Source organism: Euphorbia lathyris, chromosome 2 (assembly GCF_963576675.1).
Source record: "Euphorbia lathyris chromosome 2, ddEupLath1.1, whole genome shotgun sequence".
Lineage (NCBI taxonomy): Eukaryota > Viridiplantae > Streptophyta > Magnoliopsida > Malpighiales > Euphorbiaceae > Euphorbia > Euphorbia lathyris.
The window spans coordinates 32,069,708-32,141,796 of record NC_088911.1 but is presented as its reverse complement, the minus strand read 5'-3'; the positions used below and the strand labels follow the sequence as shown (position 1 = coordinate 32,141,796).

At 36.1% G+C, this 72,089-nt stretch overlaps 4 protein-coding genes across 6 annotated transcripts in view; all 4 read right to left on the bottom strand.

The window, feature by feature from the left end:
• Window positions 1-609, bottom strand: part of LOC136220462 (uncharacterized) — a 908-nt gene extending 299 nt beyond the window's left edge. Inside the window, exon 1 of the mRNA XM_066008276.1 lies at window positions 1-609. This exon is cut by the window's left edge and continues 299 nt beyond it. Within this exon, the coding sequence (XP_065864348.1) occupies window positions 1-463 (463 nt within the window). The 5' untranslated portion in view covers window positions 464-609.
• Window positions 610-35,653: 35,044 nt separating this feature from the next.
• LOC136217666 (protein DETOXIFICATION 16-like) lies at window positions 35,654-39,012 on the bottom strand. 3 transcript variants are annotated; one of them, XM_066004281.1, is made up of 9 exons: window positions 38,858-39,012; window positions 38,467-38,747; window positions 37,853-38,397; window positions 37,555-37,641; window positions 37,406-37,462; window positions 37,092-37,330; window positions 36,880-36,998; window positions 36,715-36,801; window positions 35,664-36,633 (listed from the first exon to the last, which is right to left on the bottom strand). In XM_066004281.1, the coding sequence occupies exons 2-9, from the start codon at window positions 38,725-38,727 to the stop codon at window positions 36,517-36,519; spliced, it is 1,512 nt and encodes a 503-aa protein (XP_065860353.1). In that variant the 5' UTR covers window positions 38,728-38,747; window positions 38,858-39,012; the 3' UTR covers window positions 35,664-36,516. The 3 variants fall into 3 exon arrangements, with proteins under 3 accessions (XP_065860355.1, XP_065860354.1, XP_065860353.1); XM_066004283.1 differs by lacking the exon at window positions 38,858-39,012 and having other exon boundaries at window positions 35,654-36,633; window positions 37,853-38,393; window positions 38,467-38,600; XM_066004282.1 differs by lacking the exon at window positions 37,555-37,641 and having other exon boundaries at window positions 35,662-36,633.
• A 312-nt stretch (window positions 39,013-39,324) lies between these two features.
• On the bottom strand, window positions 39,325-42,341 carry LOC136217665 (small COPII coat GTPase SAR1A-like). The gene is made up of 3 exons (XM_066004280.1): window positions 42,067-42,341; window positions 41,504-41,635; window positions 39,325-40,070 (listed from the first exon to the last, which is right to left on the bottom strand). The coding sequence occupies exons 1-3, from the start codon at window positions 42,193-42,195 to the stop codon at window positions 39,750-39,752; spliced, it is 582 nt and encodes a 193-aa protein (XP_065860352.1). The 5' UTR covers window positions 42,196-42,341; the 3' UTR covers window positions 39,325-39,749.
• A 9,993-nt stretch (window positions 42,342-52,334) lies between these two features.
• Window positions 52,335-56,840, bottom strand: LOC136216812 (factor of DNA methylation 4-like). The gene is made up of 6 exons (XM_066003366.1): window positions 55,793-56,840; window positions 55,405-55,586; window positions 54,339-54,407; window positions 53,926-54,228; window positions 53,365-53,571; window positions 52,335-52,725 (listed from the first exon to the last, which is right to left on the bottom strand). The coding sequence occupies exons 1-6, from the start codon at window positions 56,838-56,840 to the stop codon at window positions 52,495-52,497; spliced, it is 2,040 nt and encodes a 679-aa protein (XP_065859438.1). The 3' UTR covers window positions 52,335-52,494.
• Between the last annotated feature and the right edge of the window lie 15,249 nt (window positions 56,841-72,089).

Genomic DNA, 72,089 nt, shown 5'->3' with positions numbered 1-72,089 from the left:
CCATATTTTCCGGTAATAACTCCGAATCACAAATCACCGGCGGCGGCGGCTTTTTCTCCACAATTTCCTTCTTTTCTATGACAACTTGTTCGAAACTTGCAGGGCAAATCCTAGCAAAAAGAGGCAAAAACCTCTTTGATGATATAAGAGATCGTGATCTTAAAACCGAGTTCGCACTCGACAGAACATTTCTTGCTTCTTCTGAAGTTAAGGATGCTGGTTTTCCTCTTTTCACCGGTAACATTAGGTATACCTTCTTCATGTCTAGCTTCTTGTCGGCCGGCAATGGAGTTGGCCGTTTTCCAGACAAATCTGGTCGGAATTCGACAACGACCTCTTGTGGATGCTCTAACATGAGTTCAGCCACCGTCAATGTTTTGTCGAATCCTTGTACGCTGCCGTCCGACAGAATAACTTTTCCGGTGACATTGGATGATCGGCCGATTGTGATTAAATTTCCCATTGAAAAAGGAGCATGCAATATAATTTAGAAAAAAGATTAGGGAAAAAAAAAAGAGAATTTGGCTAAGGTAGAATGAGAAATGGGATTTATATATATATAAAAATATGTAATGTAAGAGAATTTGGTGTTTTACTTTGTAGGAAGTGTTCGTTAAACCGCTCCATCATGTGACTGATATAATGTAGTGGACTTGGTAACTAATTAAAATTGGCTTAATACATGAGGGTCCCTCAATTTAGTTAAGAAAACCGATTGAACCCCTAAATTTTAATGGTGTCTTGGTAACTCGGTGAACTTTGTTTAAAATAACTCATTAACTCTCGAGTTCTTATATTAAGCATCGGGTCTTCCATGTCACTCGGAGGACCCCCAATTCACATTTGGACAAGTATATTCTGACCCCACGTAATAATTAAAATAGTGGAGTCTTTTATAATATATGTGGGTCCATATTACACATGTCAAAATATGTATGGAAGGTTCTCCATTTGACATGGAGAACCGGGTGCTTCTAATAATTTGCCTTAACTCACTATGTTCACGTGGCAGAACAAGTTAAAACGTTTATAACTTTAAGCAATGTCATGTTGGCAAATTAAATTAACTTGTAACTATTAGAGTTACTTAAGTTACTTTCTTACATTAGTATTTAAGAGTTATTAAATTTTAATTATTAAGTTACTTTAGTTATGAGAATTTATGTTCTTAATTAATCATTAAAGTTATTAAATTTTATTAGGTTTGTACTAGTTTTACAATTTTCATGTAGTATAAAAAAGTTAAAAATTAGGAAGTATGAATTAAAAAATAAATAAAATAAAGAAAAAGTTCCATTTAAATAAAGGGTAAATAATGAAACTTCTGTGGAGGATGACAACTTTCGTCTTCGCTTTGGGTTCGGTTATTGTGCGGGAAATATAGAAAGGATAGGATTTTTGGGGGTCCTAAGGAGAGAGTTACTAATTGTTCTTTTCTATATAGGGGCCATGTGAGGATGTTGGGAGTCTCAACCTTCTCTTCACCTCCTGAGTTTCTGTCCTCTTTTCTTTTGGATGATGTTGTGGTGGGGGTTAGCTTTCCCAGGCTAATCATGGGTTAGGTTTTTTGGGCTGTTTTTTGTTTGTCATTTTCTTTCCCTTTCGTACCAAAAAAAAGGGTAAATTACATAATAGTTACGATTAACAAATTATTTACAAGTGTCTCAAACTCTTAAACAAATTTATTTAAATGTCAGATCTGGTGGTTTTTTTAAAACTGTTTTTTCCTGCAATTGATAACTGAAAATTTGACAAAAACAAAAATAAAGTTATGATATTCTGATATTTTAAGATTTAAAATCATATAATGATAAAATACATAAAAAGGATTTTCATAATTGTAAATAGGTAAAGGCTATGCTTACTTTGTTTTTAACAAAGTAAGCTTTACTTTGTGTGTTTTCACCATTAGATTAATTTTCTAATCCATCATCCAATGGTGAAAACATACCAAGTAATGGTACTTTGTCAAAAACAAAGTAACCATAGAAGGCACCTTGTAAATAAAAATAAAAATTTGATTTTTGGTGTAATTTCCTCTTAAATAAATTTGAGAGATAATATATTTGTGATTTAAAGTAGGTTTACGGAGCTAATGAGAAACTTTTAAAATTCAATAGACCAATTTATTTTCTGACCAAGTTTAGAAGACCTATGATGTATTCCAACATTGAAAAATGATGCTTATTTATTTTATTAAGAAGCCTCGATCATTTTGGCTTTGGTTGATTGAATTTCTTTTTTCATTTCACTATATTATTTTTTTAGTAAAGGTAGGAGACGAAGGGGATCAAGATAAACATTTTTGGAAAACTCAATAACCTAAGGAACCAAATTCATTAAAGAAGAGAAAGAGAGGAAACATTACAATTAGTTCAACCCGAATGGAAAAGGAAACAAGAAATTAGGAAAACTTATAATTACATAATCCATAGATATTAGTTAGACTTTAATTGGCAAGATTATCTGCAATTCTTTTCACTTCTCTAGATATGTGAACATGGACTGCATTTTAGTAACAAGTCTCATGCGGTCGGAATTCCCAATGAACCAAAGAAGATGCCGAAATTTCAAAAAATACCTCCACCACACAACTTTAAGGCTGATCCATTAGCATTAGTTTTGATCCCGCCGGCAAAGAAACCACCAGCAAACTTCCAAAAAAGAAGTTTAGGTAAGGGTAGACCTACCCACTCTTAAGATCACGGCAAATCACAAATCTCGATGAAATTTAATTAACAAAGTATTATTTATTTTATTTGGTTAAAGATGGTGTTTGCCTTTATTCTAATAATAATTGTGACCATTTTGAGAAATAAAATGTAATGTTTGGCTTGATCCACTCAGGATTGATATGTAGATCTCATCTCATCTGTTTGACCAAGCTAGCTTCTTTCACCTAACAATTATATATTGAGAAATGAACTACTCAAGTCATGGAACGGTTCAACTATAACTATATTATATATTATTAAAATTAAAATTAAAGCTGGACTGTAACTCTATGTGAGAGATGTAATTTGTGGGAGTTAAATTAAAATTGGACCGTCCATATATCTATATGTTTCACGGGTTTCTAAATTAGGCACGGACTAGCCATATATGTACAGTATCAAGATTTATTTCTATCCATCTTATATAATACTATTGAATATAATTATACATTATACATAGTCACGTACCCATATCTTTCTCATAACATGTAAACATTATTATCCTCAGAATTTTTTTAGAGATATTGAGAAACACCCAAAGAAATTTTAAATAAGAATTAAACAAGAGATGCCATTCAGATATTTTGTGAAATGTCAAGGATCTAGATACGGTTGGTGCAAATATATTTATATATTCGAAAAATTCAGTAGGGTTCTCAAATATATTCAGAAATCCAGTAAAGTTTAATATATATTCGAAGTTTTTGATTTGATTGATGTTTTGAATTTTGAGATGCGTCTCATTAATTTCTTGAATTTGCTTAAATTTATACTAATAAATAAAATTCTATGTTATGTTACATAATAAAAAGGAGATTTGAATAAGTTGATCCGTGTATCACATAAAAAACTTTGGAATATCATACATTCTTTTAAGCAAGTTGAAAGGATTTAATAAAAGTTGAGAGGATTTAAACAAGCAAAAGTAGACCTGGCAATTATCGTGTTCGAGTCGTGTTCGTGTCGTGTCATTTCGGGTTCGTGTCACAAAAGAGTAAATCCAAACCCAATCCAAAAACTTTCGTGTCAAAGTCGTGTTAACCTGTTCGGGTTAGTGTCGATTTCGTGTCGTGTTTTCGGGTTGCATGTAATTTTGTTATGCATATATATTAATAATAACTCTTAAAAATATAAAAAGATATGGTACTATTTTTAAACGTTTTATATCATTTTTAGATTAGTATATGTTAACAATAATTATCGAAAAGTTCGATAATATCATGTTAGAGGGTAGTAGAAAAACGGGGAATGATGTAGGATTGGTGACTGAATCCATACCTTGCTACAGAAGCTTTCTGGTTTTTAAAAAAAGATAAACATGAATATATTTTCATTTGGACCCATGCCTCTCGACGCCGATCTCTTGCCGGAGATCTCCTCAACTGGAATTAATGGCAGCCGCCGCTCTCCCCGCCACCCACTGCACAAGCCGCCTAATCCTCCAGCCACAAAGGTTCAGAAACCATTGACATATGCAACTGCGCTCAATCAAAATACTTTTTCCAATGAAACAGTAAACCCAAACTTTACTGCACCAAAGGTCCAAGATATTGGGGGGATGAAAGCTATCAAAGTCTCACAAACAGCATATAACAACAGAGTTGAAGCTTGCCGTTTCTCGGTAATTGGACGAATCACCCTTGCTAAGGGGGAAACACCATGGAAACACCTTGAACTCAAAACTAAACTGAATCAGTTATGGGGACTGCAGTGCCAATGGAAACTAATTTCATTGGGAAAAGGATTTTTCCATATCAATCTCCCTTCCGAGACAGACCTAACATCAGTCTAGAGCAAAGGAGCGCTCACGCTAAAACCCGGAATCCTACGACTCTCACCTTGGCAACCAGGTTTTGATCCGTCAAACCACAGAACTACAACAGCTCAAATATGGGTCCGAATGTATAACCTTCCATGGGAATTCTGGGATAAGGAGATAATAGCTAACATCGCTAGAGTAATTGGGGTGCCCCTACGTTTGGATAAAAACACAATTGATGGAGAGTTTGGGCATTTTGCGAGAATCTTAATTGACATCGATCTAGAAAAACCACTGCATCATGAGATTCGAGTAGACACTGATGATTTAATGGTCTGGGCCCAAATCATTTATGAGAAACTACCAGGATTCTGCTCAGAATGTAATTCGGTAGGTCATATAACAGTTAATTGCCGTAGAAATAATCCTGCAAAAGATGTCAAGAAACCTGACAAGCCTCATGGCGAGAAAGACAAAGGCAAGGGCCTTGTTACGGAGCGGCAAGCACCGCAAAAACAGTACTGGCAGCGTACGAATGGAGCTGCATTCTCCGAAAATTCTGCGCACTCTGTTGAACATGCTACGGCTGCTAATGCAAATGGGGAATCAGAGACTGCGACGGAACATGCCACTGAACTAGAGAAACCCGAAGGAAAAGTTGACAGCAGCAGCAATCATGAGGGGCAAATGGTGCTGTTTCAAGAGGTAATGCCAGTACAAACGCTACATGATACCAGCACAGACGCAGATTTACAAATGATGTCTGCAAGCCCCAAAAAAGTGTCCTGGGCAGAGGAATGTGAGATTAGCAGTGAAGATGAGAAATCCCCACAAGATAAGGATGACAGTGACTGGACCCCCGTAACATCTAAGAAGAAAAAGCTTAGGAAAAAGAGAGAGCAAACTGCTCCTCTTCGGATTTTAACCAAGGAAACCAAGATACCGCCGCGACTCAGATGATAGTGCTGTACTGGAACTGTCGTGGCATTGCCAACGCCCCCACGTAACGACGATTGAAAAACATCTGTAGGGACCACAAACCAGACGTTTTATGCATTGCAGAACCTATGGTTAGTTTCTCTTCTGTTATTCCTGCTTTTTGGATCAGTTTGGATATGGACTTAGTTTTTGTCAATAACCGCACCCCTACTTCACTTTGGGTCCTTGTCAAACGGGATCTTCCGGTGAATTTGGTTGACCGTAACGAACAACATATTACTTTCAGTTTACAGTTGGATGATGTTCAATTCTATTTATCTGTGGTTTATGCGGCTAACACCCCTATGGAACGCCGTATGCTTTGGGCCAGCCTCGAGTCCGTTTCAAATAGTTGCAATGGGCCTTGGGCAATGGTTGGTGATTTTAACGTCACTAGAGGCTCACATGAAAAAATGGGGCTGCCACCGCTCCGATCATCCTGTAAAGAGTTCAATGAATGTACGGATAACTGTGATATGTCAGATATTGTTACAAGGGGCTCCTTCTACACATGGTCGAATGGGCGACGAGGGAAGCAGAGAGTTGAATGCAAAATTGATAGGGCTATGGGAAACCTAAATTTTTTTCAGGCTTGGAATGATATCAGCTGTCTAGCTCTCCCGAGACATTGCTCGGACCATTGCCCCCTGCTTCTAATGTGCACCACAGGCAGCCGCGCACCAGCCCGCTTCAGATTTCTGTCAATATGGACCAGGGATCAGTCTCTTCGGGGGTTAATTGAACGGAATTGGGCAACCGATACACCTCCATTACATCCTATGCAACGTATAAGCTTTAAACTTAAGCGATTGAGATTTTCACTTAGGGATTGGAACAAAAATACTTTCGGGAATCTGAATCAAAATATAGAGCAGGCCAATTCGGTGCTTCAGACAGTGCAGAATCGGATTTCCAACGAGGGTTTCTCGGACGAGCTTCACAGAATGGAACTAAACGCTCACGAGGACCTTGAGAAATACTTACTGCAACAAGAAGTGTTTTACAAGGAGCAAAGTAGAACGAAATGGCTCAAGGAAGGGAATCGGAACATGGGTTTTTTCCATCAAAGAGTGGCTCGAAGAAAATCGAAGCTGGGAATTAAGCATATCAGAATTAACGAAGTGATCACTTCGGATACAGCTCAAATTGAGGAGCATGTGCTGAATTTCTACGAAAATCTCTTTAATACTCCAAACTTGGACAACAGAAATTTTGAGGAGGTAAGAGCTACGATTCCCAGTATGGTTTCAGAGGAAGAAAACAATGATCTAACCACAGCTCCCTCGTCAGATGAGATTCAAGCGGCTGTTTTCGACATGGATGACCAGAGCGCCCCGGGGCCTGATGGATACACGGGTATTTTCTATAAAACATTCTGGAACATTGTGGGCTCAGATGTGTGTCTTGCTGTGCGCAGCTTCTTCATCACTGGGGTTATGTCGACGGGGTGGAACTCAAATCTAATGGTTTTGATCCCAAAGGTCTCGGATGCAATTACTATTGACCAATTTCGTCCAATCATTCTCAGTAACTTCTGTTTCAAGATTGTCACTAAGATACTGGCTTCTCGATTAGCCATCATAACACAAAAAATCATCTCCCCGGAGCAGTTCGGCTTTATAAAAGGGCGTCTAATTTCTGACTGCATCGCAGGAGCTTCAGAGGGGGTTAATCTTTTGGCTAAAAAGGCAAGAGGTGGTAATATGGTTGTAAAGGTGGACATTAGAAAGACCTTTGATACAGTGGACTGGCATTTTCTACTTGAAGTGTTGGGGTGCTTTGGCTTCTCAGATAAATTCAGAGATTGGGTGCACAATATTTTCACTTCGTCAAGAATCTCCATTTTGATTAACGACAGCGCTAAAGGTTACTTCTCATGCTCTCGAGGGGTCAGGCAGGGTGATCCTCTGTCACCTTTGCTGTTCTGTATAGCCGAAGATTTTCTTAGCAGACGGATCACCCAGCGTGTTGAAAATGGTGCTATTCAACCCTGTATTTACAATCGGAATGTGAATTTTCCCAGTCACTTAATGTACGCGGATGACGTGATTCTGTTCATCCGAGCTACTAAGCGCAATATTAGAGAATTCTCGGATATTTTCCATCAGTATTCACAGCTCTCAGGTCAGCAGATTAACCTGGCTAAGTCCACTTTCTACGTAGGGCGACATGTATCGAACAGAAGGGTAGCAGATATAAAAAACTGGATGCGTATGCCTCAAGGAAACTTGCCTATTCAGTATTTGGGGGTTCCCCTGTTCATCGGTGCACCTAAAAAGGCCTGGATTCAACCGGTAGCCGACAAGATTCTCGTTCGTTTTGCTAAGTGGAAAGGTAGCATCCTCTCCATGGCAGGAAGATTGGTTCTTATAAACTCGGTGATTAGTAGCTCCCTCCTGCACTCTTTTGCTGTCTATCGATGGCCTAAGTCGCTTCTTGACCTCATTAATCGAGCTATGCGTAACTTTTTATGGACGGGTGATGTTAATACAAAGAAATTGGTCACTGTTTCTCGGAAAGTGGTTTGTACGCCATGCTCTGCAGGTGGTTTGGGAGTTCAAAATATTCAGAAAATGAATGCTGCTATGCTGATGAAGCTGGGGTGGAGAATTTATAATGAGAAGGGATTAATCACTAGGCTTCTCAGGACCCGGTTCGTAAAAAACAACAACTGTCCCTCCGTAATTTTTGGAAGCTCCTCATTGGGATCCATCCGAATCAGTCTGGAAATGATTCGTGCAAATACCTTTTGGATCATTGGAACCAGATCCAATCTCTGCTTCTGGACATATAGCTGGATCTGTCCCAACACCGCAATACAAACTTTTGGTTCGGATAGAACAGACCTAACAGACAAAGTATCAATGTATATTGAGAATGGGAGCTGGGCTGATAATCTACATGTTCCTGCGCTGGTTGAGAGTCGAATTAGAGCGGTTCAGATTGGCCCGTTTTTGGAGGACACCGGTTTCTGGAAGCCTAGTAATAACGGCCTGTTCACAGTAAAGAATGCTCTTCAGTTGATGTCTCCGTATCGCTCAGTGAATTGGGCGAAGTTTATCTGGAAGGAATTCCTCCCACCCTCTCGGTCCTTGATCTGTTGGAAAGCGATGCTTGGCAAGCTCACAACAACGGACAATTTAAGACGTCGAGGTTTTATTGGCCCGTCATGGTGCTCGCTTTGCGAAGCGATTCAATATCCGTGTCAGTTTCGTGTTTTCGGGTTGACACGAAAATTAACGTGTCATTTCGTGTCGTGTCAACTTTCGTGTCGTGTCATAAAACCCTAAACACTAACACTAAAAAAGCATGTCGTGTCTGTGTCGTGTCATCGGGTCGTGTGTCGCTTTGCCGGGTCTAATCAAAAGGGATGAGAATTATTTAGCAAATATGTGTCTATTTTTCATGGGTAAATAATTTATTAGTTCCCATCTTTTTTATCTAACATACTGTTTAGTCCTCTTATTTTGAAAAATATATTATCAGATCTATATCTTTTGTCAATATTAAACATTTGGTCATTCTGTCGTTTTAGATTTTTAACTGAACATATTTTAGTTTTTGGGACATCTATAGTATATACAAAATGGTCATGTTACTCTGTTATTTTCTGTCTATCTGTTTATGCCAAATATAACAGTCAAAAAGCTAAAAAAATAAATAAAAGGACAAATGGGTAAATATTGACAAAAGATAGAAATCTTATGATGTGTTTTTTTTAAAATAAAGGGACCAAACAATGTGTTAAGTAAAAAGGAGGAGACTAATAAATTATTTACCCATTTTTCATTGGTAGTTTGTTTTTCATTGGTATATAGAATTCTAAAATTTTATATTTGTATAATGGAAATGCATGAAGATTGACAAGGATAGGGATAATTGAGGGACACAAATTGGTGGTTAATATTTGGCAACATCCTTAATAATTTGATACGCGCAGGTAGGGGGCCCAACACTATTAGGCATTGATTATATGGTCCGGCTGTCCTCTGTACTGTAATTCCGAAAACACACATACTATATATTATGACATTGTCCTTTGTATTTATTTTGTACTTGTATTTCAGATGTATATTCTATGTTCTTTACGTGTCTGCATGCATCAAGAAATGCCACCTCATTCTAATGGTTTTATTTTTTGTTTGATAAAAGTTTTGAATGTTATAAATATTATTAAAAATAAGTAATTTTAAGTTAAATAAAAGGGCAACTCAATATAATAAGGTATATATAACTTTCATCACTTTTTTTTTTTTTTATATTAACTTCAGCATCAGAATAGGTACGTCGAACTCTAGCCCATTCTCTAACTCATTGTTAATCTTATTTCAGGTACTCAAGACAATCTATTGACTTAAACAACAGAGTAGGGATATCTGAAGTCAGTCTCTCCTTTGACCGTTTGCTAATCTCATTTCATGTACTCAAGACAGGCAGTCAGTTTATCCTGGTTTGAAGCCATCAAATGGTGAAAAAAGTTGCATCACGACTCAGATAAGCAATTTTATTATCCAACCCGTCATTCAACCATCCCCCGATATTCCTACTTCTTCAACTACTCTAGCAAGGTATCGAGGTCTTGTTGATGGAAGTAACAATCTACTAAAGCCCTTGCTTATCATCCCTAGTGTTGGACCAGCAGATAGAGGCATGTTTTGGAGATCATGATCATCGCAGATTCATGGATGAAATCACAAGAAAGCTTATAAATAATATAAGTTTCTTCTTGGAATCCATGAATGTCCTCCGAGCTGAGCATGTCATACAAATGGAAGTTGTACGAGCAGAACTTAGAGAGGCAATGAAGGCTAATAAGCACGAAGATAGACAAGACTCCATCACATGCTCCATCAGACATCATGTTGTCTGCACTTGCCCCAAAAAGCGAGATTGGTCAAAAGAATCTCAACATGATGTCAACAGAGAGCGATTTAAGGAAAAGACATCTAGTCCTACACGCCGAAGGCATGATCATTCATGGACACCTCTTAGACAGCCTCATCGTCTTGATCTGACAATTTTCAAATAGGATGGACATGGCCCAGATCATTTGTTAAGGATAGGTTTGGGACTAGTGAATAGCTCAAGGGAATCTAGAGGCAAAAGGGGAAAGGATCGTCGAAGGTCGAGGGAACACACATGCCGAAACTTCGCTCATTTGAATGCCCCTAGAAAAAAAATTCTCTATTAGGTAGAAAAGAGCAGAAAATAATCCAGTATCAACTGAAGTTAAAATCATCTAAGAGACATCTCAATGGCATGCATTGTGAGTTTCAAAAAAGTAAAGGTCACGACAGCAGTGTAGACAATTGGCCACATAGCTCAATAAAATGGCTGAACAGGGCAAAGTTGATAAGTTTTTTAAAAACCTAGAGAAAGCATATGATCAACGAGACAAACACCCAATAGAACGGGCACGTAGATAGGTAATCAATGTTATTGCTTGGGGGATCGAAAGAGGATTGTTCAGTGAAAAGAAAGAGGTTGTTCAAAGATAAGGAAAGGGTAATAGATCTCGATGTGAATTCACTTTTGGAATATTGAGAAATCTTTCGCCAGGCTCATGAAATATGCCCTGGTGATAGAAATACTATTGGAAGACTTCATGGTTGTTGCCTAGGAAAACCAAGTGATAGCCCCAAGAAACATATGTCGCCTATCTAAGTATGAAGCTAGCACATGATCCAATATAATAAGAGAATGAGCGGGCTGAGTGAGTTGGAACCTTAGAGATGGTCTTATTGGCCGAAGGAAAATCCATTCAAATTTCGACAGAAATATTAAAGGATCCCAAGGCAGTTATTGACACGTTAGTAAAGAACATCAACGATTTTGCACGGTGTTCAGAGGATATAAAGGGGGTTTCATCGAAAGTAATGATGCACTCTTTTAACATCAACCGCAAAGCCACTCCGATCATCCAGAAAAAGCCTAATCATAGGGAAGAGAGACAGAAAATGATTCAAACAAAGACATTTTTTTTAAAGAATTAAGATTATATCAAGGAAGTCTACTATCCCAAATAGGTGGGTAAGGTCCTACTAATAAAGAAGGCTAATGTCAAGTGGAGCCTGTGCGTAGATTTCACATCTTAACAAAGCTTGCCCTAAAGATTATTATCCACCCCATGTATATATATGTTCATCGATTCCACAATAGGACATGTTCTTTATTCCTTAGTAGATGTAACAGTAAGATATCATCATATACCCATGGATCTAGATTACATTATCAAGACAAGTTTTACTATCCACAATGTACGTACTGCTACAATGTCATGCCCCCGGCCTAAAAAAACACTAGTTAGATGTTAAATCGAGATTCGATTTATGAATCAAAATCCATATTTTGTGAATCGTGACCCGTGAATCGAATTGTAAGATTCAGTTTAAATTCATAATATTTTAAAAAAATAAAATATTTACCATGTTGAACTCAAAATATTATCAAATATTAGTCTAGAAATGTAATTTTAATATCAAAAAAGAAATCATATCAACCAAGTACTTACAATTCAAATCTAATGCAAATGTAATCCTAATAAAATTAATTCACAAATCGGACTTTGTTTAATAACTTAGTGAAAATGGAGAGTTTGAGCTTCTAACTCTTTTTTTGCCTTGTTGTCAACTTGATAATGCTGGAATGAAACTAGTTTGAGTTGATAACCTGCTAAATAACAATTCAACTAGAGGATAGTGAATTTAGTAGTTAGTTTGTTGAAGTTTTTGATGAACATTGATGAAGATCCGACTCGAAATAGAGTTGAATCGAATCGAATCGAATCATATGATTGGAATCACGAATCATAAGTTTCTGTTATAATTTAGATTCACCCTATAGATTCGGTTCGAAATAGACTTCAATCGAATCGAGAGGGTATTTGTTTTAGCTTTTCGGATGAGCGTTTAGTGTTTCACTATAAACCTCATGAAATATAGCGTTTCGTTAGGTTTATATAAGCACATCGTTTACTATTTTCTTTGGAAACTGCAGCGTTTTGGAGCTTTTCATAAGCAGTTGTTTGTAGTTATTTGTTGTTGACAAAATTATCCTTCTTATTTCCACAAAATATGTTTTTTCTTTAACATTATTTATATTTCTACAAAATAATTACAGAAAGAACAAGGTTTTATTGCGTTTAATAAATTTATTTTTTATTTTTTATATAGATTATTTTTATTAATTTCTGTAACACATTTTTTATTTTATAATAGTATAAGGTGCAAAAATAGCTCTAACATTTATAGCTAGGACAATTTACCATTCTTAACGTCTAAAATGGTGCAATTATACCCTTAATGTTGGCAGATAAGAGCAATTTTATTCCTAATTGGGTCAATTTGATAAATAATTCATCAAATTGTCTTATTAATCATGAATATTGTCATCTACATTTCACATGTGCATCATTTTATCTGTTGTGCAGAATTAATGAAAGATAAAATAATAAACAATCGAAAAACACAGATTTATGTGGTTCACCAACGTTGTGTTGGCTAGTCCACGGGCAGAAGGAGAATAGTATTATTAGGAGGCGAAAATCAGATTACAATGATTAGGTTTACATAATGGGGTATTTATAATACCCAATCTAACCTAATCCCACTAGGAACCCATGATCCCAATCCAACTAGGAACCCATGATCCTAATCTAACTAGGAATCCGAAACTCAATACTACTCCGAATAGAAAACCCATGATTCAAGGCATTACGACAAATCTCCACCTTGACTTGAATCCTCCTGAAAGCATAACAGATGCACCCATGATAGTGCCAGATGAACAGACTTCTCCCCCTCCCTTAGAGTCGCTGATGGGCGTAGGATCTAGGTAGAGCTTTCTAATGAAGATTTAATGTGTATTGCGGTGAATGTGCTATGTCTATGGATGTGGTCTTTATAAATTGCTCTTAACTCTACTAGACGTTACGACTACGTAGGGGCAAGTGTACCCCGTCGTTATCAAGTAATAATCCGGTTAAGACCGGGTATCGAATCCACGGGATTTATAACTACAAGTATTAGACGACTCGGTTTCGTATGTTATTTAAGCGGTAATTACTTTGGGATTAAGTAAGACACAACTACGCACTATTCCTCACTATTGGCGACACAGATTTATGTAGCTAAAACTCTATGAAGTGGGGTGGATATGATAAGTTATAACAATGATAAATAATGACTCTAAATGTATACGGATAATAGTTTACTCTTGCAAAGATGACCAAGTGTAGTAGAACCGACCCGTGAAGCACTTAGACTACGTGATTCCTAGTCAAGGCGTGTCTAATGCGGGGGAATTAGAAACTAGGGCCCGTAAGTTCCGTGGCTTGTCAATTCCTATGGTTTCCGGTTTGTCACTTCCGGTAAGGCAACACCTATATAACTCCCTAAAGATAGCCTGAATGACGGCGGTAATCGCGTTCTCCTACACAAGAATCAATTATCAATATCAAAACAAGCAATAAACATTAACACATAAAAGGAAATAGAGATTATAAATCATAAATTATAAATATGGAAGGTGATTAGATGAAATACAACCAAGCCTAGTACATAGAAAGAGTACAAGCTAATTAGCAAGTAAAAAGGGAGAATCCGCCCTTGGAACTAGCTAACCGGACTCAAAGCCGTCTCCTAGGTCGTGGAGGTGGAACTCTCGAGCTTGGTGACGAATGGTGGAACGGAGCGTCAATGGAACACCGGAACAACGAACAAGCTCTCGAGGGGGAGAGTTTAACTTACAAAATCGAATCTAAATTACAAGGAAAGAAAAGAGTATAGTGTAGCTCTCTAGTATGTAATTGGTGTCAAATAAAGTTCAAGAGCTTCTTATTTATAGACATCAAGCAAGGGCAGGTTTGTAATTTCATAAAGCACAAATATGGAGCAACATTATTTGGTGCAGAAATCCCATGGTACGCCCCGCGTAAATGCCCATTCCGTCAGAAATCTTCTGCATGTGGACCAATTCGTTGTCTTGTTGACTCAAGTACGCCCTGCGTAAAGGATTGTATGCCCCGCGTGTTTGAGTCTCTGGAGTTTTATTGCCTGAATTGGTGCTTTTACGTCGTGCGTAGCTGAAGTACGCCCCGCGTAAAAGAGTCTCTGATCTTTTTATGTTGAAGAACTGCCTTTTACGCCCCGCGTATATAGTGGTACGCCCCGCGTAAGTATAGTTGACTCTGGGAGACAATGCAGTCTGACTTTCAGGATTAGGCCAATTATTGCCGACATGTGTCATACGCCCCGCGTATGCTGAGTCAGTTCCACATGGTGCCTGCGGATAAGGCAATTATTTCTGGCACTATGTTTTGCGCCCCGCGTACAGGATAATACGCCCCGCGTATTGAGTGGATTTTTTTTGCTCCTTTCTCATACCTGAAATACAAAACTTGAGAGCCGAGTTAGCTTGACGTTTTTATTTCCTAAACTAATCAAAAACGAGGAAAATAAACTGAAAGTACGAGATTTATTTTTATTTCTTTATTTATCAAAAACACTTTATTTTTGTAATTAAACTTATTTATTTTACCCGAAATCATCCCGTAAATCACGCTAAAAGATAGGGGTAAAATACCCCTATCAAACCTCATCGGACTTTAAAGTTTTACTTGTCCTCAAGTAAAAGAAATCGAAAGACAAGGGATTGAGAAAATTAAGAAACAAACCACAGGTTAGTTTTGCCAAGTGCGTGATTTCAAAGTTATGGTTTTGTGCAAAGGTTTCGGTAAGTATCTACGCAAACAATTGAGTACGAAACTTGTTTGAAACCTCCATGATCAAGATTTAATAGGCAATATTAACGGGGGTTGATTATCTTTTGAGAACCCGATAGTATCTCACTAAGGGATTTCGCTCTTACGCTCAATTTTAGGTGGGTCGGTGTTTTAGCGCTCTTCTTTGCACTTACTCGAGATCATGTTGAATTTGCATTTTCATCCGGGTTTTTCTTCCTAAAATATGGTTAGGCAATATTAAAAATGAACCCGGAGGGGGGTTGTAATGTGGGTGGCTTCTTTAGTGGTTAGTGTAAAGGAACTCGAGTTCAAAAATACCGTTTGTGATTGCACCGTATCATTGTTCATTTCAGCCTTAGCGAATTTTACAAAATATACTTCAAAATTGCTCGGGTGGAGCTTGAGAATGCCTTTTTATTTTTATTGTATCCTTTGTTTTCATAGAGGCACAAAACAATATTTTGAGAGTTTATGGTGTTCATTTGCTAAGGCCGTGACTTATTTTGGGTAATTCGGATGCAACTTGATTGTGTCGGTATTTGAACAAGAGGAAAAAGGGTTAAATGTTAAAAGGGTATTAACAAAAAAGTGGGTTAGTAGGCTCGAAGGGGTTTCCTAATGTTTAATGAAAACGAGAAAAATAACTTAAGAAAAATTAGCCTAAGTGGGTTCGGTTTATCATCTATTGCCTTTTTACCAAAAATAAGTGTACTTAACCCGATATTAGATGCAAATTCTATGAGTCGAGTGAAGTCAAATCTCTCGAAAAATTGTGAAAGAATTAGAGTTCTCGTACGAACTCTTTTAGGCTCAAATATACCTCACAAAGATTCGGGTTCAAATTGTGTACTATCAAGTTTTCGCTAAATTCTCAACTATCCCGTTTTTATTGCCTTTTCAAAGTTCATTATGGAGATAACATTTGGGTTAAGACTCAATGCTTTAGTTTAGTACTAATCCTAGGTTTTGCACAAATTCTCTAACTTTAAGATCAAGACTAAAATTTCTTCATCGAATCATTCCTTTATGTTCCGACACTTTTATTTTTGATGACAAATAACGGAACTTTAATTAATTTCGGAAGGAGGGATAGCATGTTGGAAAAAATTAGAAGAGTCAATAAATTAGTTTAATTATTTTGTTGTTTATTTTATTTTTATTTATTTTTGTTTTTGTTAGTGCAAAACAAATGATGAGTGCGGGGTTGCACGGCCCTCCGCGTTATTAAAATGACGTCTATTCCAAGGACGTCGCAAAAGAAAAGAAAACAAAAACAAAAAGAAAGATAGAATTTAAATTGAAAGATAGAGGGGTATCTACCCTATCCCTCCTCACACTTAAAAACGCAATAAGTTCCAACATTGGGAAATAAATTTGAAGCACAAAGTGTAAAGAAAAAGAGTAAGGTAGAGAAGACTCCCTCAAACATCTTCCGATGGTGGTGGATATGACATGTTCCGCTCCCGATAGTAATGACTTGTGGAGTGTTCGAGGCATCAACTCTCGAACTCGGTTGGCATTTATTTAAAATATAAAATTTAAAACTTAAATTGGATTGAAAGATTATTAATGTAAATATATATATATATATATAAATATTTATTATTTTTATTTTTATTTTTATTTTTTTATTATATAAAAAAAATGAGAGAAGAAAGAAAAAATAAAAACAAAATTTCAACTCGTTGCGGCCGGCGGGCGTCGCACAGCGGCGGTGCCCAGCGATGCGCGCGCCCCGCGTCCCGCAGCTCCTAGAGCTGCGGCAGCGCTGGCGCACGGAGCGTGCTGCCGCGCGCGCCCCGCGTGCCGCAGCGGCCAGCAGCATTTTTTTTTTAAATTTTATAAAATCAACATAAATATATGATATATAAAAATAAAATAAAATAATTTTTTCATTTTTTCCATTTTTGTTTTATTTTTGCCAACGTCAATACTTACAATTCTCTTCCAACTCGTCCCACCGAAACGATAAAATTACACGAACACTTTATTCGAGCTTGGGTTGCCTCCCAAGAAGCGCTACATTATAGTCGGTGAGCTCGACTTAGCATTTCATCCTAGGTGTATGCTTCCACTCGCGTTAGGAATGCAAATTCTTGAATAAACAATCCGTACCTACAAAACGGATTGTTAGTTTCAAAAAAATTTAACAAAAACCAAAAACTATATTTACAGAAATTATTGAAGAGTTTCGTTTGCTCCCTCTTTGACTCTTTTGGTAGTTCAAAAAGAGTGAAATATTCCGAGTTAGAATAACCCGCAAACTCTTCTAGCTTTGGATACTTTTCCATGGGTTCACACGCAACCAGCACATCGATTAGGATTTCCGGTTCCTCGCAACTGAGGCGGCCTTCGGAATTTGGGGCGCTCTCTTGAGAAGGCTCAATTAACTCGAGCACCACATTTTGATCACCCGAATTCGCGTCTTTAATTGATTCGTCCGCGGTTGAATCGATACGAGACTTCAATCTAGCGATTTGATTTCCCAAATCCCTACAAAATACCTCAGTGTTAGATAATCTCATATGAATATCTTTAAGCATAGAGATTACCACATCGAGTTGCGAGGGTGATTGTTGGTGCGAACATCCGTCATCCTTGTGGTCATCCCACAGATGACGACTATAAGGCATCATACCATGAAAAAGATCATTAATAACAACAAAATAAATTATTCACAAAAAGAGAAAAAGAAGTCGATTTAAACAATTTGTACAAAAGGAATGCTTAAACTAACAATAAAACGTTTTTGTCTAATATTGTAAGAAATTATAAATCCCCGGCAACGGCGCCAAAAACTTGATGGGCGTAGGATCTAGGTAGAGCTTTCTAATGACGATTTAATGTGTATTGCGGTGAATGTGCTATGTCTATGGATGTGGTCTTTATAAATTGCTCTTAACTCTACTAGACGTTACGACTACGTAGGGGCAAGTGTACCCCGTCGTTATCAAGTAATAATCCGGTTAAGACCGGATATCGAATCCACGGGATTTATAACTACAAGTATTAGACGACTCGGTTTCGTATGTTATTTAAGCGGTAATTACTTTGGGATTAAGTAAGACACAACTACACACTATTCCTCACTATTGGCGACACAGATTTATGTAGCTAAAACTCTATGAAGTGGGGTGAATATGATAAGTTATAACAATGATAAATAATGACTCTAAATGTATACGGATAATAGTTTACTCTTGCAAAGACGACCAAGTGTAGTAGAACCGACCCGTGAAGCACTTAGACTACGTGATTCCTAGTCAAGGCGTGTCTAATGTGGGGGAATTAGAAACTAGGGCCCGTAAGTTCCGTGGCTTGTCAATTCCTACGGTTTCCGATTTGTCACTTTCGGTAAGGCAACACCTATATAACTCCCTAAAGATAGCCTGAATGGCGGCGGTAATCGCGTTCTCCTACACAAGAATCAATTATCAATATCAAAACAAGCAATAAACATTAACACATAAAGGGAAATAGATATTATAAATCATAAATTATAAATATGGAAGGTGATTAGATGAAATACAACCAAGCCTAGTACATAGGAAGAGTACAAGCTAATTAGCAAGTAAAAAGGGAGAATCCGCCCTTGGAACTAGCTAACCGGACTCAAAGCCGTCTCCTAGGTCGTGGAGGTGGAACTCTCGAGCTTGGTGACGAATGGTGGAACGGAGCGTCAATGGAACACCGGAACAACGAACAAGCTCTCGAGGGGGAGAGTTTAACTTACAAAATCGAATCTAAATTACAAGGAAAGAAAAGAGTATAGTGTAGCTCTCTGGTATGTAATTGGTGTCAAATGAAGTTCAAGAGCTTCTTATTTATAGACATCAAGCAAGGGCAGGTTTGTAATTTCACAAAGCACAAGTATGGAGCACCATTATTTAGTGCAGAAATCCCATGATACGCCCCGCGTAAATTGGTCTACGCCCCGCGTAAATGCCCATTCCGTCAGAAATCTTCTGCATGTGGACCAATTCGTTGTCTTGTTGACTCAAGTACGCCCTGCGTAAAGGATTGTACGTCCCGTGTGTTTGAGTCTCTGGAGTTTTATTGCCTGAATTGGTGCTTTTACACCGTGCATAGCTGAAGTACGCCCTGCGTAAAAGAGTCTCTGATCTTTTTATGTTGAAGAACTGCCTTTTACGCCCCGCGTATATAGTGGTACGCCCCGCGTAAGTATAGTTGACTCTGGGAGACAATGCAGTCTGACTTTCAGGATTAGACCAATTATTACCGACATGTGTCATACGCCCCGCGTAGTGTGTCATACGCCCCACGTATGCTGAGTCAGTTCCACATGGTGCCTGCGGATAAGGCAATTATTTCTGGCACTCTGTTTTGCGCCCCGCTTACAGGATAATACGCCCCGCGTATTGAGTGGATTTTTTTTGCTCCTTTCTCGTACCTGAAATACAAAACTTGAGAGCCGAGTTAGCTTGACGTTTTTATTTCCTAAACTAATAAAAAACGAGGAAAATAAACTGAAAGTACGAGATTTATTTTTATTTCTTTATTTATCAAAAACACTTTATTTTTGTAATTAAACTTATTTATTTTACCCGAAATCATCCCGTAAATCACGCTAAAAGATAGGGGTAAAATAACCCTATCAGTCGCCCCCACAGGGCAACTAATAATCTCTGACGTTTATCAAGTCCAAACAGTGTTGAAACTTGCTATGTGGAACATGCTTGGTAAACATGTCAGCCGGATTGTCAGCAGTGCCTACCTTCTTCACCTTGACCCTCTTCTCACTTCTCAGAAAATGATACCTCACATCTATATGCTTGGTCCTCTCATGATGAACATGATCCTTGGCTAAACAGATTACACTCAAGCTGTCACAATACACTGTAGCTTGATCATGATGTAGACCAAGATCACTAACTAGTCCTTTAAGCCAAATCCCCTCCTTAGCAGCTTCATTCAGTGCCATATGATGGAAAATAAGCTAACGTATGGCAGCGAAAATATAAAAAATTTAACCTTTTTCCATTAACCCAAGATCCGTTAATCGTTATTTCATATAAAGAGGGATAGAAGGAAATACCTTTTGAAGTTCTATCTACCGTTGCAATCGAAGTGCCCATAACTCTTACTCCGAGTTCCCGAGCACAAGACAAAAACACAATCCAAAATCAAGTTAGATATCAACCGTGTAAAAGCAATCAAGAATAGATTACCTCTAATCAATCAACACAAGATTAAGGAATAAGAGAAAGAGATGAAAATCAATTGAATCGGGAGGAAGCGGTGAATGATCTCGTCCTCAACTATGGGGGTCGAAATTCTCTCTCTACGGCAGACTAGGGTTGGCTGAAATTTACATATAGAGGGGGTATATATACTCTCTTGTATCTAAACCCTAGTTAGATAGAATTAGGTTACTGAATAAGAATTTAATTCGGAATATAATTCTTATTTATTATCTATAATTATATCTAAATATAAAGATAATAATAATAACCTTTTAGGATAATAATAGGAGCAATTTAATCTCATTAAACCTCCTAACTTATTTATCCTTTAATTAATTTAATTCACAATCATAATCTAATTAGGATTGCTTAAAATCAAATTAATTTCTTTATGCATTTAATACATAAAAATCGCCCCCCTCTATTTACTGGGCCTTGGTGGACTCAGTTGGGCTTCCATCAATTAATTAACATCTGTTTCTCTTTTGGGCTCCAAGTCTTATGTGTGACCCATTAGGTTCTTATTGCTTCTAGCCGTATGCAACTATTAAATTAATTTTCTCAGAATTATATTTAATCTTTGCATAACGGAATGAGTACGCGAAATGTGATTAGCAAATCCGAAACATTCCCACAGAGCTATAAGAAGATAGGTTGATTCTGTCGTTGACCTTTTCGTATTAGTTACAGTATAATTCGATCCTTTATCAACTACATCCTTGAACTGAATCTTATGACTATTGATAATGTCAAGTCACATATAGCGAGACGTTCGTTTTACTTGTACAGGCCGAGTTAACTCCAATTAGATAGGTTAAGTGAAATCTGTATTTCAAGTCTTAAGCTATCACCTTGCAAGGATTTAGAGTCAAGTCTTCCACAAGCGATCCTTGGACGTATCTCTCATTTATCGGGAGTGACAAATGCTCAATCCAAAGTATAACTTTCCTGCAATTACTTCCTGTGATACCCAACGTCTACCGTTCACACCCCAGAGTCATCTCTGTTATGGATCGTGTTACAACAGGATCAAAGCATCACATTCCATAATTCAGAATCACTAATTAACATTCCTTTGAGTCCGAGGATTACTTATACCTATTAATACCAATGAGATGAACATGTGACAAGGATGAATCTACCCATCCTGTTATCTCAAGTCAGGTCCCCAATCCTAATGAACTCCCTTTCATTGGATCCACGTAATTGTCCAGATATCTGCATATCTGAAGCTTGTGAGATCAGCTTTCTGTCTCGACAGAAGACATTGTTACATGCAAGTCTCAGCAGTGATATGTCAATCCTAAACATATTACTTGACTTGGGGTGATTTTAAGTTTGTTAGTTTATTATAAAGTTTCTTCTCACTTCATGCTTGTATGAACACTTTATAATCACTTTAAACAAACTTAGGGATTTCCTTTTATTAGACTTTATTTAGTTCTTAAAAGAGGTTGCCTTTATATAGTTATGAAACCATATCTCATTAAAACAAATGATATAAAGAACACTTCATTTACATTAAGTTTATATCCTAGTCCAATTGTCTATAGGACACTAAACCCCAACATCATATACTCTGCTTCCGTTGTAGACAAAGTCGCTGTAGGCTGCAAAGTAGCTTTCCAACTGACAATTGAACCGCCAAGAGTGAAAACATAACCAGTCATAGATCTTCTACTGTCAACATCTCCATCATAATCAGAGTCTGAAAAACCTGTCACCAAACACTCTATATCTAGACCTGGCAATTATCGTGTTCGAGTCGTGTTCGTGTCGTGTCATTTCGGGTTCGTGTCACAAAAGAGTAAACCCAAACCCAACCCAAAAACTTTCGTGTCAAAGTCGTGTTAACCTGTTCGGGTTAGTGTCGATTTTGTATCGTGTTTTCGGGTTACATGTAATTTTGTTATGCATATATATTAATAATAACTCTTAAAAATATAAAAAGATATGGTACTGTTTTTAAACGTTTTATATCATTTTTAGATTAGTATGTTAACAATAATTATCGAAAAGTTCGATAATATCATGTTAGAGGGTCATGTAATGTGTTTATAACAATTTAGGAAATTCAAATCAATATTTGCAATTAATAATTATAATTTTATTATCTTTATTAATAAAGTGACATAAAAACACGAGAGAATATAACAATAATTTTCAATATCCGTGTCAGTTTCGTGTTTTCGGGTTGACACGAAAATGACACAAAAATTAACGTGTCATTTCGTGTCGTGTCAACTTTCGTGTCGTGTCATAAAACCCTAAACACTAACACTAAAAAAGCATGTCGTGTTCGTGTCGTGTCATCGGGTCGTGTGTCACTTTGCCGGGTCTATCTATATCACCTCCATAAATGAGACCAACGTCAGATGTACCTTTTAGGTACCGAAAGATCCTCTTCACAGCTTGCCAATGCTCCTTGCCAGGTTCACCCATAAACCTGCTAACAACACTAACAGACTCTGCAAGATCAGGTCTAGTGCATACCATTGTATACATCAAGCTTCCTACTGCACTAGCATAGGGAACTCGAGACATGTACTCCTTCTCTTCAGCAGACTTAGGTGCAAAAGCAATAGACAGATGTGCACTTGCAGCACTAGGAGTATCTATGGGCTTTGCGGTAGACATGCCAAATCTTGATAAGATCTTCTGAATATAGCCCTTTTATGATAGAAAAAGTTTCCTTTTGCTTCTGTCCCTGTAAATCTCTATTCCCAGAATTTTCTGCTCTGCACCCAAATCCTTCATCTCAAACTCTGCGCTGAGAAGACCCTTCAACTTCTAAATGTTGTGCTTCTTCCTTGCAGCTATCAACATGGCATCTATATACTGATGTGCAACTATGGCTAGAAACACTCTAATAGAGGTGTGTCTGACTACTGGTGAGAATATCTCATTATAATCCACTCCATCTCTTTGATTGAAACCTCTAGCAACAACTCTAGCCTTATACTTGACTCCCTCTGCAGGTGATATTCCTTCCTTCATCTTGAGAACCCACTTGCAAGTAATAATCTTTCGCCCTAGAGGTGGTATGACTAAATCCCATGTTTGATTCTTATGAAGGGACTCCATCTCATCTCCCATAGCAGCAAGCCATTTCTCAGAATCGATGCCTGAAACAGCTTCTTGGTAAGTTGATGGTTCACGAGTGTTCACCTCTTCAGCAACCTGTAGTGCATAGCCCACCATGTCCTCATACCTCTTAGGTGGCCTAACTCCAACCCTCCTTGGTCGATCTTGAGCTAAACTACGATGTCTAGCTTCAGATGGTTGAGAAATTGATGGTGTAGACTTTGGTAGCTCTATTTCTGCTTCTAACTCTTGTTCCTTCAAGCCACTCTCACTCCGTATGACCTGAAACTCCACCTGTTTATCAATGCTATCAGTTTCTGTTGCAGTTGTAGGCTTCATAATGGGTTTAAGCACAGATTTTTCGTCAAAGACTACATTTCTGCTCAAAATGACCATTTTCTTTGATGGAGACTAGATCCTGAAGCCTTTAACTCCATCTTCATAGCCTACGAACACTCCTTTCTTGGCTCTTGGCTCTAGCTTACCCTCATTAACATGATAGTAAACTGTGCACCCAAAAGCTTTCAAATTTGAGTAATCAGCAACCTTTCCTGACCACATTTCTGTAGGCGTCTTGAGTTGTATGCCGGTGTGTGATCCGCGATTAATCAGATAATATGCTGTGTTCACCACTTCAGCCCAGAATCTTCTTTCTAACCCAGCGTTAGAGAGCATGCACCTCACTCTCTCCAGTAATGTCTGGTTCATTCGTTCAGCTACACCATTCTGTTACGGTGTATTCCTGACTGTGTGATGCCGAGCAATCCCTTTATCCTTACAGAACTGATCAAACTCAGACGAACATAATTCCAGACCATTATCAGTTCGCATCCTCTTTATCTTCTTTCCTGTTTGGTTTTCCACCAATGCTTTCCACTGCTTGAAATTCTTGAAAGCTTCACTTTTATGCTTCATCATGATGACCCAAGTCATCCTTGAATAATCATCAATCAGAGACATAAAATATCTGTGACCTCACAAAGACTCAACTCGAGATGGACCCCAAAAATTAGAGTGGATGTAATCAAGTGTGTTTTTTGTTATATGAATAACTTTGGGAAACTTGCTGCGATGTAGTTTCCCAAAGACACAATGTTCATAAAGCTCCAGACTTTTGACCTTATGACCATAAAGAAGATCATCCTTTGATAGAATCTGCATCCCTCTTTCGCCCATATGACCAAGTCTCATATGCCATATCTTTGTCATATCCTCCTAGTCAATCTCTGACGATGCAGCATTAGCTGAACCTGTAACAGTGGAACCTTCCAGGAAATACAAAGTACCATGCTTCATACCTTTCAAAATCACATCAGAACCTTTATAAACATGTAGAACTCCATCTTTTCCTGACCAGTTGAGACCCCTGCTGTCTAACAGACTCAGAGATATCAGATTCTTCGTCATCAACGGAATATGCCTGACTTCGTTTAACATGCAGAACTTACCATCATGTGTCCTCAACTTGATCGAGCCTATTCCAACTGCTTTGCAGACATGACTATTAGCCATTGAAATGCTACCTCCATCTACCTGATTATAAGTTCAAAACCACTCTCTCATTGGACAAATATGATAAGATGCTCCTGAATCAAGAACCCACACATCAGAGTGATGAGTGTGTCCATCAGCAACTAGAGCAATATCGTTTTCAGAGCTGCTGTCGCCATCTGCTACAGCAGCAGAACCTGGTTGATTTTCTGATTTCTTCTTCTTCTTTGGACAATCAGTTTTCCAATGTCCTTTCTCCTTACAGTAATTACAGGTGTCGCCTGGCTTGGGACCCTTTGAGAACGACTTTTTAGACTTCTTCTTTCCACCGTTTCCCTTTCCCTTACTGCCGATGGCAAACAGTCCAAAGGCCTGATTATCTGCACCTGTATTGCTCGCCTTATGGCGCAACTCTCTGCTATGAAGAGATGACCTAACTTCTTCCAGAGTCATAGAATCTTTACCAATAAGAAATGATTGAACAAAATTCTCATATGAAAGCGGTAAAGACACCAACAAAATCAAAGCAGCATCTTCATCTTCAATTTTCACATCAATATTACGTAATTCTAGTAATAATGTGTTCAACTGATCTAAATGATCCCTGAGTTGCGTACCTTCCTGCATTCGCATGCCAAACAGACATTGTTTCAGAAGAAGTTTGTTCGTTAGAGATTTCGTCATGTATAAGCTCTCTAACTTCATCCACAGATCGGCAGCAGTCTCTTCGTTTGAGACCTCAGTGATGACGTCATCTGCGAGGCACAACATAATTGTTGAACGTGCCTTTTCTTCTAGAATCGTCATCTCAACAGTGACTTCTCCCGTTGCCTTCTTCAACGACGTCCACAGACCTTGTTGTTTTAACAAAGCCCGCATCTTGATCTGCCATAGACTGAAACTATTTCTCCCAGTAAACTTTTCGATTTTCACGTTCATCGCAGACATCTTTCTCTCTAGAAAACAAAACCCCGATCGGAAACCGAAAGCTCTGATACCAGTTTGTTGTGCGGAATTAATGAAAGATAAAATAATAAACAATCAAAAAACACAGATTTGCGTGGTTCACCAACGTTGTGTTGGCTAGTCCACGGGCAGAAGGAGAATAGTATTATTAGGAGGCGAAAATCAGATTACAATGATTAGGTTTACATAATGGGGTATTTATAATACCCAATCTAACCTAATCCCACTAGGAACCCATGATCCTAATCCCACTAGGAACCCATGATCCCAATCCCACTAGGAACCCATGATTCCAATCCAACTAGGAATCCGAAACCCAATACTACTCCGAATAGGAAACCCATGATTCACGACATTATCATAATTAGTAACATATCACAAACATTAAAAAAAAATTGTTGATTAATTTTAAACATGTCCATATTAAACATTTTAAATCCAAACATCAACAGTTCAATATAACTTTATCAAACACTAATAATTAAAAAGTTAATAATAAACAGCTAACAGCTTACTGTAATTGCAAACAGCTAACAGTAACTGTAACAGCTACTAGCTAACAGCTGAACCAAACAGACTCTAAGTTAACGGTTGAACCAAACATATTCTTAATAAATATAATATATAATTCAATCATGATTACATTAATTAATTACTAGGTGCCTTCTATCTGAGGTGGCATACATGTTGTCTATCCGTGCGTTTCATGTCATTCGGAGGACCCTCAATTCACATTTGGACACGTGTATTGTAACCCCACACAATAATTAAAATAGTTGGTCCTCTTATAATATACATGGGTTCATGTTACACGTGTCAAAATATGTATGGAAGGTCCTCCATTTGACATGGAAAACCGGATGCTTCTAATAATTTACCGTGTTTCATGGCAAAGATAGTTATAGATGGATTGACATCAATCTAATTTTTTTTCTTGATGTGTCTTTTCATGGTAATGTATTTTTGAATTAGTCTTTATTTAGAACTAGTCTTACTGACCATGACTTGTACGTTTCCTTATTTTACACATGATTTTTTTTTTATTATTATTGAACAGTATTTCAGTTATTATTGTAATGTTCTAGCAATTGGTCATGGAGATAAACCAAGACATATTCCAATACAACGACAAATAACAAGTCTTTTACTTATAAAACTTCACTATATTAAATTTTAGGAAATTAAATTAATTGTTAATTTGTAATTTATTATGCATTTATTTACATGTAGCAATTAAGTTTTATTTGGACAGAGAATATCGTACATAAATTATCATAATATTTTAAATCTTGATGTACAGTACATGGTAATTAACGGTGAATATATAAATCCATATTTAGGAAGTGTTTGTTCAGGTTGACTCCAAACCATATAAAATATTGTGTTTGGTTAGATTTATACGATAACAACTTTTAGTTTCTTTTTTTTACAGAACAATAGTGATTTGGAACTTTTAATTAATAGTCGTTTGTATTTATTTGATATTGACAAAATTATCTTTCTTGTTCTTATAAAAGACATTTATTTTTTAACGTTATTCATATGTGTATAATATTATTGCCGAAATAACAAGGTTTTACTTCCTTCAATAAATCAATATTTTTAATTTTTATTTAGAGTACTTTTATTAATTTGTGTATTCTAATTTTTATAATTTATTTGTTGACTAATTTAAAACAGGTCATATCAGACATTTTACATACTAATAACAACATCTAATCATAATTTTACGAAACACTAATAACTAATCAACTAATAATAAACAACTAACACCAACCGCAAATAACTAATGGCAATAGCAATACTTACTAGCTAACCGCTAAACCAAATGGGCCTTAATACATCAAGGATTCCTATACTTACAATTCGCTTTAAAAAAAATAGGTTTAATAGATATCCAGCCCCCTAAACTTGTAACTTTTTTTCACCTGGCCCCCTCAACTTATGAGACAACCTCTCAACCCCCTTAACTCTCCAAAAACATCACATATAACCCCTTAAACTTGCAATTTTTTTCACCTGACCCCCTCAACTTAGGGGACAACCTCTCAACCCCTTCAACTCTCTAAAAACATCACATATAGCCCCTTAACGCCTACGTGGTTCTGACATGGAATAAGTTGGGATTGCACTTTAGAAAGCGCGTGAAAGTTGGCTTTAGAAACTTAAACGGTAAAAAAATCCCCTTTCTTCTTAAATCCCTAACGTTCTTCTCCTCAGAAATCATTCCTTCCTCTTTTCCGATTCCTTCGATTCACCTCTTTTCTGTCTCCGATCGGTCTCCGATTCAAGTTCAACAATAAGTATTCATCTCCTTCATCTCCTTTATTCCTCCTCTACCTTCTTTTTATTCTTCTTCTAGTTTGCCTCTTTCTTCTTCTGAGATAATTCCTTTTTTTTTGTCAATTAGGTTAGGGGTTGTGTTGTTCTTGAAACCGATTTCATGGTGGGTACTCATGAATCATGTTTTTGTGGTGAATATGTTGTACTTAAGGTTTCGTGGAAACCTGCAAATCAAGGAAGAAGACTCTACGGATGCCCAAATTATGGGTAATTTACTGGATTTACATGGAAAATTTAAGAAAAAATTGACACATGGCATTGGTGTGGTAAACAGTCAAGCGCGTTTTCTACACGGGTCAATATTTTGACCGGATATAGGGGTGTAAGGGGCTGTATGTGATGTTTTTAGAGAGTTGAAGGGGTTGAGAGGTTGTCCCCTAAGTTGAGGGGGTCAGATGAAAAAAAGTTGCAAGTTTAAGGGGTTGTATGTGATGTTTTTGGAGAGTTAAGGGGGTTGAGAGGTTGTCCGTTAAGTTGAGGGGGCCAGGTGAAAAAAAATTATAAGTTTAAGGGGCTAGGTATATATTAAGCCAAAAAAATATCTTTGTTAATCTTTTAAATTTGCTTAACATATTTCCAGTGGCAGATCCATCATGCACTGAAAGGCGATCCTTATCGTGATTATTGGTGTTAAATTGATATTGTTTAGTATTTTTACACAAAAATTTAAAGCCTCCTTCACATTTGCCTAGAATTTTTGGCATTTTTCGACGATCATTGGTGTTCAAGTCCTCCCTAAACCCATGTTGATTTGTCCCTGCATGTTTCATTAGTCTAATCTATGTGGTAGAACAAGAAAAAAAAGTGAACAATTTAAAGGATAAAGTAAAAAAAAAAAAAACTCTTATGCTATCACGTTTTTTCAAACATATATATGTGGATTTTTTTTTTTTTTTTTTTTTTTTTTTTTGCAAACGATGACCGAAGTTTTCGTTTTGCTAAACGATGATCTTTTTGTTTGACACTATAAAAATGATTGTTAACAATCTCAAAATGGAAAATTCCAAGAATTAAAGTTGTTTAGTACTACATTTATTCTGCATCCAATTTTTTTTTTCCAAAATCATTATTTTCAGAGTTTTCTCTCTCTAAACATTTAAGTTTTCTTTCCTCACCAAACAACACCTAAATGACATTAAAATTAAAAAGTTGAAGAATTTGCTTAGAATATCATCCAATCTTTAAATGTTTCAATTTTGAGGTTGTCAATAATAATTTTAATTTTGAAATCCTTGTTTTTTTTGCAAATTGAAAAACCTCCATTATTTCTTTTGTCGTAAACGAAAAACCTCCGTCTTTATTTGGACAAAAAAATTCCACAAATACTTATTCAATAAAATGTGAAATTTATGGATTTTTTAAGGGTCAAATACATAAATATCATAATTAAGTACAAAATTACAACTAAGTCATATCACTAAACTTTATTCTTAATATATCATTATTTTCTATATATTATGATTTTACACTATGATTTAAAAAATCTAGATTCCAATTCATAAATCATAAACCTTAGAAAATATATTCTAGATTTCTAATTTATAAATTCTAATCCTTAAAATATATTAAATGTACTGATTTTATTAGTTTGACATAATCCAAAATTATAACTGGACGTAGTTGTAAATAGTTTTTAAAAGGTGAATTTCGTAATTTTCCCTTTTTTAAAAAACTTTACCTAATTTAAAACACATTCAGTTTTTTTGTTTTTTTTTTTTTGTTTACTTTGCCATGCTATTTTTGTGGACTTTACCCTTATTACTCAGGTTAACAATATTGTAGATAAGTTTAAAAGCTAAAAAGACATTTTCCAAATTTACAAGTATTAAGCTTTTCTCTTTCTTTCCATGAAAATCAGATGCTATGAACAACTTTACTCAAATTTGCAGTGAAAGAATACAAGAATAATCTCAACCTAATAATCTAAATCGAAAGCAACTCTCAAAGCTCCTCACGTTCCTCCAAGATTGGATCCAAAACGGGAGTCCAGTGCCCAAATTTTTCCAACCGGCAACCGGAGATACCATTATCCTTTTCCAAAAGTTCACTTTCACTCCCCGTCTCTACTCCAATCTCCACAGCCGGCAAAACCTTAGCCCCTCTCAGTCTCTTCCGCGAAAACTTCACACTAACAGACTGTATAATTCTCATCTGAGACTCAGAAACTTTATGATTAACACTAGTTAAAGGAACAAGCAGGTAAATCTTAGAAGGCAAAAGGTCATCTTGAGCTCGCAAGGCAATTAGACGTCCAGTCCGAAGAATATCGTGCAAAGGAGAGAGGACAAAACCAGGATGTTCAAGCATGAGTTCTGCAGATTTAAGAGGTAGTTTAATTCTGGTGAAATTGCCTTTAAAATCCATCAGTTTTGCTGTTTTAGGTTTGGATAAGGAGATGTGGAAGCATGAGGAAGTATGGTTGCCCATTTTTTGATGTTGAATGAGTTAAAAGTGATTAAGGAGTTGTTTATGGAATTAGGGAAGATGTATTATATATATATATATAAAAGAAGAGAGTGAAGAAGGAGTAGAGAGTGGGATAAAGAAGGGGTCAAGAGTCAAAAGTTAAAACAAGAGGATATTATTAGTAAGAAAAATGTGGAAGATGAGATGAATGAGACGACAACGCGCATTTCCATTTTCTAATGTGTTGACGATGTTCTAATTCCAATTATTGGCTTATGCTTTTCATTGTCATTGAAGGCATAAGCTAGTTTGCTTTCGCATTTACTTTTTTTTTTATAAGGGTGAGGAGATGTAGCGGTTAAGACTTGGCAATTATCGTGTTCGTGTTATATTATTTTCAGTTTCGTGTTAAAAAGAGTAAATCCAAAAATTTACGTGTTACAATCGTGTTACCCTGTTCGAATTAGTATTGATTTCATGTCATGTTTTCAGATTACATGTAATTTTGTTATGCATATAACTTAAAAATATAAGAATATATATTATTTTTAAATATTTTATGTCACTTTTAAGAATAGTATGTTGACATTAACCGTTGAAAAGTCCGCTAGTATCATGCTAGAAGGTTATGTAATGTGTTTATAACGATTTAGAAAGTTCGAATCATATTTACAAGTAGTACTTATATATAAAAAACAAGTAATAATTATAATTTTATTATCTTTAAATATTCGTGTCGTTTTCGAGTTAGCATATCAACCTTAACTCAATCCAAAAATTTGCATGTCAGTTTCGTGTCAACCCAAAAATAACATATTACCTCTAAGCTAAACTCAAACACTAAAATGGTATGTCGATTTCGTATCGTGTAATTTGATCGTGTTTACTTTTGCCACCTCTAGACAGGATTGTAAATGAGCCAAGTCGCTCATAAACGGCTCGATAAAAGCTCGATCGTATTCAACTCGATTTGTGTACAAGCCGAGCTTGAGCACGAAAGCTCGCAAGCAGGCTCGATTATAGGTTAATGAACAAGTTCATGAGCAAACTCGGTTATAATGTTATGAACATGCTCGTAATTAAGTTTGGTTTGATTATTTTTTAATAATAATATTTCTATATAGAGAGAAATGTAAAACAACGTAGTTTTGTGTAAACATTATTTTTGTAGATTTCAAAACTATGTAGTTTTGTGTTAAAGAAATTTCAAATCAATATAATTAATGAGTGTTTGCGAGCAAAGTTCATAAACTGAATTAAATGAGCTGCTCACGAGCAAAGCTCGTGAACATACTCGTTAACAAGCTTGTGAACAGTTCACGAACAAAATGTTGACTTCGATCTTGTCAATTTTCTGACGAGCCGAGTCTGACAGGCCAAAGCTCGGCTCAATTACAGTCCTAAAAACAGGGTTGCAAAAGACTTAGGAAAGTATTATACTCTTTTTAAAAGGGGTCAACATTTAAATCACTTTTTCGTATATTTTTCAGTTGATTAACTTAAAATTTTATTTTGATTTATTTTTCTATGCAAACTACCAGAAAGTTAGGAAAATATTTTGTTGCACAATATTTTTCGACAAACAAACGGACACATGTTTCCAATTCAAATATCAAACATTTAAGAGGTTCTCTTATGACAGAATTAGGGCTTAATACATCTCTTATGATGAAATTAAGGCTTAAGACATCTCTTCTCCTACTCTTGCTCTCAGCACTTGGTCCAAAATTTCAATTAGAAACGACTGTAAAGGGTAAAATTGTCTTTATGGATCCCATATTTAAGTGAAAAAACTTTGTCAAATTACGCTACATCAACATTTTTAATAGTTAGCATGTTAAACTGTTGTAGCAGGTCATAAGCACCACATTACATAGTCATTCCTAAGTTCGAGTATTTATGTGTAAAAATGAAGTCTATAAACACGAAAAAGCTTATTAGTTTTTCGCTTATTAGAATATATAGGTATTATTTCTATTTATGTTTTCTTCATCATTGTCCAATCCACTTACAATTAAACCAATGTAGGATTAAGGGGTAATTGTAGTTTACTTTATGATTTGATGCGTTAGAACCGAGTGCACTACAAAAATGTGTTATGTGTATGTATCTAGTCACGAGGATATATTCAAAAGATTCATAACAAACAACGATTAGAGACAATTGTATCTTGTTTTATCAAATAATAAAATCCAGTAAAGATCGGATATCGAATCCAAGTGTGTTGTTTTTAAGCAAGTATTGTCTTGTTAAGATTTTATTAATGTTTAGGCGATTAAATAAGTGAACTTTTAGAATTACTTCTACTCATCGTCCTGTTCCTGTGTGACAGATTTTTAGCATGCTTTTTTCCCATTCGCAAGTATAAATTGAGGTGTGGTAAGATTGATTCAATGGAATGTGTTCTAATGTCTTAACTTAGTTTCATGCAAGTAATTATAATAATCTTAGTCTAATCTCGTCAACCCCTTCTGGTGTTAATCGCCCTTTTTTCCCCACTAGGGAATGGTCGAAAACTATGGTCAGAAACTAAAGATCCGTAAGTTCTTAGAGGATTGTCAATCCTACGATTTTTGGAGGCTTTATCCCTGGTAAGGTACGCTAACATAAACTTGGATAATTGTAAGGCGATTTAGACATAATTACACAAAGAGAAAGCAGCATGATAATCAAAGCAAAAAACAAAAGAATGAACAATTATTGAAATCAAAATATGGAAATATGTTGATGGAAACAAACACCCGAAGGTTAAACAATAGTACAATCTAGATTCAACCATATGCTATAAGTCTTAGCAGAAAGAAATAGAATTATACACTTAGAGCACTTGCTAACTCGGTACTAATGTTCCATCGATATGAACGCGGGGGAACACTTCGCTTGTTAGAGAATGGATTGGCGAAGTTCTTCAATGGAATGATAGATCGATGAAGTAACAACTAGCTCAGAGTGATACCAAGGAATACAAAATCTGAAAATTTGAATATTTAAAAATGAATTCGAAGTGAGTTTATATAGAAAAATAAGCCTTAGTGATATAATAATAATTAAATTACACTTTAAAAAAAGTTGGAAAATTTTGAAAATATGAAAATTTTCATCATATTGACACGACATGTTCTCTTGTTCATCCGCAATGTTGAGGTTCACTAGGCGCTGACATGACGTGTTCGCAAAGCTGGCACGCCATGTTGAGATCGTAGGGGTGAAGGCGGAAGACACTAGTCCTTGCCACAACGTGTTGGGCATTTTAACACATCGTGTTGAGGCTTTTGCACAAAACCCTGCCTACCTGCTGGCTTGAGATAGTGTGTTGGAAAAGCTGACACGTCGTGTTGACTAATTAAGCTCACGAGTTTGGATAGATTTTGGCAATTCTTCTCAACAATTTCCCTCAACAAAAAATCCGTAAAATCAAGCTCAAGTCTCTTCCATCTTGAATTAGCATCAAAGGTGGATTAAAACCATCTTTCAACCATAAATCAAATTTAATTTCAAAACAAAATTCTTATAAACTAAAATCCTAACAAATTTAATTAATTAAAATTTGAAATTTAAAACAACTAAAGTATTTAATTATTTCAACTTAAGAAAGAAAATTAAAAGACATAAATGTTGAATAGGGAAATAAAAAAATCCTACTTCAAAACCTGAATAAAATGGACAACTAAAACTTAAACTAAAAATGATTCAAACCTAAAAGCTAGAAAATCAATACAAAATGTAAAATAAGGACAAAGCATGCATTTTACTCAAATTACTAAGAAAAATAGTTTAAAGTCAAAATATCCTAAAAATCGAACTAAATAATAATAAGGATTTTACATCCCGATTAACCTTCTCACACTTAAAATTTTACTTACCCTCAAATAAACCAAACCAACCCGAAAAATTGACTAACTGAACTAGCAAACCTCCCATTTCACCAAGTGACCAGCCCCAGCTAAGCATTTGTACAAACAAATATTCGAGAAGCAAATAAGTAAACAAAGCTCAAAAAGCCTCAATCCAATTATAAGAATTCACATTTTAACTAAGGAAGTCTTGATTAACCGAACAAACTCAAAGAGAATAAAGTTACTAAACACCTCACATATTATTGTTCACTCATTCACACAAATTTAAAATGACTTGGTATTTATTCTCATCTTTACACTAATTAGAAGTCAATATGAGTTTACATGTTCATTTAAAAACAATCTTGAAATTGGGTTGTAACCAAGCTAATGTTAAAGGGTATGGAAATGGTCAATTTAGGTACAAGTTCTAACAACTAAACAAAAATATAGTCAATGGAATTTGAGAACTATTTTTCTAGCAAGCAAAAAAGAACTTGAAATCCTCTAATTTTTTATAAGAAATGTTTTATTTGGAACAAGATCATACATTTGACCTTTATTGAATTTTATTAGAGGACAATAAAAAGTATTGTTCTTCAAAATATACAAAAAGTTCAACTTCCTAGCAAACTTTTGAAAGTTAAGAATGTGATGCCAAATCAAATTTTAATCCTAGAACAAAGATATAAAAGTTATTTAAGAAGTTGGGGTTTACATGCTAAGGTTGGTTATAACAAAGAAAAATAGGTTTTCTAGAGAAAAGAATATGCTAGGTAGGTGAATCTACAAGCATTTCCAGAGACCCTTAGTTCATTCTCTAAAAGTAATATAAATAATTGACTCTTAGTGATTTGACATATGATCTCCAACAATAGTTTTCACATGCACTTCTTATTTATCGTTTTATTTACCAATAGTGAGAGGATGGAAGCACTAAGTGTGGAGATAGACTCTCTATTAATAGAGATGATGGAGAGACTTTTAGTTATTTGAGGAGCCATTAAGAGACTGTTGGAGCTGATTTTTAATTTTCACTCCTCAAATTTTAACTTAAAAGCCAAGCTAAGAGGTTGTTGGAGACGCTCTAACAAAGCTAACAGAAGTACCTTCGGTGAACAGTGACTTTGCAATATGAGTGAAGGCATTTGTGAAATCAATACCTTTATGTTTAGGTACCATTGTCTGACCTGATGCATTTAAAAGATTTCTCAAACTGTGTTGTGGAATAATAACATAATGCCTGATCAAACTTCTTGTCTGAGACTTGTGTTTCATCAAATGGATCTAGGTGAAACCAGTTGAATAATCCACAATTGCAATAAAGAATTCAAAACAAGCAACTGGCCATGCAGAGCTTAAAAAAAAGGTAACTTTCTCTGTTTGGCAAATGGCAAATGGCAAATGTCATAAACAAATCAACATTGAAAAGGAAATGTAAACTGAGATGAAACACTGCTAAGCATTCAGAATAACTGCTAGATAATAAGTTGTATTGAAAACCTGGTATTCATAATACATTTTATGGAGTACCAAATTTGCATTCACAGGAACCATGCCAATGTATTTTACTTCTACAATTAGGTAAATGAACTAGAAAGATTGTTGACTGATTTATAACTTGAAAAATATTTCACATCACAGATAGCGTGATTAGTGGCCCTGTTTCAATGATCTAGCAACAGGAATTATAAGCTATTAAAGAGAGATAAGGCCAAGGAATTACCGGTTTTAGGAGCCTCAAATGAATAGGAAATAGTTGCATTTGCCTTTCAGAATTTTCTGTTTAAAAGTGACTTGTATGTGAGGATGAAGACAGGATAGTTATCAGCTCCTTGGTTAAGGGATATAAATCAGATTTCACTGAATTGGTGGAGAAGAGTGGCTGGATTTGAACTTGTAGCCTGTGGAAATCCATGTTTACAATAGCAGGTGTCCTCTATATGCCCTACATTGCCACAATAAGTACATATTGGCAGTGGCACAGCCAAAACTAAATACTATGAGAGTCAATGGATGAAAAGTTGCCATAAATTTGGGGGACCGATGTACCCTCCGTGACCCCATGTCCCTCTGCCCCTGGTTGAACTCTTTCAATGGCTTTTGCCGCCTGAAAATGGAGATTAGGGAAAGGGGAAAATAAATCATGATATTATTTGAATGCTTAACAAATACTATTTAAAATAATTACCTCTTGATCCCAATCAGTGCATACAATTACTGTAACAAGTGCCACAATTTGTACTAAAAGCCCACATATGATTCCCATCCACAGCCCCTAATAACGAAAAATGTACTTTTTCCTTAAAATTGTGCCACTTATTTATATGTTTTATTAGTGTAAAAGGAAACTTACCATGCCTCCAAAATTTAATACAAAAGCAAAGAGCAAGGCACAAGGAATTGCCACAAAATAATAAGCCCCAAAGTTGATAGTTGCACATAAATTTTGCCATCCACATCCTCTAGCAGCACCTATACATACCACCAAATTGGCCTCAAAATATTAGTGTTTCTTTTTCCTTCTTCTTCGATGAGTTCGGGCATGAGATAAAAAGAAATTAAAACCTGAAAGTACACATTGGAATCCATCTAAGAAATCAGATAAAGCTAGCAAAGGCATCATTCGAGCAACATATTTGATCACTTGATGGTCATTGCTATATAGTTTTCCCCATACTTGGCGTACCAAAATTGTAGCTATTCCAATGGCTGCACCCTCTGAAAGTGCCATTATGATCATTACATTCACAGCCAAACGGGCGCCCTGTGGCCGCCCTGCACCCAGTTCGTTTGATACTCTTGTGCTGATAGATAATTTTTAATCATAATTAAAGAAAGAAATAAAATTTAATTGAAATTTTTGAAGAAATTGAAGTAACCTTATGGCACCACCGAGCCCCACAGATATCATATAGACCATCCAACATGTATTAAGGCTGAGAAGAAATAAGTAATAAAGGAAAAGATATTAGTTAGATAGTTAATGCAGCTGGTGTTTCCAAACAAAATAAGAACAAAAAGGAGTTACCTTATTGACAAAACAGATGTCTCTAGTTTGGGATTAGGGAGAAGACCAGAAAGGAGAACTACCAAATCAAATGCCCAGTATTCCAAGCTAGCGACCGATAACATTAAGTAAACCAGCCTTGTTAACATGTTTGTGTTATTGACCTTCTCAAACTCTACTTCGTTTTGTTAAATCTAGGGCTATCAATTTTTTACACTATTTAAAGAGAAAAACCGTCTAACACGACCCGTTTTGACACGATGATAATTTTGTCGCATTTACAACATATATAAACCACTAAATCAATCATACAACATACCAAATCATGAATGCTGAAGGAATTGCAAGCTTCAGAAAGCTGAGGATATCATGCATTGCCTCCTTAGAAAACCCAATCCAAGTGTTGATGCAAGCTGGAGATAATTTTATATACATTGCTAAAAGGAATACATTAATCCAATAGGAAATGCTAATTGCTAAGGCAGCTCCTTTACTTCCAAGTCCACATTTAAAAACAAGAACCCAACAAACAAGAATATGAAAAACAAGTGTAACACCAGAGGTAACCACCATAGGAAATACATTGCTTTGAGTTTGAAGAAATCTGTTTTGACATTGCAATATGCCGTAGGCGAAAAGGCTAGGAATCATCCATTGATTAAATATTCCTGCTCCAATTGCTATCTCATGATTTTGGCCTAGAATTGTGAGGATAGAGCTAGTGTAAAACCAGATGATTGCTAAAGGAATGCTTAGTACTAATAAGGTTAGGATTGCTCTTTGAGTATGAATTCCAAGCATATGATATTCTTTTGCACCGAAGGCTTGTCCACAAACTGTCTCTAATGCACTTCCCATACCTAGCTACAGTTTTAGATTCTATCACATTTTAATTGAAATTAGGAATCTAGATTGAAGAGAAGAAGAGTTTACCAGAACACTGAAACCAGTGACGGCAGCAAAAGAGGAAGCGACGGAAGCACTAGAAAGAGGAAGCTGACCAAGATGCCCAACAAACATAACTGAAATACCTTGAAGGCAACATTGAAGTATACTAACACCAATAAGTGGCCCTGCTAGCCACGCTTGCTTCTTTGCTTCCTCAACAAAATCTCCTCTGCTACATAATTCTTTATCATCATCATCCCTTTCAATTAGACAACATTCAACTCCTGATTTTTCTCCTTTTTCCATTCTTCTGAGTATTTTATGTTCTAAATTGGGGGAAAGAAATTAAAACCCAAAATTAAATCTTAAACCTACATATTATATTATGCATGGAAACGGATTGAACTGAAAAATAAAAATAAAAAGGAAGACTAACCTGCTGGGTGGAGGCCGTGGTGGACCAGAGATTGGTGGTGGCGGGATTTACGATTTGGGATTTTTTTGTTTTTTCTATAAGTTCAGGGATTTAGAATCGGGAATTTGGGATGTTCTCAGGTGGTGGCATTGACTTGGAACCTAATATTTATACGGTAACGTACATGCTGACGGGTAACCATTAGATTGAGGTTTTATTTATATATTTTTTTTAATGAATTAACTTATACTGTGTCAAATTTTTTTTTTAATTTTAGTTATGTATTGTCAAGTATATTATTCAGCAAGAATCATGTCAAGTTGTCCAATTTAATGAAAAACTGTTAAACTTATCATCCATGTTGAAGTGATCTTTAAGATCCTTTGAAACATCAATTGTGAATAAAAGTTGCAGCTACTTCGCAAAAAAAGTTGAAATATCTTATGACAGAATCAAGTTGTGTACATGGTTAAATAAATACAATAATAGAAATAAGAAATCTTCAACCATTAAAATCATACCTTGTTGCAAAGATTATTCAACAGTGCAACATACACAAAATGAACTCTAACAGGAGACAAACTTCTATCTTCGGGTTCAAGATACAACGAAATAAATACATTCCATATTGCCCAAAGATAAATTATGATAGAAACTTCAATTCTAGCTCTACCGTAACACGACTACAGCAAGAAACGCAAATTTCAATTCACAAACAAGCAGAGCAAAGAACTTGCTGCCACAAAGTAAATTTTACAGAGCAGTGGCATTAATACTTCTTTCAACATATATCCAGACCACAATACATCCAATTTAAACAGACGGATGAATGTAACTTCTTTTGTATGACATGGCGTGCTGCGGTTGCTAGGGGCTTCTTGGTTCTGCCTTACACATTTTCCAGATAGGTATCCTACTTAATGTACTGTGATACCCACTTGAAGCCATCACCGTATCCCATTTTGCGGACAATGCTGCACATGAACACCTCAAGAGGGCGTAAATTAGAATCTTCAAGGTTCACCTTCCCTTTGCCGGTTGTAAAGTTAGTGAGGCCCAGGTGGTATCTCAGCTCATCCTCTGAAGCAGCATAAGGTATGTCAATCTTGTTTCCTAGAATGAGGAATGGAACATTTGCCAATGCCTCATCGGAGAGGAGAGCATCCAGTTCTTTCTTTGATTCTGCAAGCCTCTCTTTGTCAAAGGCATCAACCAAGTATACCACAGCATCCACCTTCGATGCAGCCCAAAAGATAAACGCATTATCAGCAATTCATGCTGAAAGCAATTATTTGCACAAATTTCAAATAAAAATACATAATGCAAAAGTGTGGTTGAGGGCATAAAGGACAAATGCCTGCCGCATGGAAAACATTCGAATCTCTGATCAAGAGATAAAACATGAGAGAAGAGACAGAAAAAGAAGCATCAATATCCTATTAATCATTTTCACAATTAGGTAAGTCTGTAGCAAAGTAAGCTAATAATTGACTGTCAGAATCACTATGTATACGATGCAAACTTGTTTCCACGTACTATATAGGTGATTGACCCAAGCACTTTCCAAACTGGGAAGCGATCCAGAAAAACGACCATTCCTTTATGTGGCCATTGCAAATTCCAGCAAGGAAATGCCTTTTTCCCCCTCAAAAAGGAGAGTGAAGAAAAGAAACACTGAGGGGTTTAAAGCCATTCTCCTTCACTGACAAGTTACTCAGTACTTGCTCTTACAAGCATACTCTTAAAAGAATTTTATTGGAAAATTAAAATTTACAAGACATGCCATGTAAATCATCAAGACAACAAAGAAACAAGACCAAGTATATAAGAAGAGCATGCAACATACTTTGAAAGAACTAGACTGGACCAATCACATAAAATTTCCGAAATTTGGCATGAAAGCAATTCATATCAACAAGGATACATGCAAGCAAGAACATGATGATGCAATAAACAATAGCTTCTCGCCTATTAACATTTATTCCTTTCTTGTCACTTCAAAACATGCTAAACTTTAGCAGAGGTGTGATAATATTAATACCTTAGTGAAAAGGTGCACATAGTTACTGGAGTTTGAAAGCATTTTATAATTCCACTCACTTGAATTGGGAACCAAAAACGTATTTAAGGAGATGCCTATGAGTCCATACCCGGACAATAACTAAATCGCAGTTTGGTGTGGTTCTAGCGGAGACATTGCAAAAGATGCAAATTTACAGAAAAATATGAAAAACATAAACAAATACTTGAAAAAAAAAAAATCACCATGCTTAAATTTGCTCATACAACTAGAAAAATAATAGTAATAAAAGCATCACTACAAATTAACATACAAACAACAGAACTTTAGATACCAAATAAGAATAAATAGGAAGCAGTGTATTCTAAATTTCGACATCAATACACATAATTTGAAAAAAATACATCCAAGAGAATAAATAAAACATGTTAAACAATGTAATATACACAGTTTATCTATTAGGTTCACCCTAAAGTATTCCTTTACTATCTCAGGCCTAATTTGGAGAAAGCCATTTTAGGTTGCTGTTTAAGCCAATAGAGGAATGCATACCAAAATATAACTTGAATAACAGAAAGAATATTTGTTGACCCACTTGAGAACATATACAGCGGCAAAACTAGCTCTTCTATTTATGAATAGTTTACCTTGGCATAGTAATCTTTCCAGACTCTTCGAGCAATCTGATGACCTCCCAAATCGAAGGCCTTAAACTTAATTTTCCCAATACTGAGCTCTTCAGATGTAGGATACTGAGTAGGCTGATGCTGAACCAATCTCTGCAATCCGAACAAAATTTTAACAATAGCGTAATGCTCTCTTAAATAAAAGCTGGGGAGCCAGCAGAGGGGAGGGAGATTGGGAGAAAGACACAGATCATTACAATTTTACCTGAAACCCCGAAATTGAACTAATTGAACCAAAAAGTGTTTAACTCTTACTATAGTTGGTATAGAAAGTAAAGAGACAACATCTACAGATAAGTAAAGTAACAAAAAATTGTCCTCAATATAAACAATTAATGAACTACCCTCATGAAACAGACTGACACCTAGTACGAGAGTAAATTGAATGAATATCTGGTAAAAGTTTTACATGCGTTCAGTTACAGAAGGACCAATTGAAAAAATCAAATCAGAGATCTAGACTCTCGTTTCCCTAATCAAAATATCAAGTTATACAGAAAAATGGGAAAAAAGAATTAACGAACCTCGTCTTTCAACATGTGAAGCAAAGTGGTTTTTCCGGCATTATCAAGCCCTAGAAATAAGATCTTGGCCTCTTTCTGCCACAATCCGAGAGAGGCGAGGACACCGTAGAACCAGTCAAGGAGAAACATGGCTTTTGTGGTTTAGATGGTGATAAGATTATCAGATCCCAAGTCGAGAGAGCTCGAGTATGCTACTGTCTTCGCAAGCCGGTGAGAGAACCAGGTCGATCCGATATTCGAAGGCGCTGGTTAGTGGTTACTACTTAGGATGACATGATGAAATACAAACAATTATCAATTACGGAAGAAAAGAAAAGAAAAAAAGAATATTTCTTTTTGGTCTATAAATTAATAATGTTGGGACCATGAATTTTTTTTTTTTTTTTTTAAAAACCATGGAATTTTATTAATTTAGAGAGTTATTAATTAATCGATAAATTAATAATTATTAATTTATAGAGTGATTTTAATTTTTTAAAAAATAAAGTTTAAATTACTAATTTAAATAAAGTTTTTGTTTAAAATCAATAAACAAATAAGATTAAATGTACATTATACAAGTTAATTGAATTTGGAAGTTCATTGTATCTATGTTAAAAATATTCAATGTATCATAGTTAATGAATTACTATATAAATTTATATGAAATGTTGTTTCAAATCATACCAAAAATAGACTTCTTATGAATCTGCCACAACGAATTTAGAGGAAGCAACCACTAAAAACATTCATGAACTTGAGGGAATGATTTGTCAGCTTGGTTACCGCAATCCAATAGATGTCAATTAAATATTTGATTATCCAGGTGAAAACAATGAATGCTCAAGTTTAGAAGAAATTGTGTCGAATGTTAAGCAAAATTCAATTGAGGATGAAGCTGGGGATGATTCGGTACCTTTGAAACGAGTCACAAGAAAGGAAGCAATCATAGCATCATTATCATCTCTTTACAATTTTCTGTTACAATTTGACAAGGATATGCCGGCACTTTTGAATACACTGAGAATAGTTAGAGATGAAATTCAATTAGATTTAAATTTCAAGAAATTATCTTAAGTATGTATAGCTATATATATTTTGCATATGTATTTGAGAAATTATTAATTGAAATATGTATTTGAGAAATTATTAATTTATAGAGGTAATAATACAATGTATTTATAAAGGGTTATTCCAGAAAATTATTATCTTATTAATTTATTGAAATTGATCATTTTTTTAACTAGCCCAAGTCGGGACTAGAAGAAATTATTATTTTAAGGAGTTTATTAATTTATTGAGTATTAATTTACAGAGGTTTTACTCTACATCATCCGCTGCATGAATTTATCGAATAAATTTAATTAAGCCTATGAACTTTTAAAGTGTACTCATTGCTTCCGTATGATGTTGTACGCGTCTTGAGAAAGTATATATCGAAACACATAGAAAGAAAAAAAATTATTATTTTTACATGAAATCCAATATCTTCTATTACTTAGGTAAAACTTTAATGTTTCTGACTCTAGCTGTAACAAATATTTCTTTCAGTGTATTGGACTATTAAAATACAGTAACAAATGAACAATTTTATTATATAATTCATAGGGTTAGGGCTTTTATGGTGAAAATAATAATTAACCCCGTTTCTTTTTTTAGTATCAGTTCAAATCCGACGTGTCGTTTACGTATCAATTCGTTTGATTTTTCCAAAATATGTGTAACACACTTTCCATATCCAGTTTACTTGTTTCCAACCAATGAATTAATTTACTACATTTGTGTAATGATATTTTAAACCAGTTAATATTGAAACAATTTGAAAATTGAAAGGCTAAACAAGTTTTTTTTAGATAAGTTTGGGTGTATGATGCATTAAGCTTTTTTCTTGCAGGAGTAATCGGACATTTTTTTTTTAAGTAATCGGACATTTTGTAAACAATAGTAATATATGTCATAATTTTAAAAAAATCACGTTGTTTTACATGTGCACGAATCATTCAAATTCTAATAAATAATTTTATCGTAAAGATTCTAGAAAATAATATACATAAAAAAGTTAAACGATAATAACAAATAATTTTATCCTCACAAAAGATATTCTCCTTTCTAAATAATTATATTTTAACCATGAGGTTGTGGTGGAGTGGTAAAAGCTCTTCATCCCTTAACCAAAGGTTCAAGGTTTGATCTTTCACCTTTGGGGATAGAAAGAATTTCTGTGGCCAGCAATCCCATCCATAGAGGTGCAAACCATCTGCGAAAGGGCGGTGGATACCCTTACGAATAAAAAAAAATATATTTTGAGTTCGTAGAAAAAAAATTGAATTAACTACAAAAATAAAAAGAATCTAGTGGTTATGGAGATTCAGGGTCGTCTTAAACTTTTTGGAGCTCTGTGCTAATTTTTTTTATCAAACCCGTAATATTTAGTAGAATTTTGTATTAAGAAAAATATAAAAAGAAATGAATGAATGGAAAGATTGTGAATTTTGAATTGTTGAATATATAAATTACATATGCGCTTAATATAGCAAAACGGTGTAAATAGATCTTATTACATTATATTATTTTTTTTTCAATTTAAGCTAATATCTATATTTGACTAAGCACGTCTTAAATTTTGGAGCCCTTATAATTTTGAAGCCTGTGCAGAAGGGTTCCTTGCACACCCTCATCTACTCCCCTGTGGAGATTTTTTAAAGAAAAGAAGATATATTAATGCAAAATAAATTTTGTGGTCTATCCGATGATTTGCATAGAATAAGCAGTGAACGATATTAGGTCTTTTTCTTTACGCAAATTAGTAGTGTTTTTAAAACTTATTCCTTCCTCTTCAAACTCATCTTTCCATCTACGTTTGAGATCTATAATTACCACCCCTTAACTGTAGTTTCCCATGTCACATGGCCCACCAAAACCATTAATTACCATATTAATCTTCCTACTGGCAATGTTCTGATTAAGCACATTAACCCCACTAAAAGCATCCTTATAGTTGGTTATAGGGCTGGACGCGGATCCTGAAGATACTGGACTGGACCGAATATCCGAGGAAAAAACTCCAAAATTGGACCGGACCGTTAACTTTTTTTTTCGGAGAACCGAACTGGATTGGACCGTTCACTTTTCGTCAAAGATTTAGATCAAACTCGACCGAAATTTATCCAGAACCGGATCGATAACCGAATTGGATTGGATTGGACCGAACTGGACTGAAATAACCGAAAGTTTAGCAATAATAAATTTATATTTCATACATTAACTTTATTTCCACTCTATATATTTTTTTAATTTAATTTTAAATGATATTATTTGATATTATTATAAAATATATACGTATAAAGAGAAATATTATATAATATATAGTTATATATTTTTGTAAGGTTTGGTAAACTAATTACAATAATATAAATTTATAATTTATTAATAAGGTTAATGAGTTATAACATTATTAAATAAAAATTATTAAAACGAAAAGTCATAAAAATCATTATTAAACATTATAACACTTAGCTGTCATCAAATTGTAAAACGAAAAGTCTCTATGTTCTTTAATATTTATTATAGCTCATCTTTTCCAAACATATCTTATTTTAATCACAATTCTTTGTAACGGTTATAGAAAATACTCAAATTTAAATGGATCCCACTTATCATAAAATGTTTTATATTTATTATTTATTCAATTAAGTATTTTTTATTATTTTAAGAAATGTTGAAATTATGTTTATTCAATTGAATAATAATTGTAAATTAATATTTATTAATAATTGAATAAATAATAATAATAATATTTATTATTAATTAAAAAATATTAATTGATAATTATTATTAATTGAATAAAAACTGACCTATTGTAAAAAAAATACGAAAAATAAGTATATGAAAAAGGAACATGATATTTGAGAATGATCAATCATTAAGGTTAGTGACTTCGAAATGCGTCCAAATATCCTATATCAGATCCAAATGCAGTTTATTGTGCTTTCCTCTAGCGTGGATGTCAAGATCCCTTGCGAGATAAACGCAAAATCCAGAATATGTTCACTTTTGAATGTCTTTATCTATTGTTGGTTGAAAAACCTCGTCAAGAAAGTTGCTCACGTATGTGTTTCGCTCATCTTCAACTATCATGTTATGTAATATGACACAAGCTTTCATAATATCTTTTATGCAAAGTTTGTGTTGGTCCACGAACTATTGCAAAATGAGCTTGAAGTGCCACGAAAGCGTGTTCAACATCATTTCATGCGCTTTCATGCCTTTATTTGTAACAAATTCACTAAGGGTCTTCGATCACAAATGCAACCCATTCACGATGTATGCCATATGTTAGGTAGTATTCCATATTGTATGTTGTATTGTTAGTGAATTGAACTTATGGAGTTGTTCCTCATAAATTATTTTGGAATAAATTGGACCTGCTCAACACATTAAGATCATTGTTCGACCTACATGTCCATACACCTCGATAATAATGCCACCTATTAAAAACCCATTGTAATCCAGCCTTTGTCATATAAGCTCTTTCGGACATTCGAATCTGACTCATTTTCATTTTATGCAATCACGCAGATTTATAGGTCTATGGATAAGATGAAATTTGTCCGTTCTTGCTAAAACCGAAAAAAAAATGAAAGAAATATAGCTAAAAGAGGTAGATGTAACAGAAAAAGAAGTTCGATAAGTATATAGATTTCAAAACCAACAAGAAAAGTAAATCTGAAACTAAAACTAAATCTAAAAACATTGTTGGAGAAAGAAGGAAGATAAACTTCCTCCTTCTCCCTCTAACTAAACCTGGTTATAAAGGTAGAATGAATAGTAAGACACCACCGTAGTGACACGTTGAACATAAGAAGGTAAGAAAAAAAGAAAAGATAAAGAAACGGATCCTCTTCTGTTTCGCCCCTTTCCCTGATCAGATATTCTTCTTGAAAGTTCCAATGTATTGAGCATCAAATTATTAAGGGGGCGTTTGGTTCACAAGGGGTAAGGGAAAATGAATCAAGAAAGGGAAACTAAAGGAAAGGAAAGGAATGAGCATTCATACCCCTATGTGTTTGGATATGTTTAGGAAAGGGAATGCAATTCCACCCTATTCCCTTTGTGGATGTTTGGTTCAAATAGGGAATCAAAACTTTTTTTTTTAATTTCATATATAATAAAAAAAAATTCAACTCTTTTACTATAGTTTCTATAAAACGTGAAATAACTTCATATATAATCCCAAACAATCCAAAACATCATTCACTTGCTACCCTTATTGATAATAATATAAAGTTCATAAAAGTTAAAATTAATCAAAGAAAATGAATAAATATTATATTTAAAAAGAAAATAATTATTTTAAAATAATTAAAAATAAATATTAAAACTGAATAATATGATAAAAGAAAAAAAAATTGGTCAAAATTATTTTTCAGGGTAAAAAGGTAAAAATAAATAATTATAAGGATCAAAAGTGAAATTAATCTAGTGATTAAAAAAAATATAAGGATTAAACAAAAATAAAAAAAGTAAAATTTAGTCAAAAAATATTTTTTGAGTAAAAAAATTAAAAATATATAACAAAAATGAAATTAATCCAAAGATAAAGAAATGTACAAATAAAAAAAAAATAGAGACCAAAATAAAAATAAAAAATAAAATAGGGAGTAAAATAGAATTTTATAAGGAGTGTAGGTTAGAAAGAGAGGGGAAAGGGAATAGAAAACCTTTGGGGGAAGTGAGGAATGAGTTAGAGGAGTTAGGGGTAAACCCAAAACTAAAAAAGGGTAAAGAGAATCAATTAATTAGCAAAACAAACACCAACAAAGGGAATGAAGCCTCCCCTTTCCCCTACCCTTTCCTGAAACCCCCAAACCAAACGCCCCCTAAGAGTTTCTTACTTTTTGTGAGGATTATACACCAAAAGTTGATACATTTTGGTACCTCAAGCAACTAAAGATCAACCCTATTCAGTAAATAAAATATAAGGCGAGATTATTATAAAATTCCCCATTCAACATTATATTGATGTTGAATTTTGAAATATATATAGATTATCCTCATATCATCCAAATTAATCCAACAAAGCACCATAGTAAATAAGGACGTATTTTTTTTTTTTTAAGTAAAAAATTATGGATTAGAATGGAGATTTTATTGAGAGAAACAAGTCCTCTTAATACTATATTAAACACTGACACGTATTCATTACACTAGTATTTAGGATAGGCAAAAGGCATCGTGAGATACTTAATTTTTCAATTTTTATTGGCTTAAATGCCTTAAAACCCTCGAAACTTGTATGAAAAATTGATTGGGGTTTAGAACTTACATAGTGTCACATTAGCTCCTCAAATTGCTTAAAATAAGCTAATGTCATTTGAATTTATTTAAAATGATCTATTAACTCTTGAACTTGTTTTTATAGTGATCAATTTGCCATCTGAACTTGTTAGAATTACTACATTGTAATTTCTTTAAATACAACAACAACAACAACAAAGCCTTAGTCCCGAAATGATTCGGGGTCGGCTAACATGAACCATCATATAAAACCGTGAAAATCAAGTCGTGTCAGCGACACAGATTCGCTCCCTCCACTCCGTCCTATCCACTACCATATTTTCCTCAATTCCCAATAAACTCATATCACTCTCGATCACCCTCCTCCAAGTTTGCTTAGGTCTTCCCCTACCCCTCACCACTACATCCTTTTGCCACTCTTCGGTTCTCCTAACCGGCGCATCAAGCGCTCTACGTCTCACATGGCCAAACCACTTTAGTCGGTTTTCTCTCATTTTATTCTCAATAGATGTGACCCCTACTTTTGTCCTAATTATTTCATTACGCACCCGGTCCTTTCTCGTGTGACCACACATCCATCTCAACATACGCATCTCCGCCACCGACATCTTATGGATGTGGCAGTGTTTCACTGCCCAACACTCCGTACCATATAACAATGCTGGTCTAATTGCCGTCCGGTAGAATTTTCCCTTCAATCTATTAGGCATGCCGGGATCACAAAGGAAACCCGTAGCACTCTTCCACTTCGACCAACCAGCTTTAATCCTATGAGCAACATCTCCATCTACTTCTCCATCCGTTTGGATAATAGATCCTAAATACCGGAAGCAATCCGAGGCCTGAACAACTCTCCCATCTAGGGTGATTGTCCCTGCCTCCCTACTCCTACGGCCGCTAAACTTACACTCCAAATATTCTGTCTTACTTCGACTCAACTTAAAGCCTCTAGATTCTAGAGTTTGCCTCCATAGTTCCAACTTCATCTCCACTCCTTCTTTCGTCTCATCAACCAACACAATATCATCTGCAAACAGCATGCACCATGGTATACCATCTTGAAGTGAACTTGTTAGTTCATCCATAACGATGGCAAACAGAAATGGGCTTAGTGCGGAACCTTGATGCACTCCAATCGTAATAGGAAACTCTTCAGTCTTCCCAACACTAGTATGTACACTCGTGCATACTCCCTCATACATGTCCTTTATGATGTCAATATATTTCCGCGAAATGCCTTTCCTTATCAAGGCCCACCAAAGTACTTCCCTTGGTATCTTATCATATGCTTTCTCCAAGTCAATGAAAACCATATGCAAGTCTTTCTTCTTATTTCGATAGTGCTCCATTAATTGTCTCATTAGATGGATGGCTTCCATAGTTGATCTTCCCGGCATAAAGCCAAACTGGTTTTCCGAGATCTTCACCGTCCTCCTTATCCTTTGTTCAATCACTCGCTCCCAAAGTTTCATAGTGTGACTCATTAATTTGATTCCCCGATAGTTGGCACAATCTTGGACATCGCCTTTGTTCTTATACAAAGGGATTAAGGTACTTTTCCTCCATTCTGATGGCATCTTATTGTTTCTCCAAATTTTGTTGAAGAACCTCGTGAACCATTCGATTCCTCTTTCTCCCAAACATCTCCAAATCTCAATAGGAATGCCATCAGGTCCTACTGCTTTCTTCAACTTCATCTTACTTAATGCCATTTTGACTTCACCCTTTTGAATTCTCCGCAAGCATTCATGATTTATCATATCGTGATGGATACTTATATCTCCAACATCTTGTTGGTGATCTCCATTAAATAAGTCATCAAAATAGGACCTCCATCGTTCCTTGATATCCTTATCTCCAACTAGGACTTTCTGGTCCACATCCTTCACACATTTAACTTTTCCGAGATCTCGCGTCTTCCTATCTCTCATCCGAGCAATTCTATATATGTCTCTTTCCCCTTCTTTCGTATCCAATCTTGTATACAGATCCCGATTCACCTTTGCTCTAGCATCTCGTATGACCTTCTTTACTTCCCTTTTAGCCTCTTTGTATTTTTCGTAGTTCTCGTCACTCCTACATTTCCCCAATAGTTTATAGGATTCTCTCTTACTCTTTACTGCTTGTCGTACTTCTTCTGTCCACCAAGATGTGTCCTTACCCGGTGGCATGCTACCTTTAGATTCCCCTAGAACTTCCTTCGCTACTTCCCTTATACTATGCTCCATCTTATTCCATATCGAATCTATATCTGAATCCATATTGCAAGTCCAAATATCTTTTTTGGTCATCTCATCCACCAATTTTTGTTGATTCTCCCCTTGCAATTTCTACCACTTAATCTTAGTCTCTACTTGAGGTGTTTGTTTTCTTATACATTTCCTACTTCGAAAATCTAGCACCACTACTCTATGTTGGGTTGTCGTACTCTCACCAGGGATCACCTTACAATCAATATAACTCTTTCTCCAAGCACTCCTTACTAAGAAGAAGTCAATTTGGCTCGCATTACCGCCACTCCGATAAGTCACTAAGTGGGATGTTCTCTTTATAAACCATGTGTTCATGATACTCAAGTCATAGGCTGATGCGAATTCCAAAATATCATTTCCTGCTTCATTCTTATCTCCAAAACCATACCCTCCATGAACACTCTCAAACCCATCTCGCCTAGAACCCACGTGTCCATTGAGATCACCCCCTAGTACCATTTTTTCATCCCTAGGAACCTGTTGCACCACTTCCTCTAAGTCATCCCAAAAAGCTTGTCTTATAGACACATCTAATCCTATTTGTGGCACATATGCACTAATGACATTCACAACCTCATCCCCTATCACTAGCTTAACACTCATAATTCTATCGCTCTTCCTAGACACCGCTACTACCTCATCAATATACTCCCTATCAATAAGAATACCTACTCCATTTCTACCCTTATCCTTTCATGAGTACCAAAGCTTATAACCCCAAGGAGCTATCTCTCTAGCCTTGGCTCCAACCCACTTGGTTTCTTGTAGGCATAATATATTTATTCTCCTCCTCTTCATAACATCTACAATTTCAGCTAATCTTCCTGTCAAAGAACCTATGTTCCATGTCCCAAAGCGTAACCTACTACCCTTACCCCTACCCCTACCATTACCGTGGACTAGCTTATTTACCCACAACCCTTGCATATTTGACACCACCCCCGGGTCCTGGGGTGGCGCGCCGCTTCGGGGCGACGACCTAGCAACCCTTGCACATTTATCACTACACCCGGGTCTAGGAAGTGCAGCGCGTCGCTGAGTAGGGAACGCCCCAACGGTATTTATATTATGGTTCATGTCATAAGATGTGGCTAAGTTTTACGCTGGCCGCCACAAACCTACCGCAACCCTCCTCCTTTTCGTGATTTTAAATCTTTAAAACAAATTAACTTTTTATTTTGTACATTTTTATGACATTTTTATAGATTTAGAGACTTAATCATAATACTTTTTTGGATAAGTTCAAAAGGCAACTAATGTATTAAGCCATTTTTATTCATTAGTCTCTTGATTTTTTTTTATCACGTTAAGTTTCTAATGATAAAAAAAAAATCAGTTTTGAATATAAAATTCAATTAATAATAGAGTGTTATTCATTTTACATGCATTTGAAATTTAAATTTTTCACAGTTTGAAAACAGTTTTTGATATACGCAATGTGGCTATAGGAAAACGATAAAATCCTTAATACAAGCTGTAAAAAATATAATTTTAAATATAGATGAAATACATAACGATTTTTTAGCTGATGTAGATGTTCACAACTTACTAATTTAACAAGTATGGATTTAATGAGATGGAAAATAAATAATTATGAGCTTAACGTGTATAAATAAAAATATCAGTGGATTAATGAATCAAAATAAAAAAGACCAGGGTCTAAAGATGATTTTTAACTTCAGAATACATGTTGATATTCCAACTGGAGTAGTAATATTCCAATGGGAGTCCTATCAACTAATCCTCCTAATAAAATCACGTTAGAATATGCTACATAGAACACAAGTGACTGACTTAGTTTTGCAATAGAGTTTAACAATGTTGTGGCCAATAAAATCTGCAGTATAAGAAAGTGCTGTGTAGAAAAAAAATGATATTATAACCTGATGTAGTTAGTATTTCAACTTCTCTTACTTTTACTCAATTTCCACTGTTTGAGTAAATATGATACTCCCTCCTTCAGTGTTGCCTTTTTGTTCTCCTTTGAATTCCACATCTCCCGTACGATATACCTTCCACTAGGATTGTATTCGTTAATTTCTTTCAAACTTTTCGTCACCGCATCATACACTTCTTCACCAAATTCACTCTTCAGTTCTTTTAATTTTTCATCATCATCATCAAGTATCTCCTGCACATATAAAATTAATTCCAAAAGTTTGAAGGAATCAGTGATTAATCAAAAGAGATTAAGTGGAAGTAATGAGGAAGAAGAATACAAGACATTCTTCAAGGGAAAGTAACACAATGATGCAAGGAGAATTGGAAGAAACGATGAATTTGGTCATTTAAGTTGGCTAGTAAAATCAATTTAATCTAAAATTTAAGTATCAATTTGGTCTTTTCGCATCTAGAGTCACATCAGTTAAAAGTAACACATGCTAATATATGTTTAGTAGTTATTTAATATCTATCATTTACTCATACTCACATGACACGTGTTAATGCCAAGTTAAAAGATCAAATAAATGACTAAATTTGATTTTAGACTAAATTAACCTAATAGCCAAAACTTAAGAGCCAAATTGATCTTTACGTTGAATATATATTAATAATGTAACATTCTCTTACCATCCTACAATTCACATTGCATAAATATTAATAATGTAAAAAAAACGGTAACAGAAGTATCTTTTCATATAAATGGAAGTATAACCTTCCCATTCAAGTTCAAAAACCTTATGGATGTGAAATTCTACAAAGTCAAGCAAGATAACAATATGTCTACATGTAACATACACACTAATCAAGAATATGAGAACTTAATTACCTCACAACGTCCATCCTTTTCAATGATCTTAAATGGGTGCCAGTTAGGGTCTCGCAGATGCTCATCCCATAATGAACACAACTCTGCTGCTTTCACATCAGCATCTTTAGGAGAAAATTTTCTCTTTGCTGCAGCATGGAATGGTGTACTATCAAGCTCGCCCATTTTCTTCACACCAATAGCAGCACGGGTATTTTCACTCAAGTACTATGGAGCAAAAAAATTAGACTTAACAAAATAGCACAGAGTACATATATGATAGAAAATAGTAATTTCCACTTTTAGTTCTTTTATAAACATAAGCTAAATATAACTTGGTTCCTTAAATTTACTTAAAGTTATCTATTGGTTTCTTGAACTTGTTTACCTTGACCTATTAGTTCCTGAACTTAGTTAGTGATATGTGATTTAACTTGTCCAAATCTCCTCTTATGCTCCCACATAAGCAAGGGTTAATAAAACATTCTTAAAACTCAGAGGACACTCGGTTTGGGATCAAATTGAGGGGCATTTGAAATATTCACCCTTGAACATATGATATAAGATAGTTCTAACACTTACATTTATTAATTCTTTACGCGCATCTTGCAACTGGTCATTATTCGTCCGCTCCTTCACCATAAGAGTTTGATTAAGAGACTCTAGGTCATCTAGTTCTTCTTCTTTTTCCTTTAAATCTTTCTCTATTTCATCCATCCTTTTCTTCACCTCCATGACTTCTTCTTCTTCTTCTTCTTCTTCTCCCATATGCTTCATTACTTCTAGTGCCCCTTTCATTCGTTCAATATCCAATTCTAGTGTTTGTTTAGCATCAAGATTCTTCTTTAGTTCAAGAATTTTCTGGCAGAGTTTCTCTTTTTCTCTCTACCAATATCAGTTGGATAGGAAAAGAATTAGAAACGTTCTTTTAACAGTGAATATTTTGCATTTCTTTTCATCCTCTAGTTCAAGGAAATGAATGAAAAAAAAATCACCTTTTGTTCTTCTGCCAACTTCCACAGTTCCTCATCTGCCTTTTTCTGCTCCACAATTGCCATCTTATTCTAAAAGAATGAATAGGTAATCTTAGCACATTTTACTATTGAAATTAGAACAGATTATTTCCATTAGAACAACCACTGCAAAAACGCTTTTCTTGTGTTACAGCCCACAAACTATATAGGACCCTTAGACTTAAACTTAAAATAACCTATCACACACCAATAATTGACCTTAAAAACCTATCAAACACCTAAAGTTAACTTTAAAAACCTATCACGCATCTATAGTTGTCTTATTAGGATCTCATACGCACAAGATCGTTGACCTGTCATCTTTGACAAATGAGGTGACATGTGCGTGCTATATAAAAAGAAAAGTGCGTGAGTTTGTTCAGTACGCCACCCCATCGTCAAAATGACAAATCAATGATTTTGTGTGCACAAGGTCTTAATGAGTCAACTATAGGTATGCTTATATGTGATAGTTTTTTAAAAACAACCATAATATGATAGATTATTTTAAAAGTCAATAAGCAAAACGTGCTAAGTTTAAGGATGTAAATTATGCATTAAGCCAACTATATATTTTGGCAAACTCAAGATATTAAAAAATTTAACTTATTTAACCCATTTGACTATTTATCAAATACTTTAACCGTATTGGACGAGAATCAATAGTTCGCAAAACATATAAAGGAACCAAAATAAATATTCAAGCCAACTGTAATTGTTTGTGTTAATGTGTGAAGTGAGAAATAAAAAGGCAGAGAAAAAAAGAAAAAAAAGTGAGTGGTGAGTTGTGTGTGTGCAGCAAATCTCCTACGACTTATATAATTGTTTTGTAAATTTTTCATTTTATTCTAATAAAAGTGATTTCATTCAATTAAGTCCTCATTCAACAGTTGGAGCAATTTATATATAATAAGCTTTCTAGTTCCAACAAATCGTTGATCTGATAATTGTACTAGGGAATGATTCGTGTACACAGACAAACACCATGCATCATAAGAAAAAAAGTCATGTCCTTGCATGAATTCAACAGCCTATGAAATGTCTTTACCTTTTCCTTTTGATAATGAAGATTTCTCATCACATTTTTATTTTGAATTTCTCTTTCTTCCAGTTGTCTTTCACGCCTCTCCAATTCTTTTCTTTCAGCTTCCAGTTCTAGTGTTCTGTTCTCATGGTCTAAATAAATCCTTGCAAACTGATGATGTGCAACCTGTTGCATCCGTCCAATTTCTACATTCAACATAAGCACATAACAATCATAATTAGCTCCAGAATGTATTACTTAAATTATGTATGATTCAAATTAATTCCATTTAAATATAACACTTGTCCCTTACAAGATTTGGGAAAAAAAGACAAGAAGAAATTGAAAGGGAAAGACAAGAACTTTTATAGCCTATTAAATCAAAAAAGAAGAAAGAAAAAAAGGATCTTGCCTTCATTATACCGTCTGACCATCGAATCATTTTCTTCTACTAGATTGTTCAAAGATGCATTAGTCTCCTCAACTTTTATTTTCATTTTTTCAAGAGTCTCATTCTTCCTTTGCAAGCTATTGCTTAAACTGATCATAAGATTTGAATCCTTTTGTTTGTCCTCAGCTTCTTTATCATAGGCACTTTTTAAATCACCATTTTTTCTCAGATAATCACCAACAATAGTTTGTGAATTGTAGTCATCATCACTTGCAACCCATCCATATAATCTCTCCCCTCGATTGTTTGAGAGGTGGTTAAAGTAGTCCTCCTTTCCAGAATGATTGACTTTAAATTCCTTATCAAACACTATTGCACTCTTGAAGCCATCCCATTCTTTCTTAAACTCAACAATAGCGAATCCTGAATGACCTGCACGGCTCCACAAGGGATGAACCTTAACTGGATCAAATCCCTTTGTTGTCAATTCATTCCTAAGCTTTGCACCACTCTCCCCAACCCAACGTCCACCTTGAAATTGTGTTTGAACATTGGCAACTATTCCCATCCAAGGCCAAACAAACAATCGTGTTGATTCATTCCGAATTGAAGAATTTGGAATGTCGGACAATTCAATTAAATTAAGAGTTGGCAACCCCTTCCCTGTGTCTTTCTTTTGATCGCATCCTATCTCAAGTCTTGAATGAAAGGGGTCAAGAGTAGGTAAACTGTTACCTGTATCTTTCTTTTTATTGCCTTCTACCTCAAGTCTTGACCTTTCCTTATCATGGAGGTAGTTTTTCATATACTTCTCCAAGGCTAAATGGCGAGCTTTCTCCTTGTAATCTGCATTTCGTAAATCTCTACCATGACGATAAGCATGTTCAAGAAGCTCCCTATAAAAGTATTCTCTCTTCTTCCCATAGCAGTATGGACATATGTAAGTTGAGTTTTCTAGTTTAACTCTGATGCTTCCCCTTTTCAAGGCTTCATAGCACTCGTCTATACAATCCTCCAACCTATTATCAACACTCTGCCTTTCCTTTCCTTTTCCTGAAGAATGAGACATTTTTTAACCTGAAATACAAACATCAAAATCGAAAGACAACGTTAAGGGACAATGAGCACAAACATGAAGCTTCATCTGCATCAAACAGTAATTGAGCATGACAGGTTTGAGGAATTGAGAGTTTTGAATACCACTACATGACCATGATTGGTGCAAAGAAAAAAAAAATATACATGTATCATGAATTCATTGGTCATGAGTATTACTCCAGGAGTACCCTAAAATTTTCCGAAAATGAGTCATCCAAAAACAACATTTCAAGCTAGCAAAGCAGATTATTCAAAATCACTGAGCACAAGTCAATCAACAACATTTCTCAGTCGTGCACATTTGGAAATTCGACTACATGCAAAATGTACAATAATAATGAATCTGACACTTGGATGCTTGTGAGGAATTTAGATGCAAAACGGTAAACAGTAGCATCTTTCCTCCTGATAGCAATAAAAATTATGGTTTTTGACAGTCAAAATATTTCCACTTTCCATCAGAATGTCAAAATATCAAGGTCCATTACTAATAATGTCTGTCCCCACATTATTCCTTGCAACCAGATCTCAGATATTGTCACTAAATCCATTAATGTTGTTCTCCTAAATCTGATGCTAAAACAATGCACACTTTATGTTTTTCCGCTCAAGCTGTGACACACCCTCAAATGACTCTTGGTTTGCTGCCTGTACAACACAGGCTATCTCACCATTTGTTTTTAATTCCACAAATTAATGAGGTTACCATACTATAACCCTTGGTCGAAATGGCTCTAGTACCATATCTGGAACCAATTGAACTAAAAACTCAAACCGATAATTAAGACCCAATCATAGATCTTATATTAATCTCCGAATTTTCAGGATTCCTATTGCAATAATAGAAGACAATGGTAAGTTAGAAGAACAGAAAGTAGTATTTGTCAAATTAGTTCTGCAGAGAGAATCAAAAGAAGAAACAGATTGGGGAAACCATGAAAAGAGAAGTTTACCCCTAAAAAAATTGCAGATCAATGTTACAGAACTATCTGATTTCCCAATAACATTCCCAATGTCACAGAGCAAATTGCATACTTAAGGCCCACTAGAGTACAGGAAGGGAAACTCAAGATGCAGACAAAAATACAAGAAAAACAAAAGGAAATGTTAACGAGACGTCACGGAACCAGCGAAGAAATTTTTTACTCCGTTTCTATTACATTACTACAATTTGTCGTTTGGCAAACAGAACTCGAACAAACAATTTCAAAATATAAATAAGAAAACAGAGTATAACTACAATACCTTCTACTTCTGTTTTCCTTTTCGTTGGTACGCTAGCAGGTTTCTGCTCTACTACTTAACTAAGAAGTGCAAAACAAGTAGGATGTATAAATCTGAACCGAGAACAAAAGCACGCACAGAAGAAATTAGCTCACAGGGAAAAATCAAATTGAAAACCCTAAACGAAATATACTAACAATGACAAACCTGGAAACTTGCAAAGAGCAAATGCAGAGAATGAAGCGTCTCGGACGAATAGGGAAATAGGATTTGAAAAGGAAAGAGACAGCGAGAATGGAGTTACTTGCTAAGGAAGCGAAGCCAAGGCAAAGGCAAGGCGCAATTTTTATACTTAAAAAAAGACTCATAACTTCATATTTTAAATTTATATTTAGAGAATAAGTTGAATGGTATATGGAGAAAGAAATTATAACTTAACGGGTTATTATGAATGATATGCCACGTGTCGTTATCGATATTAAAATTGATAAAATTTTCAAACATTAAGTATATATTAATGTTATTTTCAGTGGCGAATACATGATTAGTCGGTTGGGGGGGCCGATTTTACACGTGCGTTCGGGAATTTTTTTTTTACTAATTCGAATTTGCTTATTTTTTTTTTTTGTATTTATATGTGTTATAATTTTTATGGTCAAGAGACCAATTTTAAGGAGACCTAAGAGACCAAAAAAATTAGAAATTTGGATTTATGTAATACCTAATAGGTCTAAAATATTGAAATTTTGAATTTTGGACAAACCAAACACGTAGTAGGATATATTTAATTTTTTTTATTAGTTCAAGACTAGTTTCTAAAAAAAAAATTTAACATTTTTACTTTTTTTTTTTATTTTTAGTTTTAAAATTTTAAAATTTAATTTAGAAATTAAGTTGTTTGAGTCTCAAAAATAAGAAGTTAATTTTTTTAATAGAAAAGACATAATAAAAATGAATTCAAAAGTGTTATGAAAATAAATAAATTAATAATGGTAACATAGTTTTATAATTATTAAAAAATAAAATTTAATTTTTGGGTCAGTTTGACATTATTGTGTTCAATAATTCAATTTTCCTAATAAGCTTTAAATTTTTTTTTTTGAAACGTATGGAATAATAGATTTACACTTAGGAAAACGTTATATAGAAAATAAATTCCTCACTCTATGGCGAAAGAAAAAGTTAACAGCAGGGCACGGGCGGCGGTGATGGCAAATGATGGATTAGGCGGCCGATCGGGGCAAGGTCCTGGGGATCAGGCGACGGCGCCTGGTTTGGTGCCGAATCGGGAGTCGTTTGGAGGAAGGGAAGGGGGCGATGGGTTTTCGGGATTCGCTAGGGGTGATAGGCGGGGCAGCGGGGAGAGAGTGCGTGAGAGATCTCGGGAGCGGGACAAGCCGGCGTGGATGGGGGGTGAGGGGCCGGATCTGGCCGCTGTTAGGGTTGCCGCGGGTGTTTGCAGGCCTGAGGGGGCTCGAGAAGGGTGGGATGTCCTAGGGGAGGCCGGATCCGACGGGGACGGGAAGGGGGCAGTGTGTAGGAAGCCGGCGGGTGCTGTGGGCGGGCTGGCTAGGGAATCTAGCGGTGGGCTGGGGAATCTGGCCGATCCGGAGCAGGGAAGGAAGGATCCAGCGGGGGCCGCGTCCTGCGCTTAGGAAGGAGAGATCCCGCTGGGTTCGTTTGTTGGCCGTAGGGGTGAGCAGGATTCTGTGATGGGGGGGGGCGCGTCCTGCGCTAGGGCCACAGGGATTGCCGGCCGTCTCTCCCTCGCAAGCAGGGCAATCCTTGCGGCTTTCGCAGGCCGCACAGGCCGCGCTTGCCGCGCAGGCCAGGCAGGCCGCGCAAGCCGCGCAGGCCGTTGTGTCTGAGGACTTAAGTATGTTGTATCAGGGACATACTATGGAAGGAGCTTTATCCCCAGGCACTCGTGTTACTCAGGGCCAGCATGTCCTAGGTTATCAGAAGGATGGGGGAGCTCCCTCCTGGAGGGATAAGTTGTTAGGGGTGGTTGAGGAGGAACCCATGATGGAGGAGGATGCTTTTGAGAACGTAGATGGGGATTTTCTCTCCGACTCCGATTCTGAGGATGGAGAGCCTGAGAATCCTTTGTGTCCTAGGATACGTCTTTCCTCAGAAGACAAGCGGGTCATGAGATCTAAGTGGAAATTGGCATTAATTGTCACTGTGTTGGGGAAAAGGATCAGTTTCAATTACTTTGCCCAGAGGATTTAGGCTCAATGGGCTAAGAAAGGAAAGGTTACCATCACAGACCTTGATAATGACTATTATGTCATTAGATTCACAAGGGCTGAGGATTTCAATGCTGTGGTTAATGGTGGACCGTATATTATCTCCAATCATGTTTTGGCTCTGAGACCTTGGGTCCCAAATTTCGACCCCCATGACTGCTCTGTTAACAGGATCCTTACTTGGGTTAGGTTCCCAGGCCTTCCTCTTGAATACTACAGTGATAGATTCCTGAACAAGATTGGTAGCCTTGTTGGAAAGGTCCACCATGTTGATAAAACTACCATTGGGGCAGTAAGAGGCAAGTTTTCCAGGGTCTGTATTGATATTGATCTTGCTAAGCCTCTTCTTTCTCAATTCTGTATTCAAAATAAGGTTTTTCATATTGAATATGAAGGTATACACAATATCTGCTTTGAATGTGGTATGTTTGGCCATACATTTGAGGGATGTCCTAAGAAGAGGAAGGAGGTGGAGGAGTTGGTGCAACCTATCATAGGCGGAGCTGAGAAGAGTCAGGGGGAAGAAAGGAGTTTTGGGCCATGGATGCTTGCCAAGAGGTCAGTGAGAAGGAAGCCACGTGCTAATGTTATTTCTAATCATTCGCTGGATATCAGTAGGAAGATGACTACGCTCCAGATTGCTCCTGAGATCAAGGTTAGACCCCCGGATATCAAGAAGGGGAGTGAGGCTGGTGTGGATTCAGCATCTGGCTCGGGGTCAAGGTTCGGTGTCTTATCTTTGGAGGAAGGTCAGGAATCGGACCCTTCCAATGAGCAGATTGATTTAAGCATGCCTGGTCTGGAATCGGCCGAGCCTGCTTCTAGTTTGGGTAAATCTATTAATCCTCTCTTTGTCTCTAATGCTAAGGACAAAGGGAGCTCCCAGTCTCTCCCTTCAACAAGGGAAGGGTCGAGTAGTAAGGCTTGTTCTCTGAATCCTCCTGTGGATGCTCCTATTGGAAAAGCTATAGGAGTGAGTAAGATTAACATGAAGAAACTCAAAGTGAAACCTAAGAAGAACCTTAATGGGTCAGACTCTTGGGCTAAAAGGGGACCTTCTGGGACCTCCTCTAGGCTCTCTGGAGCCCCGAATAAGTACTTGATCTAGGGTTTGGGCTTGTGTTAGTAGTCTTCCTTTCTGATGGACTTCTTTGCTTGGAATGTTAGAGGTGCGGCGAGCAAGGCAACCCGCATTCATGTTAATGATCTTATTAAACAGTTTAACCCTTCCTGTTTTGTTCTTCTAGAGACCAAGGTCAGTGGAGCCAAAGCAGATGAGGTGGTTAGAAAGTTTAAGAATTGGAATTGTGTCAGATCGGAGGCTATTGGCCGGGCTGGGGGGATTTTGCTCTTTTGGAAGCCAGGTCTTGTCAATATTGATATTGTTAGTATGGACTGTCAGTTCATCCATAGTAAGGTGTGTTACCCTGGTAATAAACCTTTCTTTGTTACCTTTGTTTATGCCGATCCTGTTTTGTCTAATCGTAGAAGGCTGTGGGAGATCCTTCATTCTATTATCTCTATCATGGTGGAGGCTTGGTTGGTGGCCGGGGATTTTAATGATATTGCCCTTTTGAGTGATCAGAGAGGAGGGGGTAATCATTATGTGAACCGGTGCCTAAACCACAAGCAAAGTATGGATCTGTGTGGGCTTTCAGACCTGGGTGCTGCTGGCCACAAATTTACCTGGAAAAGAAATAGCTTGTTTGTTATGTTGGATAAGGTGTATGCTAATGTTGCGGCAATCTGTAGGTTTCCTGAGGTCAAGGTGCTGAATCTCCCTTTCCGTCACTCTGACCATTGCCCTATCCTCATAAATTTGGTCAAAGGTAACCGGCTGAAAGGTAACAGACCTTTTAGATATCTTGTGGCTTGGGATTCTCACCCCGACTTTAGGAATTTCGTGAAAAACAATTGGCATCCCAACTCTGATGTTCTCCTCGCTGCTGAGGAATTCAGGAGGAAGGTGGTTGGATGGAATAAAGACATCTTTGGCCATATTATCAGGAGGAAGAATAAACTCTTGAGGAGGATGGAAGGTGTTCAGCGTTGCTTGGAGGCTCGCTTCGACCATAGCCTGAATGGTCACCTTAGAGCTCTCCAGAACGAGTTGGAAGCAGTGCTTAGACAGGAAGAGCTTCTGTGGTTCCAGAAGTCTAGGAAGGCCTGGATTCAAGACGGGGATCGGAATACCAGGTTTTTCCATCTCTCTACAATCATTAGGAGACAGAGGAATAGGATAGATGCTATCAAGGACGCTAGTGGCGAGTGGATTTTTGAGGAGGAAGACATTCGTCGCCTTGCCCTTGAGTTCTACAAGGACCTGTTTAGAGAGGAAGCGGTGGACTTGGAGAGTGCCCACTCTGGTATTTCCTTTCCTCGTTTTGGGGGAGGATGCTATTAAAGATGCGTTCCATCCTATTGACCTTAAAGAGATTGATCTGGCCTTCTCTAGCATCGGTCCCACTAAGGCTCCTGGGATTGATGGTATCCCCGCTAGTTTCTATCATAAACACTGGGATACTGTAAAGGAGGGCATATACAGTTTTGTGTTAGGTGTTTTTGGTGGTTCTAACGATATCAGGTCGGTTAATAAAACCCTCCTCGTCTTGATTCCTAAGGTTGTTAAGCCGTCCTCCTTCCTCCAGATGAGACCCATCAGTCTTTGTAATGTTTTGTATAAAGCTATTACCAAGATTGTGGCTAATAGAATCCGGAAGATCCTTCCGGATATAATCAGCCAGAATCAAGGGAGCTTTGTTCCTGGAAGACAATTGATGGATAATGTTGTTATTGCCCAGGAGGTTGTCCATTCTATGAAGATTAAGAAAGTTAAGAAAGGGATCGTGGCTCTCAAACTAGATCTAGAGAAAGCCTATGATAGATTGAACTGGAGCTTTCTTCTGGATAGTTTAGCCAAAGCTGGTATCCCGGAAAACTGGAGGAATTTGATTGAGAAGTGTATCTCCTCTCCTGTTTTCCAGGTCATGATCAATGGGGACATGTCGGATGAGTTTTCTCCGTCCAGGGGAATTCGTCAAGGAGATCCTATGAGTCCCTTCCTTTTTGTTATTGCCATGGAAAGACTGTCTCACCTGATCCAAGAGGCGGTGTGCAAAGGGACTCTCCACCCCGTTTCTATCAACAGACATTGCCCCCCTATTACCCATTTACTCTTTGCTGATGATGTCATGCTTTTCGTTGAGGGTAATGAGGAGCAAATTAAGGCGGTAATGGATATCCTTGACTGTTTTTGTGAGGCTTCTGGCCAGAAGATTAACATCCAAAAGTCCCGTATGCTTTGTTCCAAGAATATGGACAACAGCTTGTGCAGAAGACTGAATGAGCTCTCTGGCATCCCTCTGACTAACTCGTTGGGGAAGTATCTTGGGGTTCCTCTTCATAGTGACAGGATCTCCAAAGCCTCTTTTAAAGACATTTTGGACAAAACTAACGGTTTGTGTGCTAGCTGGAAAGCTAATTCTCTTTCCCTTGCAGGTCGCCTTACTTTAATCCAGTCGGTTAACTGCGCTGCTCCGAACCACATCATGCAAGCCTGTAAGCTTCCTGAGCCTGTCCTTAATGACCTGGATAAGATTAATCAGCGTTTCCTGTGGGGTGAGTCTGGAGATGGGAGAAAGGTTCACCTGGTCCCTTGGAAGGAAGCCTAAGGACAATAATAAGGCAAGCTAAGGACAATAATAAAGTCTTGTTAATGAAGCTTCTTTGGAGAATGTGGCAATGCCCCTCCTCCCTTTGGGTCTGTCTTTTATGCGGGAAGTATCGGAAAGATAGAATCTTTGGTGGCCCAAAGGAGAGGATTGTCAGCTGTTCCTTCCTCTGGAAAGGGCATAGTGCCGTGTTTGCTGAATTCTGTACGGGGATTGGCCTGGAGGTGGGTAATGGTAGATCTATCAGTTTCTGGTATGACACCTGGATTGGTGGTAAACCGCTGATTGAAGTGTGTAGTGCCCCTCCGCCGGCTGATCTCCTTTCCTGGAAAGTTGCTGATGTGGTGGACTCGGAGGGAGACTGGATCTGGTCGAAGTTCGACTCTTTCTTTAGTCTGGAGACCCTCCTTAACATTCGAGGAGTGAAGATTAGCAATCAAGAGGAGGATAAGGACAGACACTGCTGGGCCTTGACTAATAATGGTACTTATTCTTGTAAATCGGCCTATGAAGCTTTTACCCCTAATAGGGCTGATCCTCCTTTGGAGATTTGGAAGTCCAAATGGTCCCTCAAGATCCCTTACCATATCAGAAGTTTCCTTTGGCTGGGTGTCAAAGACAGGCTCCTCACGAATGCGGATAGGCACAGAAGGCACTTGGCTGAGTCCAGTGCCTGTAGTAGATGCAGTGGCAATGTGGAAACCTTGTGCCATGCTTTGAGGGATTGCCCAAATAGTAAAAAGATCTGGGAAGGGATCCTCCCTCATCAAATCCTCCCTTCCTTCATGGCTTTTTCTGAAGGTGACTGGTTCTCTCAAGGAGCCAATGGGAATTTGTTGGCCAATATGGAGCACGGTGCCATCCTCTTTGCTATTACTTGTCACCAAATCTGGAAATGGAGGAATGAAGAATTATTTGCTGGTAAGACTGTCCTTATTCCTGATTTACTATTTTTCTTCTCGAAAAAGCTCTTTGTTATTACAAAAAGCTTTGAAAGAGAGCCCCTTGTTCGCCCCTCCCCGGATAAAGAGATCCTTTTAGTTGGCTGGAGTAAGCCCAGAGGAGGGTTTGTCAAGTTGAATACTGATGGGTCCTGCCTTAGCAATGGCAGAATTGCTGCTGGAGGAGTTCTTCGGGATGCTGGTGGCGTTTGGATGGCGGTGTTTACCCATAACTTGGGAACGGGATCCTCCTTTTCTGCGGAGCTCTGGGGAATTTTGTCACGTATTAAACTCGCCATTCGCATGGGTGTTAAAAGGCTCTTGGTGGAGTCTGATAATTTGGAGGCTATTAACAGGATTTCAGATAGCCAGGCTGTTTGTCTGAAGAGCCAGAATCTCATCAAAGCTATTTTGAGGCTTCGTCCTGCCTTTGAGCCTCTTAATTTCTCCCATGTTTATAGGGAGCAAAACCACGTGGCGGATCGCTTAGCAGCTGCTGGACATGGGGGAATGTTAGGTGTTTCTACCCTCTCTGTTCCTCCTTTTCTTTTGTCTTCTCTCCTAGAGGATAGGGTTGGGGTCAGCCTTCCTAGACTGATCCCGATGTAGGCTTTTTGGTTGTTTTGTTTTCCCTTTCCTTTCTTACCAAAAAAAAAAATGAAAAAAAAAATTTAAATAAATAAACACTTTCTAAAATAAATTGAGGTTAGGGAGAATTGAACCTAGAAACTTTTAAAAAGAAGTAAGTGTTTTAACCATCTCATCTACTTTTAAACATTGAAATATTACTACACAGAGTATATATAAACTAATATTTAGGGGGGTCGAAACTACTCGTGACCATGATGGTTCCGACGGCCGGAGGGGCCCAAGCACCCCTGTATACGTCTCTGGTTATTTTGTACGTCGAACCTAAATTGATACTTCCCTAAAAACTATAGACTTATTTTAATATCTTATCCATTATAGATTTTGCAATTCAAAATTCACTATCATATTACTTTTTGGTGAGATGTCATATTAATAAAAAAAATCAATTATATATAAAAAAAAATGATTAAACCATAAACCTATTTTAATATTGCATTTCAAGAATTACTGGTCTGTTTGCTGAGATTTCATATTAAAAAAAACTCAACTATATAAAAAAATAATTATGATAGCAACTGTGGTGAGACAATTTTATAGCTCCCTAAACAGAACATCAACCATAAGCTTCATAGCAATACACATAAATAACACCATGTTGAATGCTTTTCTAAGCATACCAAGCCAATTAACAAGATACATAGTATGGAGATTTAGTTGACCATATGACTATGCCAAGCACAATACTCAATTGACACAAACATGCTGTATATGTATATTCAAGTGACACAGATAGCAACAGTTGACTATATCCCCATACTTCACTAATTAAGTTATATATAAGTAGCACTAAGCATGTTCACACACATACTCAGAGTCAGTTCTATAGCTCTCTAAACAAAACATCAACCATAAGCTTCATAGCAATACACATAAACAACACCATGTTGAATGCTTTCCCATAAGCATACCAAGCCAAGTGACACGATACATAGTGATGGAGATTTAGATGACCATATGACTATGTTTCACTGTACTCAAGTCATATACAAGTAGCACTAAGCATGTTCATAAACATACTCATAGTTAGTTCTAGCTCCCTAAACAGAACATCAACCATAAGCTTCATAACAATAAACATACACAACCATAGTTTATCATATACTCATGTCTGACTATTGTATATACAAACGAATTCAGTACATGACAATTCCTATACACAACCCTTTATCACATACTCATGTCTGACTAAGGCATACAACCACATCATACATGCAACCAACATAACAATATATGTACTCAACAAGTTAAAGAAATCTTCCCATATGTTGTAGGCATGAAACTGTTGTCCTAAAAGTATACTCTAGCAAGTGCACTAGAAACAAGTAATATTAGTAAGTAGAGTATCGTCTCCTCAGGGATTGATGAATAATTTTAACCCGAAAAACCTTATAGAGTAGGGTGTTCGTAGTAACGTAACTTCTTTCTTAGTTGGGAATGGTTTTGTAACACTAGGTTAGAAATCGCTACAGAGAAATAGATCTTCTAATAGTTCGTTTTAGAAAATAATGATTTTTCACAATAACAAGGTGGAACAGGCTAAGCCATAGGTAAGAACAAGGAGCTATAGTATCACTTTGGTCTATTTATTCATGAATGCTATATGGCACAGTCAAGGTCTCTGCTTTAGGTTTGCTTAAGTCAACTCTCATGTGTTCTTAAGATCCTAAGACTTACTACGCTTCAAGCGTCCTTAAAGATGGTTCTCTTTTGCATCAAACACAAAGCAACATTTCTTTTCAGAAACCCCTTTATATAAAACCTTAATATTCATATTTCAGGTTCCACATATTTAATGATAGATCAGTGAGAATGAAAGCAGCCTCCCATCATTCATAAACACAAGATAATAAGTATAGAAACATGCATTGAAGAGCATCATTAAATACTGTAAGCATAAACTACATTCATTCATAAAAAGAGTAAGAGTACCTATAGCTCCAACCATAAGCCGACTTAGCCCATTCAAAAGACTACTCACTCATGGTGTTGAGTGAACAGCCAGAAGATAAGTAGTAACTCTCCATTAATGAAGGTTGTTGGCTCCTTCAGAGAGAGTTTTCCGCTTCTAAAGACGAAGCTCTCTTTTCCCAAAATTATCCAAAACTAAAGTGTGTCCTTTCCTCCATCTACTGTTCGCTATAAATAGGAGAAAAGGCTCCCAAAATAAAATAATACTAATTATTACATAAATTAGATTGTTCAGCAAAAAGGTGAAATTGTTCTTTCAATCAAGGGGTGTTGACTTTGGACACTTGAACACTCAAGGTCCGGATATTTTTTTCATCATGTTACTTCAATTTACTCCTCCTACCGGCTCCCTGCTTCAGCTATCCTCCGCGTTTCTTCCTCTTATCCGCTGGTCCGTCGGGTCTTAATCAGCTTTTCCTGCAAAACAGGCTGCATGGCAGCTGTTTTGTCATTTCTTTTAGATCTGCACATAAAATAAAAATAAAATTATATAAAAATTATATTATTGTGATTTGGTTTTTGTTTTATAGAATTTTGATTAAAATTAAAATTTGATTTTGCTTGGAAACGTTAGCATATAAATTTGCACAATTTCATACGTTAGGGCTAAATCAGCACTTCGCTTAAAACTTTAAGGTAACCAAAAAATATTTAGTGCATTAATAACACAGTAAAATATTTTAGACTAAAAAAAATTATGATTAATTTATATGTAGCAGGTTTAGTTTTTTGAAACTATCTAAAATATTTTACTGTGTTATTAATATAGTTACAAAAAATGTATGAAACTGCTTCAATTTATCGAAAAATTGGTTTAAAAGGTCCAATGTGGCTAAATAACAGTCAAACAAGTCTTTTCAAATTATCGGTAGCGTATGGTTAAAATTGATATTGCTTGGAAATATTAGGGTTTAATTTGCACAATTTCATACGTTAGAGTTAAATCTGCACTTCGCTTGAAACGTTAAGGTTAGATATTTAGTGTATTAATAACACAGTAAAATATTTTAGATAGTTTAAAAAAATGTGATTAATTTATATGTAGCATGTTTAGTTTTTTGAAACTGTCTAAATATTTTAATGTGTTATTAAAATAGTTACAAAAAATGTATTAAACCTGCTTCAATTTATCGATAAACTGGTTTAGAATGTCTGGTGTGCCTAAATAACAGTCAACCAAATCTTTTCAAATTATCTGTAGCGCATGGTTAAAATTGATATTGCTTGGAAACGTTAGAGTTTAATTTGCACAATTTCATACTTTGGGGTTAAATCTGCACTTCGCTTGAAACGTTAAGGTTAAATATTTAGTTCATTAATAACACAGTAAAATATTTTAGACAGTTTAAAAAAAATGTGATTAATTTATACGTAGCAGGTTTAGTTTTTTGAAACTGTCTAAAATATTTTACCGTGTCTTTAGTATAGTTACAAAAAATGTATGAAACTGTTTTAATTTATCAAAAAATTGGTTTAGAAGGTCCGATGCGCCTAAATAACAGTCAGACAAGTCTTTTCAAATTTTCGGTAGCGTATGGTTAAAATTGATCTTGCTTGGAAACGTTAGGGTTAAATTTGCACAATTTCATACGTTAGGGGCTAAATCTGCACTTCGATTGAAATATTAGGATTAAATTTCTACAATTTCATACGTTAGAGCTAAATCTGCACTTTGTTTGAAATGTTAGGGTTAAATTTGCATAATTTTCATAAGTTAGTAATGCATTCAATATTTAACCTTAATGTTTCAAGTGAAGTGCAGATTTAGTCCAACCGTATGAAATTGTGTAAATTTAACCCTAATATTTTTAAGCAAAATCAAATTTAAATTTTAATCAAATTCTATAAAACAAAAATTCAATCAATTAATATAGTTTATATAATTTTTTTTAAAAAAATTGTTAGTGTATATTTATTTGGGCAGTGGCTTCACATAGGAATCCCAGTTAAAGGATTTCCTACCAACATACCCATTACAGCGCCTATGGCACCGTAATGGGTTATTTAATTTTAAAAATAAGTTTCTTTTTAACCTAATTGAAAATGATAAGGATTCGCCGACTCATTGGCTTCTTTCTAGGGATGCTTCTTCCTTTTCTCTTCATTCTTCTCATGTCCAATATGTTACTGATCAACACCAGATGGGTGGTAAGTCTTTTCTGCTTTCTTTTGTCTATGGTAGTAACCTGGCTTCGGAACGAATGGAGTTGTGGTCTTCTCTTTATAGTTGTGCCTTTCCACATAATAATTGGTTGGTGTTTGGGGATTTCAATGCTATTACAGGCTCTCATGAGAAGCTAGGTTCCCCTCCTACTGGTAGATCTTGCAGGGAATTCAGGAATTTTATTGATGATTGTGATCTTATTGATATTGATACTTTGGGTCAGAGGTTTACTTGGTATAATGGTCGGCATGGGGCAGCTCATGTTGAATGTCGTTTGGATAGAGCTTTGGTGTCAGAGGGCTTTTTAGATTCTTGGGACTCTATCTCTTGCATGGCTTTGGCAAGGTATAGTTCTGATCATTGCCCGATGCTCCTTCATTGGAAAATTGGGGAACCTAGGATGGCTAGGTTCAGATTCCATGCCATGTGGACCACTAATGATTCTTTAAAGGGGGTAATTGCTAATCAATGGACAACATCCCACATCTCTCTCCCTCTTACATAACTATTATGTCATAAACTTTGCACTCTTAGGCTTATTCTTACGGATTGGAATAAAAACGTGTTTGGCAGAATTGAGTCTAATATCCACCTTGCAGAAGTTCATCTTGCAGATATTCAAAAGCAAATTTCAGAACAAGGAGATTCTCTGAAGTTGAGTAGTGTTGCTTCTGCCGCCTATTCCAACCTTGATTTACAGCTTCTTTGGTAGGAGATGATGTACAGATAGCAAAGCCGTGTTAAGTGGCTTAAAGAGGGGGATCAAAACACTAGTTTTTTTTTCCAAAGGTCTGCTAGAGTTAGAAAGACATGGGCCAGCATTCATCATTTGAGGATCGGCAATGAGTAGGGGTGGGCAAAAAAACTGATCAAACCGGTAACCGAATCGAAAATCGATAATCCGAACCGAAAAAATCGGTTAACCGAACCGGTGGTTTTCTTAATGGTTCAAAAAATATATAGGTATCGGTTTCGGTTTTGGTTTCGGTTTCGGTTTCGGGTTAGAGTTTCAAAAACCGCGGTTAACGGTTAACCGAACCGTTTAATAAATATAACCAATTTTTTTAGAAGAATTAATATATAATTATATAACGTATATTATATAACATAGATTATAAGATTAAAAAAAGTCTTTAACATAGATTATAACTAATATTAATATAAATATATAACATAGATTATACTTGAATGTAAACTTAATGGATTAATGTTGTAATAAGCACTTTGACGAAATATTATTTACATTTCTTTATGTTTTAAATGTAAATTTGATGGATTGTTTTTTAGTTCGGTACTTATGTTTGAATTTGAACTTTTATATGAATTCGTTTCGTTTGAATTTTTTAAATGTGTATTTTAATATTGTTTAAAAATTTAGGTTTGGGTAAAAATTATGGTTAACCGTTGATTTTTGGTTAACTGGTGAGAATTGGTTAAAAACCGTTAACCGAAAAACCTAACCGAAATTAATGGTTAACCGGTTGTATGGTTAACCGATTGATATGGACCGGTTTCGGTTTGGATGGTTAAAAAACCGTTGATAACGGTTCGGTTAATTTTTTTGTCTAATGGACCGGTTAACCGAACCGTGCCCACCCCTAGCAATGAGGGTCCCACTTCTGACACGGTTAGATTATCTGATCATTTAATTGAGTATTTCTCTAATCTCTTTCGTAGTTCTAGGGAACATATTGATCTTTCTACAATTAATGAGGTAATTCCCAACTTAGTAACTTTTTTGGAAAATAAAGAATTAACTTCTAAACCTTCCATTGAAACTATTAAAGACACGGTCTTTTTCATGGATCCTGATGGTTTTGAGGGAATTTTTTATCGTTTCTTTTGGGATATTGTAGGGAAGGATGTTTACAATATGGTTCAGGCTTTCTTTGATCATGGTTGCATCCTGCCTAGTTTAAACTCTAGTATTATGGCTCTAATTCATAAAGTTGCTGAAGCTGACAGAATTGAGAATTTTCGTCCAATTGTGATGAGTAACTTTGGTTTTAAAATCATCTAAAAAATTCTTGCAGATCACCTTGCAGTTATTGCAGCAAGGATTGTCTCCCCCAACAAGTATGGGTTCGTTAAAGGTAGAAGCATTCATCAGTGCATTGCCTTAGCTTATGAGGGAGTTAATATGCTTGACAGAAAATGTTTTGGTGGACATATGGCCTTAAAAATTGATATTCGTAAGGCTTTTGATACTTTAGATTGGAACTTCCTCCTGGCTTTGTTGGATACCTTTGGTTTTTCTCTCACTTTCAGGGATTGGATCCTAAACATTCAGGCATCTTCTCGTATTTCTGTGATGATTAATGGTTTTCCAAAGGGTTACTTTTCTTGTTCTAG

Coding starts and splice junctions, on each gene's coding strand:
- LOC136217665 (XM_066004280.1), bottom strand. CDS start 42,195: ATGTTTCTCCTTGACTGGTTCTACGGTGTCCTCGCCTCTCTCGGATTG. Junction 41,636..42,066: donor TTCACATGTTGAAAGACGAG/GTTCGTTAATTC, acceptor TTCGGATTGCAG/AGATTGGTTCAGCATCAGCC. Junction 40,071..41,503: donor GGAAAGATTACTATGCCAAG/GTAAACTATTCA, acceptor GCTGCATCGAAG/GTGGATGCTGTGGTATACTT.
- LOC136216812 (XM_066003366.1), bottom strand. CDS start 56,840: ATGTCTCATTCTTCAGGAAAAGGAAAGGAAAGGCAGAGTGTTGATAAT. Junction 54,229..54,338: donor AGTTGGCAGAAGAACAAAAG/GTGATTTTTTTT, acceptor TGATATTGGTAG/AGAGAAAAAGAGAAACTCTG. Junction 52,726..53,364: donor AAAAGGATGGACGTTGTGAG/GTAATTAAGTTC, acceptor TTATATGTGCAG/GAGATACTTGATGATGATGA.
- LOC136217666 (XM_066004281.1), bottom strand. CDS start 38,727: ATGGAAAAAGGAGAAAAATCAGGAGTTGAATGTTGTCTAATTGAAAGG. Junction 36,999..37,091: donor ATTCCAATGTGTACTTTCAG/GTTTTAATTTCT, acceptor TGGTATGTATAG/GTGCTGCTAGAGGATGTGGA. Junction 36,634..36,714: donor GCACTGATTGGGATCAAGAG/GTAATTATTTTA, acceptor CTCCATTTTCAG/GCGGCAAAAGCCATTGAAAG.